A 72,089-nucleotide genomic window follows, 5' to 3' on the forward strand; every position below is an offset into this window, starting at 1 on the left:
ACTAGGGATGAGCTATAAGTCCTCTAGTTGCGATATGATCGTCGGGATTGATGTTCTCATCCTTTCCTATGGTGAGATGCAAGCCATAAGTAAGAATGTGACATTAGTAGCCACGTCCCGTGCAATGTTTTCTAAGTGGTTTTTCAAATAATGGCTACGGTTTCTATTCTTGTACTTTGCATTGGTTGATCCCTTACTTAACTGCTTCACATGATTCAGATTCTAATCTCCTATCTATGTTGTATTTCCTTGAAATGCGCGCTTTTTTTAAACGACCGTATTCTTGTCTTTCATATTATTTAATTGTCTCACGTGAATAGTTGAATCTTTATTATGCTAATGTTGGTCTATCTTATTCCATCTCATTTAATTGCCATGTTTACATATAAACTTGATATTCTTATCTTTTGTAAGTATCTTATATGACTTACCTGTTTTAGTTCCTTGTTATGTTCATTTTGACAATTTATGGCTGGGAAAACCTTGAGTTACTCTCCACTGACTGTGGCGTTCATATTTACATGAATGACAGGTATTAGTTGGTGGATCTATGGGGTGAAGACATGTGTGAGCTAGCGAGCACTTTGGCCTAGTAGTCGGTTTATTAGGATTGCTTATACACACCTTTTATTGTATTGTCATTCGAGGGATATATTTTCCCTCACCTTTGACTCTCACGTTTGTATAATTTTATCTTTATTTCCGCATTCTTTATTTGTATTTAGATTTTTACGAACCCGCGCTTTAAATTGTAAAAGTTTCAAAAAAATTTCTAAAATTCTGCATTTTATTAGTTATATTTTCCGCCTTATCGCAGAGGTTCACAAAAATGGTAGCTTGAAAGTTTAGAAGTTGTACGATATGAAAAGTAACTTAGATATCATAAATACAAAGTACGCTAGGAGAGTCCAAACTTAACCAACAAAAGAGCTATGATGAACTCCCTAGGGGTAGGAGTGGAAGTCAAATCAACAAGGATGTCAATGATAGAGTTTTATAGGTTACCAGCATCAAGTTTAAAGGAGGAGCATGATAAAGCGAGGAAGAGAGGTATGAACGGTAACACTTATTGTCAAAGAATAAGGGAAATTAGACAACAAGGAGACGCCAGGTACTCATATCTCAAACACTACATCATCCCAAACGGTTTCGAAAACTTCCTAATAAAAATCAATCTCACAACCATATTACTTTCAAGGATTTCCTCAAAACACTTATGTTACTTCATCCTAAGTTATTCCATAAAACAAGGTACTTCACTATAAGTGTGATTTCACCACTCCAAATCCTCAAACATCTACAAAAAAACCTCCACGAGATCAAGTTCAAAGCTTCTAACAAAGTTATACTCATATCCAACTAGTGTCAGCTATGAGTTTCTCAAAATGGTACAACCCTCAATCATAATCCAAATTCAAATGTTCTTGCACATTCTACCATCCCAAAGAAAACTTGTTATACTCTCGAAACCTAAATCATAGATGATGACATTCTCCAAATGATGAGACAACCACCCAAAACATCTAACTCATCTCAACTCAACATCTATCGATCCTAACTTATAATTACATCTCAAGAACTCTGGCTACTAATCCTCATTACCGCAAAGTGAATACCCAAATAAGATTCCAAAACTAGCAACAACTCTCGCCTAACATGGTTCTTAGGTAATCATCACAACACTTACAAAAGTATACCGACTATGCTAACCTCGAGCACAACTTAAACTTCCAAGTATAAACAACAAGGCCAAGTTCCATAACCTTAGTATCATAGGCAACTCACACTTAACACACAGAATCCACCAATCCAATATACTCACTTTATCAATTAACTAGGTATAAGGATCACTAAGTATGTCTCATCACACTACCTAAGTCTTTCTAACATCACAACCTCTCAAAACCAGGGTTATGGGTCAACCACAAACAATCTCCTCAAAAGTCAAATTATCCAACCAAGATTAACATCCCACAAAATTAAGAGAACTATCACAAAGGCGTTAAGGGAGGATAAGTAAGGAACAAAGGACAAGTTGGGAGGGTACAAGAGTAAATTCCAAGGAAAAAAAAAGAAAAGAGAGTTTAGAAGAAGAAATAAGCATCAAGATGTAAAAGAACAAGGCAAGGTACACGAGTACGAGGGATATCTTCGAGGAAGTAGAAGCATTTTTCAAAAGTTGAACAAATCTTCAATTCTCGGCAATACGCACCAAGTCTTGATCTCCACGTAGGTAAGTTAACGGTTATTGATCCAAGGATACAAAAATAAATGACAGTCAACAAACATGTTAGAACCTACCACGAACCATACACAAAGAGACTACCAACTTAGGACCTTATTTCTACCCCTCTCTCATTCATTATTCAGGGTCAAGTTCAAATTTAAAATTGGAGTACACGTGTGTGCGTCGGGAGCAACATAGGCTCTGATACCAACTGTGAAACCCCCTGCAAAAACGCGGAAAAAAATAACTTATAAATTCAAGCTGAAATTAGGAAATTTTTGAAACTTTTAAGATCTAAAGTGTGGGTTCATTAAAATCTAAAACACAAATAAAGAATGCGGAAATAAAGATTAAACTATACCAACGTAATAGTCAAGGTGAGGAAAAATATATCCCTCAAATGACAATACAATAAAAGGTGAGTCTAAGCAATCCTACTAAACCGACTACTAGTCCAAGGTGCTCGCTAGCCCACACATGTCTTCACCAGATAGATGCACCAACTAATACCTGTCATTCATGTAAACATGAACGCCACAGTCAGTGGGGAGTAACTCAAGGTTCTCCTAGCCACAAATTGTCAAAATGAACATAACAAAGAACTAAAACAGGTAAGTCATGTAAGTTACTTACAAAAGATATGAATATCAAGTTTATATTTAAACATGGCAATTCAATGAGATGGAACAAGATAGATCAACATTAGCATAATAAAGATTCAACTATTCATGTGAGACAATTAAATAATATGAAAGACAAGAATACAGTCATTTAAACAAAAGCACGCATTTCAAGGAAATATAAAATAGATATGAGATTAGAATCCGAATCAAGTGAAGCAGTTAAGTACGGGATCAACCAATGCAAATTACAAGAATAGAAACTGTAGCCATTACTTGGAAAACCATTTAGCAAACATTGCACGGGACATGGCTACTAATGTCACATTCATACTTATGGCTTGTATCTCACCATAAGAACGGATGGAAACATCAATCCCGACGATCGTATCCCAACTAGAGGACTTATAGCTCACCTCTAGTATCTGATAGGACCAAGACTCTCACAACCAAACAATACAAGGCACAACTCTTGTCTTGAATGACATATACCAATATCTATAACCAAGCAAGACCTTTACTACTTATATATAAATATATATATATATATATATATATATATATATATATATATATATATGATTCCCCTGGTAGGACGACAATGGTACTCCCAAGACTCAGTCCTAGTCTAAATCTGGCCAGACTCTCAGGACAATACAGTTCCCGATTCGACGTGCGGCAAAATGGTCCGCATCCAAGACTTGAAGACAGATCGGAAATCGAGAACCCACAATCGGCAGGACAGACCGAAAGAGGCGTAAAGACAAGTCAAGCAAAAAGGTATAGCGTAAAGGCATTATCATAAGAATACGACTCAACCAAATGATAAGAATCAACTTGGAATGAGACTTATATTATAAATGACACAAATGTATATATATATATATATATATATATATATATATATTAGGGATCCGGTGAGAACCACCTACATAGTGAGAACCGTGAAAACTCCACCTTAATGATTTTTTTTCTAAAAAATGACGACATATTTGGATTCAGCATAGAATTTTATGTCTAGATCACATATTTCTTGGTCCAAAAAGTATAAATTATTGACCGGAATTGAGACGAGAAACATTTTATTAATTTTGATGCACGTAGTACTCATTTTTCATGTATCTAACAATTTTCACGCACCTGGAACTCGTTTTCGTGCACGTAGAGCCTGATATTTTCATGCACCTAGTAATCATTTTCATGCATGTAACAATTTTCATGCACCTAGTATTGATTTTCGTGCATCTATAGCCATTTTAGTATACCTAATTTTATTTTTTTACATTAAGTTTATATTTTGTTAATAAAATAATTTTTTTTAGCTATACTAAAAATGTGTTACAATAAACTAAACTAAGGGTAAATGATCCATCGAAACTTTCAGAACAAGATTTGATGATGATTTAGTAAGGGTTCTCAAGGTTCTCATTATATTAGTGGTTCTCACCGGATCCCGACCCTATATATATATATATATATATATATATATATATATATATATATATATATATATATATTAATGAGCAAGTGATAATCCAAGTAGGACATTTCATGCCAACTTATATTTATGAACATAAATAAATAACCCATTTCTTCAATATTTGTCACTTGAATAAAAATGAAAACAGACCATTTATATTAATCAAAACAAGAACTTAATTATAAATGACACAAATGTAGGATAAAGCATTTATGCCTTACAAGGCATAAAAAAATAAATTGGACTCGTATTAAAATGGAAACATTTTATTTCACATACAAATGAGATAATAGTGTATGTATTCCACAAATATAAACCATGTGAGAAGAATATAAAAATGAATGATATTTAACGAATTACATTATATAAAATACGAGGCGGGGTTTTAATAATTCAAATGACCAACTTATGCCAAGACAATCCTTAAACACGACTCAAAGTCCCCTTTGGACAGCACCCAAACACGACTCAAGGGTGACATTTGGACAGCTCTAAACACGACTCACAACTACTCGTGACCAAGGCCGCATCCACCCCACCTTGGCCCCGCTGCCAGGCCACCACTGTGCCTAGCCAGGCCACTGCCCAGGCCAGATAGGCTGGTGCCCAGCCACGTCCCCATACACTCCCCACAACAGTCCTTACTCTTGTCCAAAACAGCCACCAAAACCATGTCTAACCACCCAAATCAACCACCAAAATCCCTACTTAACTGTCCCAAAACAGCCCATACAAGACTGTGTAAACCGTGCCCATAACCAACCTGCTCAACCCTTCCCCCACGGCTGCCAGACAGCTAGCAACCAACCCCACAAACATCCTGCTATGGCTGACCAAACAGCCTGCAATCAGCCCCCAAAACCCCGAGTAAAACATCCCAAAGCAGCCCCACACAGTCCATGAAACAACCTTGAAATGACCTGCACAAAGTGACTCAAAAACAGTCCAACACAGCTACTTGATGTGACTCATATTTGAGCACATTTACTCCCCGAATTAACCTTGTTCCTATGCTTTATAGTGCATAATTGGGTCATTTACTATCTTTAGCTTCCCATTTTGCATATTCTTTGAGGTTTTGTCCCCTTTGGTAGGAAAGGAGTGCTAACCTTGCATTTGCATGGCGAAATGGAGCTGAATTGATCGCATCTAATGACCAAGCATCAAAGAGAAGACATCACTGAAGGCCTATGTAGATAATAAAGTAAAATGGTAATGACAAAAGGATCCTTGCATCCCCAGAATGATCCTCGTGGATTATGAAGAAAGAAAAGAAAAGAAGCAGCCTGACGTGGGATCCGAGCGGATCACACCCAATCTGAGCGTCTTCCTTCACCACCATCCGAGCGTCTCCCAGCCAAGACACTCGTCTTGCAGCAAGAGGATCCGAGCGTCTCCCAGACAACCCGCTCGGATCACAGTCCAGAGAGCCCGTGCCACTTCCCAAGACGCGCGGATCATGGCGAGACTAGCAAAACGGATATGCTCATTTCCTCCGAGAGGAGCATTTCCTCAACTTTTCTTAAGGGTCTTAATAGTCATTTAAGACCTTAGTAACCCTAATTTATGTACCTAATCTTTAGTAAAAATACCCCATTGTACTACTTAGATTAGCATGCTCTCTTCATACTTTCTTAATCAATTTCTAATCATTCCTTAATCTTGTAATCAACTTTTAATTTAGTCTTAATACAAATCTCAATACTTAATCTTTCCTTAATTTCTCTATTGTTCTTCATTTATTTGGGGTAATTAGAAGATTATTTGGGTTTATTTGGAGGATTGACAACCTTCCATCAATCATCAAGTACTTCTATTAATCTTTGCATTATTATTTTGGAATCTCCATAGGTATACTTCTCTTAATCCCTGTTTTAATCCTTGTTAATCTTTCTTACTTGTTCATCATGTTTTGCCTTGCTAATATGATTGACAACCTTGTTAGCATGCTAAACTTCATAATGAGTGAGTTGTTTCCTTAACTAGGTTAATGGGGAATTAGGGGAAACCAACATGGGGAATGATTCATGCTTAATCTAATATGTTTTCATAATTTATTTGCTTGCTTGTTGTGATTTCAACTTATGCACATGTTATGTTTGATGAAATGCGAGCCTATGAATCCTTTCATTATTTTACCCATCACCTATCTTTTCAATGAGACTTGTAAGCTTATACACCAACTCGAGTCTCATTAGACCATGCATATAGTTGAATAGGAAGGACTAAGTCGACTTGTAGGTGTTGTACAATCTAATCGATTCGGCTCCGGGACCCAAACCTTCTTAGGGATTGTAAGCTTATACACTAACTCGATCTCATCACAACAATAATTGGTTGCTTATAATTTGAGAATATGTTTGTATGATCAACTCCCATGAATCCCCTATAAACCCATGACGCCCTAGTGCTTTTAATCAATTATTTACATCTCATTTTAATCACCTTGCTTGTTTTTATTACCTTGCTTTGTTGATTAGTTTAGTTGATCTCCTATCTCAACCCAAATTCTGACACCCTAAGACGCGACCAATTACAATTGAAAATCCTACATCAATACCCGTCCCTTGGGATCCGGCCTCTACTTACCTCTTTACTAATAGTAGTTTGTGAAGTTATAAATATTGTTTTGGCTAGGTAGCTTTTGACGATGAGTTTGAACCTACACCAAAAATGGCGTCGTTGCCGGGGACGGTGTTAACTTGATTTGATTTTCTTTAATTATTTTTAGTTGTGTCTTTCTTTACCTTGGGGAAGTCAATCTCCTCAAGGTTGTTCTAATTTTTTTCGAGTTGTTTGATATTTTGAATGTCTAGGAGATCACAAGGTAAGTTGTTACCCATTGATCTTGAAATTGAAAGAACTTTGACCAACAATAGATGACTTGCTAGAGGTACCTTGAGAGGTATTGGTGAGATTGTGAACATTCAACCAAATAACATTGAATTTACCAACCCTTTTGCAAGAGAAGGAGAGGATAACCCAATACAAAACCCACCACAAAATCAACCCATAATGCCTAAATTTTCATCACATTCCGTACCAACCGAGAAGAACCTACCAAATAGTACTCCTACACCATAACATTTAACCGGTAATTTCATTGCCAAATCCGCATTCATACAATTAGTTGAGAGAATTCAATTTGGGGGGGATGCCTAGTGAAGACCCTCACTCACATATGGAGACTTTTTGTGACTATTGTGATGCGATTTCTCAAACCGGAGTTACTCAAGACCAAATCTGATGGGTCTTATTTCCTTTTTCTTTGTTTGGTATCGTAAAACAATGGTTGAAAAGCCTAGACAAGGCTACTCTTGGTATTGATTCATGGAAGAAATTGGCACTTGCTTTCTACAAGAAATTCTATCCTCCGGAGAAGACTAACATGTTGAGAGCCCAAATCACCAGGTTCAAACAAAGGGATAAGGAATCTTTGTATGAAGCATGGGAGAGATTCAAGGACACTTGTCGATCTTGTCCACACCATGGACTTAGCGAGTGGTTCCTTGTACAACAATTTTGGAATGGTCTATATAAGGACTCCCGAAACATTCTCAATATGGGATCCAATGGTATGTTCACCGAAGTTGATGACAATCAAACATGGAACAAAATTGAGGAAATGACGGTCCATAACTCGCAATATAGTAGACCTCAGAAGGCTACTAGAGGAGGAAAACATGAGGTGGATTCCATTACTCAATTGGGTGCTCAACTAAGTGCTCACATTGACACCATTAATTTAAAGTTTGAGAAGGCCATGGCTAAACTTGAAGAGGCCTCCAAATCACCCAAGCAACATGTTAATGTTATGGTGGCATCATCATCAATTCCAAGTGGAGTATGTGAGAGTTGTGGAACTTTGGGACATGACCAAAGTGAATGTAGGGGAACAAGTGAACAAGTGAATGATTTCCAAGCATACAAGAGTGTCACCTCTTATTCCAACTATTATAATGAGAACCCCAAATTCCATCCAAACCTTTCATACAAAAGCCAAAATGTTCAAAACCCTCAACCAACATACACCCCACCTCCAATGATAAATCAAGCTCAAAGACCCTTTTACAACCAAAGCCAAGGTTATCAAAATCAACCTCCATACAATCAATCCAATGACCAAGGCTTTGATGTTCAAAAAGCGGTCCTCCAAATGAAAAAGAATCAACAAGAATTCTTCTCTCAAATGCAAAAAGATAGCCAAGCAAAAGACATCACCATCAACAACATACTAGCTCACACAAAGATGTTGGAAACTCAAATGTCTCAATTAGCATTTTCTAAATCTCAAAGACAAAAGGGGCAATTACCACCTCAAGGTAACCCCCCAAGACATGAATCGGTTAGTGCTATCCATTTGAGAAGTGGTACAAGGTATGAAGGGCCGAAGAGGCCCATTGATGAAGATGTTGTGAATTCTAGTGACAAGCAAAGAGTTGAAAACTCTAAGGAAGAAGAAGAACCCACCACCATTCAAGAAGTTTCAAAGAAGAAGAATGAAGAGAAGGCTAAAGAAAAAGAGCCTATTGTTATTAAACTTCCATTTCCATGTCGTTAAGCTAAGCCTAAGTTTGATGAACAACTTGGAAAGTTCATGGAGATTGTGAAGAACTTAGGAAGTCTCAATTCCATTCACGGAATTAATCAATCATGTTCCGGCATATGCGAAATACATGAAAGATATTCTGACATAGAAGAAATCCATCCGGAAGCTAGAAACTATTGCTTTCATTAAAGTTAGTAGTGCTATCTTTCAAGGAATTTCACCTCCAAAACTCAAAGATTCGGGAAGTTTCTCTATTCCATGCACCATTGGCGACACTACAATCAATAAAGCTTTATGTGACCTTGGAGCAAGTGTGAGTGTCATGCCATACTCGGTGTGCAAAAGGCTATGAATGGGAGAACTCAAATGCACCAATATCACGCTTCAAATGGTGGATCGATCAACGAAGACACCTTTAGGGGTATGGGAAGATGTGCCCGTAAGAATTGGCAAGTTCTTCATCCCGGTGGACTTTGTTATTGTTGACATGGAGGAAGATTCCAACATTCCTATCATTTTAGGAAGACCCTTCTTACATACCGCGGGAGCGGTGATTGATGTGAAACGTGGAGAGCAAACACTTGAAGTGGGAGATGTAACAATCACTTTTAACCTTGACAAGACAATGAGAGTTCCCCGCTTACATGAGCCATGTTTCATGATCGATCATTATAGCCGAGAAAGTGATAGGAACAAGTTGGCATCTCAATGCAAAGAACAAGCTATGGGTAAAGAATCACCACCCATATGGAAGAAGAAAGTGGATAATCATCAAGATACTCCATCCAAAGAGCAAGAAAATTTCAACAATGAGAGCTTGAATTGCTCACCACCAATCATGACAAGAGAAGAAGAAGGCCTCATTGGCCATGATAACAAGAAAGAGGAGTTGTTTCCATCAAATCATGATACTATAGGGAAGCAAGCTAGTGAAGTATGTGGTCTATGGGATGACGAATTCGATGGGTTAGTCAATCCCTACATTGGCAATGCTATAGACCAAGGCTTTGGTGACCATCTTGACTCAAGTAACCACCATGAAGAACACAATGTGCAAAGGTCTATTGAAGATCTTTATAATGACAATGAACAAGCCTTCGACTACTTCTTCAAGGTGTTGAGCAACATCAACAACAACTTGGCTATGCCCCCTTGACATCTCATCTCAAGAGTGAGAGTTTGGTGGAGTCTTCCCTAAACCACCATTTGTAAATATTCTAACCCCTTAACTTGCATTTTATTCTTGTATTGCATTCTTTGTCAATTTTTGGATTTACATTTGTACATTTTGATCAAGATTATCATTTTGAGAGAAAGTGAGGGAGGTACTCTAATGTTTCTTGATGTGTAGTGTTTGGACTAGTGTGGAGATAGCAATTGCCTAGGCTATCCGAGCCTTTGTAGTGCATCCCCAATGAAGATCAAATGAATGAAGAAGAAATGACTTGGGATATGAAGATACCCACGGGTGGAACTGAACCCGTGAGGTACAGGAGTGATCCGAGCGTCCCCATGGGAACCTGCTCATATTGGATGAAATCCGAGCGTCCAGGCAGTATGACGCTCATCCTGTCAGAGCTGAAAAGAAAAATTTGGTACTGAACTACGATCCGAGCGTCTCCACAAGAACCCGCTCGTCTCAGTCCAAAGATGCTTGTCCTGACTACTTCAAAATTTGGGATTTCACTCTGACTATGAATACGAGCGTTCCCAGAGCAATTCGCTCGTCTCAAGCCAGAATCCGTTCGTCTCCTCCAGAAGACGCTCGTCTCAACACGGGTTTAGGATTTCATTGCTGACTGACCTACAATCCGAGCGTCTCATGCCTAATCTGCTCGTCTCCCCCTGCTGCTACTATATTACGGGATTTTAAACCTCCTTCCCCATTTTATTTCATTATTTCAAAACAAAAACACACATTCAAAACCCTCAAAAACTCTCAATCCCTCCATCCATAAAACTCAATTTCCTCAACCAAATTCACCAAAATCAAACCCAAACTCCCTCAAAACCCAAACAAATTACTCCTTTATCAACAATAAGCCATTCAAACATCAAAGTCCTCAAAGATTGAATCGATTTTCTAGGGTTATAAGTAAATTTCGAAAATCCTAAATCAATTTGGGATTCATTGAAGCTTGAGGATACTAGAAGCATTCAAGAAAAGTTTTGTTGATACAACCTTGAAAAGGAGAAGAACAATGGCTAGGACTAAAGGTGGAAACAAGGCACCTCCAAAATCAAATATTTCAAAGAGGAAACAAGCCCTTCAAGACTCCAAGGCTATGGTGGTGCAACAAGCAAGAGTCAAAATTAAAGAGGTTCCTCTTCTTATGGTGGAAGCTACTACTCCTATTCCGGTTATTGAGCAACTACAAGAATATCCGGAGGTAACTTGCACATCCGATTCACATAGGAAAGCTTTTATGTCTCTTGCTAAGAAATCGATTTTGCCCACCAAGTTTGTTTTCCAAGATGCCTTGATAAAATTGGGTGTCCTTGAAACAACCAAGAACTTCTTTGAGTCTATGGGGTTGCTTACCTTGTTTGATATGCAAGAATTGACTTACCCCTCCCTCAACTTGGAATTTCTAAGTTGAAAGTCACAAAGGTGGAGACTCGAAAGAATATTGAATTCCACTTTGAGAATGTGGATAGAAAGATGTCCTTTAATGAGTTTGGCAAGGTGTTCGGTCTTGATAATGACTCAACTTATGTGAAGAAACCTTTAAAATATGATCCCGCCCCTTTGTGGAAAGCTATCACCGGAAGAAAATTCGAATCATTCCATGAATGTCGTGCCCTTTATGTTCACCATCCGGGCATAAGGGTGTGACACAAGGTTGTGGGAAATACTCTTATTGCTAGGAAGGGGACTAATCATTTCACCGAACTTGATTTCATCTATCTTGAGTCAACCTTGAATGTCGATAAGAAGTTCACCAAGAAATACAATATTCTTCAACTCTTAATCGAAAGGTGGCTTACAATCGACCATGGTAAGGAAGGTGCGGCCTTTATAGTAAATGGGGGATTGGTAACATGGTTGGCAAAGCACTTCAACCGGGATTTCAACAAAAATGGGACTTACAAGCCGGTTAAGAGAGGCCACCTTATTGATCTAGCCACTATGGTTCACAAATTCCATTGGGTCAAGAATGACAACCTTGACAACAAATTTGAGTGGCTTACCAAAAATGTCAAGTCCTTCATTCTACCAAAAAAAAAATTGCCGTTTCAATGTCCGAAGCACAAACTATCTTCTTCCACTCTCCGGTGAAGCCGAGATGATCATACAACAACAAAGGGAGTTCAATGCCGAATCCTCCTCTTCCGCTATTGTGACTCCACTCTACCCGTTTACCTACCAAGAATTCCAACCTGATGGTGTTGCGATAGGTAACGATTATTTGACTCAATTAATGCAACATATGGATAAACAAGCTTATGAAGACCGAGTCAATGCCTATAGAGCTCAATATCCGCCCCTCTTACACCTAGCTAGGCAAGGACTTCTTGACCCATTATGTCCTTTGCCTAGTTGGGCGGATAGGGAAGTATTATTTCCTAGGGATGCTAGCATGGGTGGTGAGGAGATTGTTGTTGAGAGTGAATAAGAAGATGAAGAAGTTGAAGAAGAAGAGGAAAATGAGGAAGAAGAAGATCAAAGCTCAAGTGATGATGGTGAAGCCTCCGGGTCTATGGAGGTAGATGACGATGATACTAGTGAGGAAGTTGATGATGACGATGACAATGGAAGTGATGTCGCTATGAGCGACAATTGAGGATTAGCAAGCTTTTTGGAGGATGCCACAATGTATTGTGAGTTTCTTACACCTCCTTTACCTTTGTTTATTTCTCTTGTTTCTAAATTTTTATCTTGATCATTTTTTTGAAGTCCTAGCACCACCTAGAGGACTCCTACCTCGGTCCCATTGAGGTGTCTTTGATTGTTCCCACCATGTAAAATCCTAAATGACAAAATTTAGTTTCATGCATAGAATTCTTGTGCATGAACTTTCCCAAATTTCTACACTAGCAATAGTGTCTTATTTGATTTGGGGAAGTTTAAGCACACGCATTGGGAGTTAATTCAAATAATGCTCTCCAACCAAACAAAAATTCATGCATCATATAGTATAGTGTAGTTTGCATTCACTTGTATATATGTCATATAGTTTGCATTTAGTGTAGAAATCATGCATTCTCATGTAGCTTGCATAATTTCCTATCGTATTGGTCATTGAGGACAATTCCCATACTAGTGTGGGGATGGGAAATTCTAACATGACTTTTAAAACAAAAATGATAAAAATTGAAATTTTTTGAAAAATACAAAAACCTGTCTTTTTGTTTCATAAACATAAAAAAAACATAAACATTTGAAAAATGGAAAAACCAAAAACATGTTCATTTCCTTTATAGTGTAGTCTTGTATATATATTGTGTTTGTCTATCCTTTGTCACATTGATCGACTACGCCACATCCGAGACATGAGGATATTGAAGGCCGCATGGTATGATCTTTCCAATCTCCTTTTTCCTCTTTATGTTGATGACTATGTGGCTTTATTTTGATTGATGCGGTATAAACAATGTGATTATAGGATTCCATTTAGATTATTTGGCATACTAGTTGGTAGAAGCATATGCATTAGGTTGTATAAATGATAGTTGCATCATGACATATAGTAGCATTTAGGAAAATTTTTGTGAAAACGTCTATTTGGGAAGCTTGACAATTGTATATAAGGCCCTTGTAGATACTTTTTCTTCTTAAGACTTTGCTTGTTAGAATACTTGTAAAACACCCTAGGATGTGTCATGCTAGTATGCTTTGATCCATGGATTAAGGCCTAGTCAAGAGTACCTTGTGGTGTGATAACTCCTTGGCTACCGTTTATTCCAAGGTGACCCTTGAAGCCATGCAACCATCTTCCATATTCTACCACATTTTTGTCATCAAAAAGAGAAAGGGCACAAAAATTGTTCAAAATTTGAGTTCAAGAATTGAAATGAAAAGTCAAAAAGTTTGCAATTGCATCAAAAGAAAAGAGGAGTAACAAAAATGAAAACTCCTATGCTTCAATTATAAGCACCCTCACTACAAATGGGATGACTTTGAAAATGTTCAAAAGAAAATGCAAGAAAAAGTTGAAATTGTCAAGTATTGAAATGCCAAACATCAAAAAAAATGGCAAAAATAAATTGTTCTCAAAAATGTCAAATGCCACAAGAAATTGGGGGGGAAAAAACAACAACAAAAGAAAACTCCCATATGAAACTCAAATACAAATGATCCCTTTATCCATCGAATCCACTTTTGTGCATGGTAGAGAGGGAACGACCCTTCTTCTTGCCTAGGCAAGAAGGGGAATTCCGCGATCCTCCAATGTTTCTAACACCATAGGGAGTCTACTCTTGACGAAAGCATTTAACGATTGAGGACAAAGGTACCCTAGCTTGACACAACTTGGAGGTGATTTATTGGTATCCTTCTAGGCGTAGTAGTTTTAAGAAACCGTATCTATAATGGAGTGCCACTTAGATGAGGAAAGTGGCTATTCATTTTTGTAGATGCATCCATTACTTGTTTTGTATGCTTTAATGCTTGGATGTGTCGCCATTTTGGCAAGCCCCACCTTGCCTTGCAATAAGGCATCCTACCTCATGGTTGTCTTGTTGTGAGTTGAAGGGGCGGAGTGAGACCCGCTAATTATATCACATTGGCTATATTAGTAGGTTAGTTTGAATAAGGCTCCTAGTTTTTGTCACCTCTTTACTCGGGACGAGCAAAGGTTCGGTTTGGGGATGTTTGATGTGACTCATGTTTGAGCACATTTAGTCCCTGAATTAACCTCGTTCCTATGCTTTATAGTGCATAATTGGGTCATTTACTATCTTTAGTTTCCCATTTTACATATTCTTTGAGGTTTTGTCCCCTTTGGTAGGAAAGGAGTGCTAACCTTGCATTTGCATGGCGAAATGGAGCTAAATTGATCGCATCTAATGACCAACCATCAAAGAGAAGACATCACTAGAAGGCCTATGTAGATAATAAAGTAAAATGGGCAATGACGAAAGGATCCTTGTATCCCTAGAATGATCCTCGCAGATTATAAAGGAAGAAAAGAAGAGAAGCAGTCTGTCGTGGGATCCGAGCGGATTACACCCAATCCGAGCGTCTTCCTTCACCACCATCTGAGCGTCTCCCAGGCAAGACGCTCGTCTTGCAGCAAGAGGATCCGAGCGTCTCCCACACAACCCGCTCGGATCAAAGTCCAGAGAGCCCGTGCCACTTCCCAAGACGGACGGATCATGGCTAGACTAGAACAAACGGATATGCTCATTTCCTCCGAGAGGAGCATTTTCTCAACTTTTCTTAAAGGTCTTAATAGTCATTTAAGCCCTTAGTAACCCTAATTTATGTACCTAATCTTTAGTATAAATACCCCATTGTACTACTTAGATTAGCATGCTCTCTTAATACTTTCTTAATCAAGTTCTAATCATTCCTTAATCTTGTAATCAACTTTTAATCTAGTCTTAATACAAATCTCAATACTTAATTTCTCTATTGTTCTTCATTTAGTTTGGGTAATTAGAAGATTATTTGGGTTTATTTGGAGGATTGACAACCTTCCATCAATCATCAAGTACTTCTATTATTCTTTGTATTATTATTTTGGAATCTCCATAGGTATAATTCTCTTATTCCTTGTTTTGATTATTGTTAATCTTTCTTACTTGTTCATCATGTTTTGCCTTGCTAATATGATTGACAACTTTGTTAGCATGCTAAACTTGATAATGAGTGAGTAGTTTACTTTACTAGGGTTAATGGGAAATTAGGGGAAACCAACATGGGGAAGGATTCACGCTTAATCTAATATGATTTCATAATTTATTTGCTTGCTTGCTGTGATTTCAACTTATGCACATGTTATGTTTGATGAAATGCGAGCCTATGAATCCTTGCATTTTTTACCCATCACCTGTCTTTTAAATGAGACTTGTAAGCTTGTAAACCAACTCGAGTCTCATTAGACCATGCATATAGTTGAATAGGAAGTACTAAGTCGACTTGTAGGTGTTGTACAATCTAATCGATTCGGCTCCGGGACCCAAACCTTCTTAGGGATTGTAAGCTTATACACCAACTCGATCCCATCACAACAATAATTGCTTGCTTATAATTTGAGAATATGTTTGTATGATCAACTCCCATGAATCCCTTATGAACCCATGACACCCTAGTGCTTTTAATCAATTGTTTACATCTTATTTTAATCACCTTGCTTGTTTTTATTACCTTGCTCTATTGATTAGTTTAGTTGATCTCCTATCTCAACCCAAATTGTGACACCCTAAGACGCGACCAATTACAATTGAAAATCCTACATCAATATCCGTCCCTTGGGATCCGACCTCTACTTACCTCTTTGCTAAGAGTAGTTTGTGAAGTTATAAATATTGTTTTGGCCAGGTAGCTTTTGACGACGAGTTTGAACCTACAACACTACTTAAGACCGCGCCAAAACAGCCACCAAAACCGTACTCGGTTGTCCTCAAAACAGTCCTAAAACCATCCCTCGGCAGTCTACAAACAATCTGCTTGACACATTATAGGAGTCCCAAAAAAAACACAGTAAACCCGTCCCACATCAGTCACTCTTACGCCCCAAACAAAGTCCCGTAAGACACCATTTTATCCGTCCTAAACTCAGCATTTTACTGTCCCAAAATCAGTATCAACTCAACCACAACCACTCGTGTATGTGAGCTATAAACCATACTGAAGCAACGGAACTCAAAACAGAGTTCGGGGCTCAAAACAGTCTAATACAAACACCAATATGAGATGAAATTTACCATACAAATGAGAAAAACGTAAGGAACTAAACTTTATCAAACAAGGACATATAAAATGACACAAAAGACGGAAATTTTGACATTTGTCGAGTAACCTATCACCGTTACCTTATACCTTCCTCAACGAACACGATTTCGGACTCAAACTGCTCTGGGTCTTCAAATCATTCATCAGAGAGCAAGAAAACGGGATAAAGGAGCTAAAAGATGACACTTTTATAAGACGGCGAAAAACGAAACCACCACAAAAACAAGACTTTCTTACCTTGATAGGAGGAGGAAGGAAAAGGGAAGAGAATGGTACAAAAATTATGGAATTTGGTAGAGAAATGGGGACGGGATTTGAGTCTCAAGCTCGCGAAAATGGCGATTATGGCTGAGTTATTTGTTGTTGATGTTGGAGGAGGTTTTATCGAAAAGAAGAAAGGGATGGGGGAAAAGTGTCGGGGGGAGGTGGGGTATAATAATAATAATAATAATAACAATAATAATAATAATAATAATAATAATAATAATAATAATAATAATAATAATAATAATAATAATAATAATAATAATAATAATAATAATAATAATAATAATAATAATAATAATAATAATAATAATAATAATAATAATAATAATAATAATAATAATAATAATAATAATAATAATAATAATAATAATAATAATAATAATAATAATAATAATAATAAGAATAGTAATAATAATAATAATAATAATAAGAATATATATATATATATATATATATAGGATCATGTGAGGATACACTATCTTTTTTAGGATTGAGGATTTCGTTACAATATCACAGGTTGTTCAATACAATATCACTGGTTATTCGAAACAATATCACACAAAAAAAAACACATGTGAAAAAAAAAAAATTTAAAAAAAAAATATTTTTTGGCAAAGGTATGATTTTTGCGTGATATTGTATTGAAGAACCTGTGATATTGTATTCCCAAATCCTCAATCCTCAAATATATATATATAAGATAGTCGTAACAATTAAATAAATAAAAAAAGATTGAAAACTTAGTCTGAAATTGATCGCGGAGATTCATTTGTAAAAAACAGAGACATAATAATGAAGTATGATAAAATGAAGAAGTTACTTCTTTACTTTACTTTTATTGCTAGTTCATTTGATATGACACAAAATCACTTCGATGCTTCATATTAAGCCTCAAATATTAAACTTGAGGACATGACCCTTTGCGTCTCTGGACACTAGCCAATGAATTTGAACCACATACAAATAAAATGCAAGATATCTTTCTTTGTGTAATTTGAAATGAGATACACGCCTCAATGAGACAATCATAAATTTTATTTAAAAAGAGAATCTGATATACAATAACAATGACTAACAATTCAGAATGTTACATTTATATACATACTAACACATACTAATTAAAAAAATGTTTCCTAGAGAGAGAGAGACCAGCCGCCATCTCTAGGGCACAGATTTCTAGACAAGATGACAAGGAAATCAGTGACTAAGATCAATAATCCATCTAATTCTAAATCATCAGCCTCAAATGTTATTATCTCTGAGAAATCAAAATTACTAGGAAAAACTGATGTTGATGAAGGCCTTAAACATAAGAGTATACATGAGGTAACAGGTATTCCTACCCTTGATTTCAATAAGGTTACAGTAGAGGACTGTGTTCAAGATTCTGAATCTGAAGAGGAGAGATCCCAGGATGAGACTTGGTATCAAATCCATGGCAGGAAAATCGTTCAGATGATTGATGATGAATCGACTTGTTGCAATTAACTGATGAAGACGTGCAGCCTGAGATTGACTATTGGCAGCAGGCAGTGGTTGGCTTTGTGGTTGGAGCAAATCCTCCATGGCAAGTATTGGAAGGCTTCCTGAAACGAATTTGGAACAAGTATGTCATTGACGAAATTTCTTTCTTACCTAATGGTGTCTTTTTTGCAAGATTCCAAACTGAAGAAATGAAACAAGCGGTTCTTGGGAGTGGTTATTTCTTATTTGATAACAAACCATTAATAATCAAGCCATGGCAGCCAGATATAGAACTCACCAAGGAGGATGTTAAATCAGTCCCAGCCTGGATTAGAATGCAAAACTTACCTTTAAAATTCTAGGGTAAGAGTCTTTCTAAATTAGCTAATCTAGTTGGTCATTATATTAAAAGTGATGAGGCTACTGAATTGAAAACAAGGTTAGGGTTTGCTCGAGTTATGGTTGAACTCAAACTAGGGCAAAACTTTCCAAAAGCCATCAAGTTTCTGGATGAGAAAAAGCAAGTTGTGACTATTGACATTGTGTATGAATGGAAACCTAGCCTTTGTACTTAGTGCAAGCAGCTTGGGCATGAAAAGGCGCAATGTAGAAAAGGAAAGCATGCTTCCAAAACAGCCATACCTGTTAAAACTGTGTCTCATGTCCAGAAAGTGTGGAGACCAGTCAAGAAGGATGTAGTTGTCCAGCAGAGGCCTGAACCTATTGTGTCTCCTGTTCAAAAAGATAAAAATTCAGAAATGATGAACACAAGTACTCCCAATACTAGGATCCAGTCTACTTCCAGTGGGACTATCTCCCCTATAAGACAACCTAGGCAAGGGAATGACAAGAAGTTTTCTCCTTCTCCTCATCAAATGGAGGAGTTGCAGGAATCTGGCCAGCACAAGAAAGGGATTGGTCTGAATGGTAATGATCCGCTTTGACTCTCAATGAATTTTGGTTTTTGGAACGTGAGAGGGATGAATAAGGAAGTGAAGCAGAGATTTGTAAATAATTTTCTTCATGCTAATAACATTGGATTTTTTGGTTTATTATAAACTAAAATCAAGACAAGGAATCTCAATAATACAGTTAATAAGATCTTCTTAGACTGGAGTGTGTCCACTAATAATGCCCACCATCAAGGAGGTCGAGTCTGGGTTCTATGGAAACCTCATGTGTTTGATATTAACTTCATTCAATATGATGCCCAATTTATTCATGTGTATGTGACTAATAAAATAAATTATATGCAATTTTTTATGACAATCATATATGCTTTCAATGGAGTTGGGGATAGAGAATCTCTTTGGTTGAATCTCAGGAATATTGCTAAGCAGGTTAATGCTCCTTGGGCCATAGGAGGGGATTTCAATTGTGTGCTTCAAGCTAATGAAAGATTGGGAGGCAGGGTAATAGAGGCTGAGACTGATCCGTTTTATGATTGTATACAAGAGTGTGGAGTCATGGACATTGCTGCCACTGGAGCCTTTTACACATGGAATAACAAGCAGCCTCCAGAAACAAGTGTGTATAGTAGGTTGGATAGATGGTTGGTGAATTAAGACTGGATGGACAGGTTCTCTGATTATATTGCTAATATTTTACCTGAAGGTCAGTTTGACCATAACCCATGCTTAGTGAGTGAAGGTCCTCTTGGGGGAAATCAGCATAGGCCGTTCAAATATTTTAATATGTGGAGTGTAGCTGATGGTTTTCAGGATTGTGTGTCTCAGGTCTGGCAAAATGAATTCTCTGGCACTAAAATGTACAAGGTAGTTAAGAAGCTGAAACTTTTAAAACCTGATCTGAAAAAATTGAACAATGCTCATTTCTCTGACATTGAGAATAAGGCTGACATAGCTCAACTCAGATTGAAGAAGTTGTAAGAACAGATTATGGCTAATCCAGGGGACAAAGATCTCATTCAGCAGGAATATGAAGCCAATCAAACTTTCAATGTTCTGTATTCTGCTAAAATGGATTACCTTAAACAGAAGGCCAAGGCTCATTGGTTAAAGGATGGTGATTCTAACTCTGCATATTTTAATGGAGTATTGAGGGCAAGAAGGAACAAAAATTTTATCTGCCAAATCAATGATCAATGTAACAGAACTTACAATGACCAAGAGGGCATCCAGAATGCATTCTTGAGCTACTACACCAAGTTGCTAAGTTCCAAAGCTCCTACTTCCAAGGTCAAGAAGTCTATTGTGAGGCAAGGAAAGGTGTGCACTGATTTTCATAGGAACATTCTTATGGCTACAGTCACTAAAGAAGAGGTCAAAGAGGTGATTTTTCAGATTCCTGGTGACAAGGCCCCTGGTCCAGATGGGTTTTCAAGCAAGTTTTTTACGGATAGTTGGAATATAGTGGGTGATGTTGTTACTGCAGCTATCTTGGATTTTTTTGAGTCAGGCCTAATCCTTAAGCAGATCAATGCTACTCTGGTCACTCTTATTCCTAAAATAGATAGACCCACTAGTGTCCTTCAATATAGACATATAGCCTGCTGCAATGTCATTTATAAATGCATCTCCAAAATCTTATGTAGCAGGTTGGCAAGAATCTTACCAGACCTGATTTCTCAGAATCAGGGGGGTTTCATTCAAGGGAGGAGCATTATGGAAAACTACCTCATTTGCCAAGACATTACTAGGCTATATGAAAGGAAGGCTGTCTCACCAAGGTGTCTCTTTAAAATGGATATACAAAAGGCCTATGACACAGTGGAATGGGACTTCTTATATCAAATGCTCAGTGCCTTAAAATTTCCAAAGCAATTCAAAGAATGAATCATGCAATGTGTAACAACAGCAAGTTATTCACTCAACCTTAATGGCAATGTCTTTGGCTTTTTTAAGGGTGAAAGGGGGTTAAGGAAGGGAGATCCTCTATCTCCCCTTCTATTCGCTGTGTGCATGGAGTACCTATCAAGGATTCTAACTTATTCTACTGGTGCTAATGAGTTTAAATATCACCCTTTGTGCAAGCAGATGAAGCTCACTCATCTTATGTTTGCAGATGATCTGTTGATGTTTTGTAAGGGAGATGATATCTCTATGACGACAATCCTAAGATCCTTTGCAACATTCTGTAAAACCTCAAGACTTCATATGAGCAAGAGAAAATCCAATGCCTACTTCAATGGGGTTAATGATAATTTGAAACAGGACATTTTGAGAATTTTAGGGATGGTAGAAGGGGCATTACCTTTCAAATATATGGGTGTTCCTATTAAAACCACTAGACTTAATGCAAAGAACTGTAAGCCTCTCATTGATAAAATAGTTCAGAGAATCAGAAATTTTGGGGCTAGAAAACTCTCCTATGCAGGTAGATTGGTCCTAGTTCAGTCAGTTCTCAAGACATTGCATAATTATTGGGCTAGTATCTTCATTCTGCCTGCAGGAGTGTTCAAAAGAATTGAGGACATTTGTAGGAACTTCCTATGGGATGGAGGGGTTGACTATATGAGATCTCCTCTTGTCTCTTGGGGAAAAAATTGTAGGCCTAAGAATGAAGGTGTCCTTGGTCTGAATTGTGCTATTCAGTGGAATAAGGTTGCTGTTGGGAAATTGGTCTGGTGGTTGGCATCTAAACCTGACCTATTATGGGTCAAATGTGTTAATGGCGTGTACATAAAAGGGGAAAACTGGCTTGAATATGCTCCTACAAATAACTCGAGTTGGTCATGGAGGAAGATATGCTATGTCAAGTCTATTTATCAAGAATCCTACCAAAATCACATCTGGGCCATAGATTAGGGCAGAGAATATACTATTGCTAAAGGGTATGATACCATCAGGGATAAAGGGGATAGAGTTCAGTGGCATCATTTCGTCTGGAATAAATATACAATCCCTAAACATAGATTCCTTACCTGGATTTACATGCATAAATCTCTAAACACTAAGGATAAGCTATGTAAATTTGGGATAAGTGTCAATGATACCTGTGAGGTATGTGGTTCTGAGACTGATACGGCTCCGCACCTGTTCTTTGTTTGTGTGTATAGCTCCAGAGTCCTTCATCTTGTAAGCAGATTGATTGGAGAAAGTATCCCAGCTGATGCTACCACATATTGGAGGAGAGGTTTGAGGGGTTCTGGAATAAGGAACGACTTCATCAACGCCATCATTAACGCATGCATCTATGGCATCTGGAAGCAACGGAATTTATGTAAACATGAACTGACGCTAATTAATCCAACGAAATTGAGCAGGCAAATCGTGAAAGAGGTTACAGATCGTACCTTGAGCTCGAAGGAGATTATGGGAGTGCGAGACAGAGATTGGCTGGAGGGATTGAGGAATTGCGCCTGATTAAACCCAGATGACGACAAAGGAATCGGGATTATTTTAAGAAGGAGATGATTTTTGAGCTTAAAGGGGAAAGTGACGATTCTCCTGGTGAATGTTGTCCAATAGGTGTGTGACTGAAAAGTAGTGAGTAGTAGTGTTGGTTTGTATGGGCTTGTTTTGGGCCGTTAATAGATTGAGTCTTTTAGCTCCGGGATGGGTCTTTAGACCACTGGACTATTTGATGTATGGTCACATTTTTTCGGTAATATACTTACATTTTACCGAAAAAAAATAACACATACACAATACTCAAAATTTGAAAAAATAAGAATAAGATATGTCAAAACCATTTATACACCCCAATTCATCGGTTATTGTTCCATTTTGGGTTTTTGTCAAACACAACCTTTAAAAAACTTTTTTTTCCAAGCACCACCTTTAAAAAAAAAGTTTGTCAAACACAACCTTTAATAAAATTTTTTTTGTCAAACACGATATTTTGGCCAAAGTTTGAGCACTTGTAATGGGGGTGACTTTCAGTTGATATTTGAGATAGCAAACGATGTCAGTTTGAGGTGTTCTTGAACTCGTTGAAAAGGTGGGAGTACAAGTTTTCTAGCGGTTGTTAACACGGTGGTCAAAGTTGGCCTAATGTGGTGTATATTGGTGTATAAAGTAAGGCTGCTCACATGGGGTTGAAGTATGTCAAAGTAGGATTTTTTCGTGGGTCAATTCACTCCCCTTGAACCATCACTTGCAACCAACGGCCACTACAAATAACACAACTACGATATACCATGCAGTCCTTTCAACCTACATACCAAATTTCAGACCAATTAAAATATCATAACCCCTTAAAATACCCTCGAAAACCCCTCTAACAACCCGCTATAAACCCAAACTTCTAAACCTTTGGCCACCGTGTTGACAACTCCTACAAAGCCTGTACTTTTACCTTTCCAACGAGTCCAAGAACACCTCAAACCAACCTCGTTTGCTATCTCAAATATAGACTGAAAGTCCATCCCATTGCAAGCGGTCAAAAAGTCTTGTTTGACAAAAAAAGTTTATTAAATGTTGTGTTTGACAAACTTTTTTTTTAAATGTCGTGTTTGGGAAAAAAAAATTTAAAGGTTGTGTTTGACCAAAAACCCTTCCATTTTCATCTCCTTACCTGATTTTAACTCCATCCAGGCATCATAATCCCTCCAATCCAATCCATTGGTACCATGAGTTAACAGCATTAAAATTTAAGACCGATTAAAAAACAACTCCTATAGCAGTGCTCTCATGTGTAATTGTATTCATATTTCTCCAGGCTCAGTACCATTATTAGAATTGTCTTCGAGGGCAGGTAACATAGACTTGAGTTTGCCAAAAGATTCAGGTTTCTGCAAAGTTTGAAGATAGCCAAAATCCCATGAAATAAAATGTTAGTTGTCTAACTAATGGCTCCACCTTAAAGCAACTGTATTATTAGAAATGGAATGCATACTCTGTCTAAATTTTCTGCCTTTGACGAAGTAACAAGTACAATATAATATGTAAAGTTTTATTCGGTAGCAAAAATTGTATTGAAACTTTATTGAATAAGGTATACTTGGCTTTATCGGTAAAAACGAAATAATGAAAGGATGTGCTACAACTTAAGAGAGGGGGTATTAATATCATTTCATCAAGGGATTTGAGTTTGTAAAGGGATATTAATACCATCCATTACTACACTATGTGTAAGTCTTTAAAAGACATACCTGGTCATCTATTCGGGCGAAGAACGACACCAAATTGGTTTATTATCCACACCTGGTTTACAATCAATCAATCTCACAATATCCACAATCCACAAAACCATGTCTGTTAAAATTCACCAACTACTCTTGATGTCATTGCTTACCTCATTTCAACAAGCTTTAGTCTTCACCGTCCAACACTCCTATTATAGCATGTTGGTAATAGAGTATTTGACAAAGTTGATTGTAGGTGGGAAAGGAGTAATTTATACAGTAGTTTATTTTAGTATAAATGAGCTAGCATTTTGCCAGTGAAATATATTCACAAACAAAGCAAACAATAAGAAGTGTTTGTAAGCTTTAGTGAGTCCGTAGAAATATTTGTGAGATTAAGAGTGAGTGTGTGTTTAATTATAATTGGCGTGTTTCTAATTATATTAAGAGAATAAAATTATTGTAAGAGTGCAAATTGTTATTATCGTCTTACTCTTATCACATAATACTTTTCATTACGCTTCGGAATAAAATACACTCTGATTCGTTACATTTGGCATCAGAGCCAGTAAGGCGGAGTGTTATTTATCTTGTCCAAATATTTATCCGGGATCAATATTATCTTAGTGTGCACAGTCCGGGACTGTAAGCAAATTGGTCGGGGATCAAGCTTACTTTATTGAGACGGGCGTCATCAAGTCAACATGGGAGATATCAACTTTTCAACTAGTGGCATTGAGAAGTTAAACAGTGGAAAATACAGTACGTGGAGCACACGTATGCAATTCTATCTGTTAGGACAAGATCTTTGGAGCATCGTAGGCGGTGGTGAAACCGCCAAACCAGCTAGAGGAGAAGAGCTGAAGAAGTGGAAGGTCAAAGCCGGAAGGCTATGTACGTGTTAACAGCAACCGTCGGGGACGATATGCTGTACCGCATCAAAGATGCAAAAACACCAAATGAGGCATGGGACACTTTAAAAGAATTTTTCTCAAAGAAGAATGATTCTCAACTCCAGTTGCTCGAGAATGAGCTAATGTCGGTTCGACATAATACCATGTCGGTAAACGAGTGGTTTACCAAAGTCAAAACTTTATGTGAGCAAATCACAAAGTTGGATCCTGAAAATCCAATCACGGATACCAAGATGCGAAGAAATATTATCTTCGGTTTAAGGCCGGGTTTTAGTACTCTTGTTGCAGCAATTAGAGGTTGGGCTACACAACCAACTCTTATTGAGTTTGAAAATATGTTAGCCAACAAGAAGATCTAGATAAGCAAATGTCTGGAGCATCCATCAAGGAAGAAGAAAAGGCTCTCTTTGGTAATAAAAAGTCATACCAAGGAGGTGACAAGAGAAATTCTGGGTCGAGTTCTCAAGGCGGTTCAAATAGAAAGCCAGGAGGATTCAGAAAAGGCCAAGGAAGAGGAGGCTTCCAACTAGGGGGAGCTCTTCAAGATCGAGAACCAGACCGACAAAGAGGTCAGGTGCGCCCAGATGTTGTTTGCTACAATTGTAGTAAAAAGGGACATTATGCTCGAGATTGTTGGTCAAAACCAGCAGATGTAAATGTCGCAACATCAAACGAGCAAAAAAATAATGAAGTTGAATGGGATGTTCAAGCTTCATATTTAGTTGAACAAGAAGGTTCAAGCAAAAAGTCGACAGTGCACGAATCAATGGCATTAGTCGCGGAAAGTGACAACTTAATCAATTATAAAGATGATTGGATAATTAATTCAGGTTGTTCGAATCACATGACGGGAGACAAAGAGAAGTTTCTTAGCATGTCAGAGTACAAGCATGGACGAGTTGTTGTGACTGCAAATAACTCGGAGTTGCCAATCACTTATATTGGCAAGGCCATGGTTATCCCAAGATATAGTAACAAGCAAGTTCATCTTGATAATGTCTATCATGTATCAGGTATGACGAAGAATTTAATATCGGTGTCACAACTAGAAGCTTCGGGAAATCATGTGGTTTTTGGGCCTAATGATGTGAAAGTGTATCCAAGTTTGGAGGGAAATTCATCTCCTATCATGGAAGGGCGACGTTTGGAATCTGTCTACGTAATGTCTGCTCAAACGGCATATGAAGACAAAGCTAGAAAAAATGAGACGGCTGATTTGTGGCATGCACGCCTGGAGCATGTAAGCTACACCAAGCTGAAAGTCATGATGAGTAAATCAATACTCAATGGTCTTCCTCAACTTGATGTGAAGGAAGACGTAGTTTGTGTTGGGTGTCAATTTGGCAAAGCACATCAGCTACCATATGAGGAGTCAATGTTCAAGGCGGAGGCACTTCTAGAGTTAGTTCACTCTGACCTATTTGGTCCCGTGAAGCAACCATCAGTTAGTGGTTATCGTTACATGATCACTTTCATTAATGATTTCTCAAGATATGTATGGGTTGATTTTTTAAAGGAGAAATCATAAGCTTTTGACAAGTTCAAAACTTTCAAAGAAAAAGTGGAAAAAGAAGTTGGCAGCAAGATTTAGTTTCTACGTACAGACAATGAGGGAGAGTTCACATCCACAGAATTCACACGATATCTATAAGATTGCAAGATCAAACGTCAGTTGACGTGTCCGAACACTCCACAACATAATGGAGTGGCGGAGAGGAAGAATCGGCATTTGGCCGAGACATGCAGAAGTATGGTACATGCCAAAAAAGTACCCCCACGTTACTGGGCTGAATGCATGAAGACAGCTGCACATGTGACAAATAGGCTACCACAAGCGAGATTAGAATATGTCTCTCCATTTTAGAAGATGTGGAAACTAAACTTGCTGTGAGTCATTTCCGAGTTTTCGGATGTCTATGTTTTTTTTTTCGTTCCTGATCATCTTCGTACCAAGTTTGATAAGAAGGCAATTCGCTGCATCTTTCTTGGGTACGATGATCAAAGGAAAGGTTGGAAATGTTGTGAACCAACTACTGACAAATATCATGTGTCAAGAAATGTGGTGTTTGATGAAGCATCATCTTGGTGGTCACCACAAGCCGTGTTACTGCCAGACTCAAAGGAGATTGAGTAAAAACTCAAGGATAAGATAGATGAGGAAAATGATTAGTTAAACGAGAGTGATGGTGAATCAGAAAGTGAAGAATATCAACCTTCACCGGCAAAAGAGTAAAGTCCTTGGAGAACAGAAGTACACCATAGAACTCCTGAGGAAGTAAGACCGAGTCAGGGTGAAGATGTCATTATCCAAGATAAGGATAGTTAGCCACAAGTGAGGAGAACTAGCCGGCCACACAAGCCCAATCCTAAATATGCAAATGCAGCAATGGTGGAGAACACCGTGAAAGAGCCAAGTAGTTACGATGAGGCCGCTCGTAGAAAAGACTGGATGAAGGCTATGGAAGAGGAAATCCAAGCACTTCATCAAAATAAAACTTGGGAGTTAGTGCCAAAACCAAGTGATGTTAAACCCATTTCATGCAAGTGGGTGTATAAAGTGAAGACCAAGCCAGATGGTTCGATTGAAAGGTACAAGGCACGACTAGTAGCTCAAGGATTCTCTCAGCAATATGGGCTTGATTATGATGAAACATTTAGTCCAGTTGCAAAGATTATGACTCTACGTGTTTTACTAGCACTTGTAGCTATTAACTCATGGAAATTGTGGCGGATGGACGTGAAGAACGCATTTCTTCATGGCGAGCTTGATAGAGACATATACATGGATCAACCAAAAGGGTTTGAGAGTTCTGATCAACATTCTGTATGTAAGTTGAATAAAGCTCTTTATGGATTGAAGCAGGTGCCAGGAGCATGGTATGGTAAGATAGCTGAATTCTTACTACAAAGTGATTATTCAGTTGCTTCTGCAGATTCGAGCTTGTTTCTGAAAGCTTGAGATGGAAAGTTATCAGTGGTCCTTGTTTATGTGGATGATCTTATCATCACTGGAGATGATGATAGAGAGATTCATCAAATAAGATCAAATCTCTCAATAAGGTTTCATATGAAAGAGCTTGGAGAGCTAAAGCATTTTCTTGGTCTAGAGGTAGACTAAACCAAAGGTGGGATATTTCTTTGTCAACAGAGATACGCCCAGGATATTTTGGAGAAGTACAGGATGCTCGATTGCAAACCAGTGTCGAATACAACCGAGATTAATGTTAGACTGTGCTCAAAAGAGGGAAAAGATTTAGAGGATGTGACGATGTATAGACAACTCGTGGTAAGTCTTATATATCTCACATTGACTCGACCTGATGTCGCTTATGCGGTAAGTGTGGTTAGTCGTTTCATGCAAAATCCAAAGAAGTCTTATTTGGAAGCAATACGACGTATACTGAGGTATATTAAAGGAACAGTTGACTATGGAATATTGTACCCAAGTGGTGAGTTGTCTGAAATTTACGGGTACTGTGATGCTGATTATACCGGTGATCATGACACACGTCGATCCACTACGGGGTATATGTTTAGTCTTGGTTCCGGTGTTGTTTCATGGTGTAGTAAGAGGCAACCTACTGTATCATTGTCGAGTACAGAGGCAGAGTATAGAGCAGCAACGAGGGCAGCACAAGAGTGTGTATGGCTAACACAACTCTTGAAGGATCTATATCAACCAGTTGATTTTGGAGTGAAAGTTTATTGTGACAACATGTCAGCAATGAGATTAGCCGAAAATCTAATTTTTCATGCTAGGACGAAACATGTTGAAGTACATTACCATTTTGTACGAGAGAAGGTTCTAAGAGGTGATATTCATCTTGACTATGTTAAGACCGATGATCAAGTTGCAGACATTTTTACCAAGGGACTTGGTGGACCTAAGTTCGAAAATTTTCGTAAGCAGCTTGGTGTAATCTCTAGGCTAACTCTGAGAGAGAGTAGTCATTGAGGGGGAGTGTTAAAATTCACCAACTACTCTTGATGTCATTGCTTACCTCATTTCAACAAGCTTTAGTCTTCACCGTCCTACACTCCTATTATAGCATGTTGGTAATAGAGTATTTTACAAAGTTGATTGTAGGTGGGAAAGGAGTAATTTTGCCAGTGAAATGTATTCACAAACAAAGCAAACAATAAGTGTTTGTAAGCTTTAGTGAGTCCGTAGAAATATTTGTGAGATTAAGAGTGAGTGTGTGTTTAATTATGATTGGTGTGTTTCTAATTATATTAAGAGATAATAAAATTATTGTAAGAGTGAAAATTATTATTATCGTCTTAATCTTATCACACAATATTTTTCATTACGCTTCCGTATAAAATGCACTCTGATTCGCTACAATGTCCTCCTTACCGATCCAATTACCAAGCGGGTCATGAGTCACTGAATTCCTCCATGGAGTCGGACCTCGATTAGCCCTTAGGAAACTACCACTACTGCTCTTGAGTTTGACGTAACCGCCTTCTTTAATGGGCTCCCACTCGACGGTAGCATCAAGCCTAAGTCTCTAGCCAACTTTTTTTCCTGTCATGCCTAACAAAAAGGGCGTGTTTGTGGAAACCAAGTACTTCCAGCTATTACTGTAACACCCGCGAATTTCCCATTTTGACATTTAAAATTTATTAAACCGTTTAATTACTTTATTATATATTTTTGAATTATTCAATTTAATTAATTTTATGTCAAACACGATTTTTATGAAAGTAATATATAAAAGCTTATTTATATAAAAGTACGTATTATTAAACTATATTCTTATGGCATAATTTATATAAGAGTATATGTATGTATATTTTTGGTCGGACAATAATAATGACCGTAATAATAATAATTTCTGTCTTAATTTCCGTCTAACATTAGACCGTCACATTTCAATTGAGAATCTTATCTAAACACGGACCAATCGAAAATCAACAACACGCTCGCCTACCCTCTTACACTCTACTTTTAAATATCTCTTATATATTATTATTATATATTATTACTATTATATTATTATTATTAGATATTATTACTATTATATTATTATTATTAGATATTATTATTGTCGTTGTTTTTACCCGCAAACCCCACCCCCTGCATTTCCTCTTTCTTTCTTCTTCTTCTTTTTTCGAAACAAGCAGCAACGACAACAAACACAACTCTCCGTACAAACTCCATTTTCGCAAGCTTCAATCCCAGATTTCTCCCTCGTCTCTCCACCTTTTCCTCTAATTTTTACACCATTCTCTTCCTCTTTTCTTCCTCCTCCTTTCTAGGTAACAAAGTTTCGGTTTTGGTTAAGGTTTCGAAAATGTCGTCTTAAAGACAACTCGATTTTTGACTCAAATAACCCGTTTTTATTCCAAGTAGTTGTCAAGCTTGAAGCCCGGAGAGTAGCTCGTGCCATTTTTGACGTTTTTACTCGGAAATTCGAGGAGTTAAGGTAACGGTGATAGGTTACTCAACAAAATGTCGATATTTCACCCTTCCTACTCGGCTTTGCCTTTTTTATCGTAAAGTTTAAGTATTTACTGTGTTGCTCATGTATGAAGTCGATTTTGTAATGCTTGTGGTTAATTTTCATGGTTGTTGTGAGTCCTCATGGCTTAGCTTTCGTAACACAACCGGTTATGTACTTCGAGTATAGGGTGCTGCTTGATTTTCTTCCTTTTCGAGTGGATGTACATCCTGTTGGTTATCTTTCTGGTGTTGCCTATGCTGAAAATGGTGGTGTTTATTCATATTCTATGTTCGCTCATCCCCGTTCCCAACCCAGATTTATTTCTGTCTTATATTGGTGCCAAAGAGAGCTACTAAGTGCAGCCCCAGACCGTGACTTTGCTGTCTTTGAGCTCTGTTTTGGGACGGATTGAATGGTCCCTCGGATCTGTTATTTTTTGCTTGTGTCTTTACGCTAATATTGTCACATGTATACTCGATATTTTTCCGCTTGAAAAACTCAGTTTTTAGACGGTTGGTGCCCTGTTATGTGTGGTGAAATTAATTAGGTTGGAAAGTGACGATTGCGTAGAGTATCCGTGTCATTGTATATCATATGCTTTGAGTCGTGGTCATGGTACTTTGACGCCAAGTTTGGTTTATATGAATTACTTAAATTTCCGTCTTGTGTTTCATTAAATGCAATTCATTATTTATCATTCATTTATATACCTTTTTCTCACCTGGTTTATATTTGTGGAATTCATTATTTAATTGTCTCATTTATTTATGAAATGACATGTTTTCCTTATAAAAATGAGCTCAATTTAATTATTGTATGCTCATGAATATTGGTGATTGAATTATTTACATTTCCGCCTCATATCTATCATGACGTAAATAATTCATGCTCGTTCATTATATTTATTTTCAAGTACTTTATGAGAATGAAAAGAAATGTTATCTAAATGTTAATAGAAGGTCCAATTGAATTTATTACATTTTGGTCACTTGTGTTGTTCTGGCAAGTGCGGTTTTTGATCACTTGTGCTGTTCTGGCAAGTGCGGTTTTTGATCACTTGTGCTGTTCTGGCAAGTGAGGTTTTTGGTCACTTGTGCTGTTCTGGCAAGTGAGTTTTATCAGTGTTGTCCTACCAGGGAAATTATATTTAATGAGTAGTAAAGGTCTTACTTAGTTATAGATATTGTCAATTGTTTGGATGTATGAGTCTTGGGCCTATCGAATACTAGAGGTGAGATGCAAGCCTCCTAGTTGCAATATGATCGCCGGGATTGATGTTCCCATCCGTTCACTTGATTGGGATTCTTTTTTTTTTTTTGGTGAAATGTGAGTATGTATATTTATATATCAAAAATGAACTTCCCCAATTACAGCTGACTTAAAAAGCGAAGAAGACAACATCAAAACAAGGCTACATCAAACTGACAATCAAAATAAACCCAAACAATTCCTGATCTCCAACTCCGTCATATCCTTCCTAATCACACACTTGCTTCGAATTTGCGTCTGAATCATCGTCTTCAACCCACCAGCAATTTTTTCCGGCCTCATCACGCTAAGCTCAATTCGAGCTCGATTTCTTTGTGCCCATACCAGGTATCTGTAAGCTGTGATAATCATTGCTAATATTTTCCATTTCATATTGTTTCGATTAGCACTTAGTAGTTCATTTATGGTAGGAATCGGATGACCAATCCAATCTTCCACACATTTTTGAACTTTACAACTGAATTCATATTCATTGAACAAATGGTCAATAGTTTCAGAGTGTGACTCACAAAGGATGCATCTGTCATCTTGACAGAAACCATAGGAATGCAGTTTCACTTTAGTATTGATACCTTCCTGCATGATTAGCCATGTAATGAATGAGTGTTTAATTGCCATGTTTAAATATAAACTTGATATTCATATCTTTTGCAAGTATCTTACATGACTTACCTGTTTTTAGTTCTTGGTTATGTTCATTTTGACATTTTGTGGCTGGGATAACCTTGAGTTACTCCCCACTGACTGTGGCATTCATGTTTACATGAATGTGTAGATACCTCATTTCTCCACTTCCCGCAAACCACCCGGTGATGATTGGGCCGCATGTTTGGTACGCGGAACGATTTGTGACAGTTCGTAAGTTTATCGTCAAGTGATCGCTCAAACACTTGTGTCTATCTCTTAACTGACATCTACGTGCCGATACGGTCGTTTTGGCAGTAATTAGAGTACATTTGGAGTCCGGGTCAAAAACCGTCTTCATTTTCTAAAACCGAGTCAGAATGTTCTTGAATGTTCCGGATATTTCTATTCCATATTTTGCAATCTTTTAATCTTTGGTAAAGAATTTCCCGTAATATTCACACAAAATATTAAGAAAAACAAGATTAATCCGTTATTCCATAATCAAAACACGAAAATCTTTCTTCCGCAGGAGGAAACCACTTGGGAAAGGACGCAGCAAGTGTTGCGCCTCTTCCAAGAGACGCAGTGCCTCCTGCGCCTCTTCCCAAGTCCTTTTCTTCGTATTTTTTTGTATCTTTTCATATCTTTTCGAGATTCACTTCCAAAGTTTCACCAAAAAACCCTACTTCTGTCGTGTGATTAGTATAAATAGAGACCTTCTGTCTCAAATATTTCTCACGCGAGTGTCCGCCCTTCTCTTCTCCCTTTGCATTCTAGACCACGTTCTTACTTTTTGGCGTCTACGTGCTTGAACCTTCGACCACGTAAGCTCGGATCTTTCTGAGTACCAGCCTCGTTTTGCATGACCGACTAATTTGACCAACTCCACATCAATCAACGTTAATCAATCTTATTCTTTTTCCTCCTAGAGGGCACTTTCGTCTACATTCGAGTTGAGCATCACTAAACGTTAACTTAGTTCATCTCGCTTCGTCAAACATGTAAGTCTGAGGGTGTATAATCTTCCTTTTATTATTGTTCTTTATTTTTGTAATCATATTGTAAGGTTTATGTCGAAAATATTCTTAAAACCGATTTGTAAACCCATGTCTTAAAACCTTTTTACGGATTATCAGAAGACAACCGTCGAGAAAGGACGCAACACCTGCTGCGCCTGTTCGAAGGGACACAGCACCTGCTGCGCCTCTTCGTGAGGCTGCCGCAGTTCCTGCTTCCTTTCTTCTTCCTTCGTCTTTTGTCAATTCATTTCTTTTATTTTCTTTCGTTTGTTCTTCGAGTCTTTGATATAACGATTTAAACATAGTAATTTAGCATATTTATTGGTCATCATTAATTAATTCATCTTTTAAATCCCGACTTATATCCCTTATAATTCATATTTGCGGGTTTTCGTCACTAAAGTCAATCCGGGTTTTAGAGATTCGATTCATTAATATTGAGTCTCTGGAATTGGATCTTTGATATATTCCCATCTGTTATTTATCATATCCATCATTAATTCATCATTAACAACTTATTTAACCTAATTAATTCATTAATTAACCTTTTAATCTTGTAATTAATTCGTATTATTTAGTTTTTATCCATGTTTTATCCTTTTTGTCACCCCAATCACATGTAAATAATCTGTTAATCACTTCCATCCGAGTCAAATAATATAATCAAGCATTAAAATCACCAATGAATATTAATAATTTGCAATTCCGGCTTCGCAGCCAGAACTGAGCTCAGGAACAGACGCAGCGTCTGCTGCGCCTCTTCCAAGGGACGCAGCTCTGCTGCGCCTGTTCCGGATTGAGTTCTGTCTCTGAACACCCGTTTTTCCTTGACCTAGTTTATTAGTTTACGTATTAATTAACTATTACTCGTATTTTCACCTAATTCATGTTCGTTAATTTGTTTATTCTTTCTTTTCTCAAACTATCCGTTTTAAATGTATTTTCGACATAAATCAATAAATCCGATGTAATTATTGTAATTTTATTTATTGTATTTTTATTATATTTCTTTTATTGTATTGCTTGTATATTTTCACATGTAATCGATTTAAATCTTTACTTCGACCCACTTGTATGATAAATTATGTGTCTACCGACTTAGTTTAATATTCTCACATGTTAGGATTAATTTATTGGATGTTGCATTGCATGCATATAAATCGACAATATATCTAGTATAGACAATCTTCCCTAATCATTAGTAGAGGCCGCTATCGAGGCGGGCGGGATTAGGTGTTCGATCAAAAGAGCTTCCTACTACGTACCCTCACCCCTTACTCCAGATCTCTGTGAACATCCGTGTTCATTGGCATCCACGAGAGTCATTCTAGACATAGACTGCTAAGGGTAATGAGTTCTTGGTGTTCATGTCACTACTTTGTGTCTTGACATGACACGAGGTATTCGAACGGTTTCCAATTTTCCACAATAAATTGGTGGCGACTCCACAAATGCAAACGTTTGTTGCCAAGCGCCCCCGTGGGCCCGCGTCCACAGTTTGGCGACTCCGCTGGGGATAATACACTTACGTGTAGCCAAAAGGGTGAAACTTTAACAAAGTTAGGGAATAGTTTGTACAAGACAATTGTCGGTTTTCATAACTCGGTCTTCCTAGATCGTTTGTCGGCCTTCTTAGGCCCAACCCAACCAATTCGACCAATCGTCCCATCTAAACGGTCCTAATTCTTTTTTGGGCCTAAGGATGGATAGCGATTGACGTCATCCATACCATGGTACTTACTCTTGTTTGTATCAAAGACTTTCACTACTTGAGGAAATGGACTAGGAATCGCCCTTACTCTTGTTTGGTACGAGCCTCTCCACAGACTTCGGGTTTGATTGTTCGGTATGGCAACCCACCCTTTAAACCAAAACCCTTTTAAATGCACTCAGCATCCCGTTATAATGCTTGTATAATGTTTGTATCATATGTGATTGTTAGGAATATAAATCTCATTAATATAACATATTCATATATGTGACATTTTAATTTAGTCATAAAATTAAAACTAGATCTTATGCATACAAACTTAAATAAGAATAGAGAAGAAATTGTCTTTCTTACTATGGGAGTTTCGGATTATTGGGCACAAATGAGTTCTTCTTCTCACTTGTTCTTGAGCTTTCCTTATATGGATGAACAAAGGATCCAAAGAAGAATCCCTCCCAAAAGTGAATACCCAAGATAACCTCTTAAAAGACTAATATTATTAGAACTAGAACAATATTAATCTTACTAAAATTGACCCAAAATTATTGTTTTTGTCTCTTGTAATTTCGGCCAAGAGGAAGGATTTTTGGAGATTTTATCTCTCTAATTTTTCATAAGATGTAGAGAGTATTTTTATATTTCTTACACTAGAAATTATGTTGTGAAGAAGTGAATAATTAGAGGAAAAACAATTGGCATTTTAGACCTCCAAAAACCGGTTGGCATAGGGAGAGTAGAGCCAATGCATGAGCTTGTTATTCTACCCAAGAAAGAATAGGTATGCATGGTTATATTAGGTTGCAATCATCATGCTTTCCACTTAAACATAATTAACATAATTTAAACCTAATACTCCCTCCTTTTTTTTCGGCACTTACATAAAATGGGAGGTCCATTTTATATTTTGTCATTTGTCAATTATCACATGTCACTAGTCATGTGTAATTGTAATGTATTTTTAACATATTAAAAATCAACGTATTAATAAAAATACGTCATGTACAAAATCGACTTAGTAATTCATAATTACTTGTACCAAAACGGTTTACCAATTATAAATCACAACGTCTTGTATTTATAATAAATTATTCATTCAGTTTCAATTTATTCGTAAACAATAATTTTATCTAAGTAATAAAACAATTTAATTACTTAGACCGTATCTTATTTAATCAAATTACAATAAGATACGTCAATAATACTCACAAAATCGCCCGTCAATTTTAAGCAATTTAAATAACCCATATCGACATACGATCAATTAAATAATCAATTAAGAGTGTTACCCTTTAGGTATGACCTAAGGGGATCAACTGATCACCACCGTCGTACGACAGTAATGTCAAACTCTAGTCAGCCAATCATTACCGATATGTGTGGACCAGTTGACTGTAAAATATTACATCCCACATGTATTCTTAAAATGAGATTTAAACATGTAATCATCATGATCGACAGTTGTGATCGCATTATTGTCGGAGGACACATATTCCAACAATCTCCCACTTGTCCTCGACAAGTGTGTGTCACCAATTCTCTTGTCCTATTACTATCTCCCACTCAATGCAAGGTGTCTTTCAGGTCGTACTTGCAAGTGATCATATCGAGAGTGGTTTCCTCGACCTGGAGAATAACTGATTGACCAGAATTATTTACCATAGATACCTTCCGAGCGTGGCCACGCATTTCCACTTCATTACTCCTCGAGTGGCCTTGAGATACTGTTATAACCCTGACAAGGGGTGGACAATTCCTATCGCACTTATTCCCTTCGACTAGCCACAACCATCATAACCCAAAATATGCCCATTTGACCCCATTTACGAAGGTCGTAGTAACATAAATCAAAGTTAATCTGAAACTGTGCCACCTTAGGCGAACAGTCTTTAGTCAAAAGAATCGACTCATTAGAATACTATAGTAGCTCTCGCCACGGCCAGGCTATATAAATTTGCCAAAACTCTATAAGCGGTCATAAGGCCCGACAAAGTGTTCCTAACAGTTTGCCTATGTGATCGACTAGTCATCTCACATGACTCCATGGCACTTGAACTTGCCATCAATCGCATCACACTCTAGTCACTTCGAAACATCACCTCATGTAAGTGACTATGGGTGAATACAATGCTAATCCGTGTTCAATTTAACGGGGTTCAATTGTCTCTACAACCCGTTTGGATGTAACAAAGTATAAAGTGAGTTAATAATAACTCAAACGACGAATGTCGACATCACATTCGGGTAGTCAATACCATATTACAACCTTGTGATGTATATCGTAAGTGTGTGAACACTAGTCGTTTACAACATGAGTTTAACATACTATGTGTCCATGTGTTCAAACTCTTGAATTGCATTTTCCTTAATTTTCATGTTTGTCTCACATAGCATGAACCTTACCAAGTACACATCTAGGTTCCTAGCCTAGGGTATGGTTCTTTATCTTGAAAGAACTTTCTTGTTGTTTATCACATAAGCAACGAATTATGGTGGTCGACATAACTCACACTAGTCAAGTGTTCTTCCAACTCATAATGTACCAGGTATATGTTGTAAACATAAATTTAGAGGATCTTGATTGTAGTGATAATGACAGATGAGTACTTACGTGGAGTAGGCATTAGATCTGATAAGGAGATTCCTTGAAATCAACAAGAAGATAAACTCCAATCTTTTGCCTTCTCCTGCCTTCCTTATACTCTAATTCTCTTCTTGTGTGTTTCTCTTAATGAATATTAATTATGTTAAAACCACAAACAGGTGAAGCTTTTATTATATAGGTGGCAGGAGGGGCATAATTAGATAAGTGGGACTAATATGTTAATGGCCTGTAAACATTAACCGTAATCCACTTAGTCTATTACTCCGACTAAAAACCCGAAACATCATATTTAGCTATTATATATTAGAATGACTGACGTCCGTAATTAGGTCCACATAATAGAGAATTAATATGATAATTCTTATATTCTCCCACTTGTACCATATTACTGACCTAAACATAATGTCACGTGCAAACAGAGTCATAAGTCGCGCAGAAAACTAAATGAATACATAATGGGTTTATCTTAATTACCCTGATCATTCCAAACAACTGGTTGAGTCATGGCGAAAACACTACTATACAAGAGAAGTGGTCCTTCCATGTACTACGGACCAATCAAGTAGAATAATCAGTCTGTACAAGGAGCAAACATAATCCCCGATAATGTCCTTGAGGAAAAGAACTGATTCTGTTAATCGTGCAATAATAATGTATACAATAACAATAATACGATACAGAAAATCGTCCGGAAATCATCATCATAGGAAAACATAAGTTGATTAATCAAAACATAAGTGTCATCATTACAAAACACCAGCATGATCCAAACACAAACGAAAAGCCTTGATGATTATCCTCCAGACCCATATCAGTAGCATGCTTTAAAAATGTCTTTGGAGGTAACCCTATAGTTAAAGGATCTGCTATATTGGAACTAGTCGTGATGTGCTCAATTGACACAGTGTTTTTCCGAACTTCCTCCTTAACTGATAGGTATTTCATTTCCACGTGTTTTATACCTTTAGAATACCTATCATTCTTCGAAAAGAAGACAGCTGCGGCATTATCACGGTAAATTTTCAGCGGCCTTGCAACATAATTCATAATGCTAATCCCTGAAAGAAAGTTCCGCAACCATAAAGTTTGAATAGTAGCCTCAAAGCACGCTACAAATTCAGCTTCCATAGTGGATGAGGCAATAATTGTCTGTTTAGCACTCTTCCAGGAGATTTCCCCCCCAGCTAAAGCAAACACATAACCAAAGGTGCTTTTCCTTGAGTCCACACATCCTCCAAAATCGAGTCAAAGATAACCAATAACCTCAAGCCGATCAGTATGTCTATAAGTGAGCATTTTGTCCCTTGTTCCCTTTAAGTACCTTAAAACTTTCTTAGCCGCACTCCAATGACCCATTCCAGGATTGGACTGATATCGACCAAACATACCCACTGCAAAACTTATGTCAGGTCTTGTACAGACCTGCGCATACATTAAGCTTCCAACTAGAGATGCATAAGGAAAGTTTTTCATGGCATTTCGTTCTAGTTCAGTCTTAGGACACATACTTAATTTGAACTTATCCCCTTTCGAATAGGAACATCATTGGGATTACATTTTACCATGTTAAATCTTTCTAAGACCTTCATGATATAGGGTTTCTGAGACAACCCTAATGTCCTTTGTGATCTGTCTCGAGATATTTCCACCCCGATCACATTGGACGCCTCTCCCATATCTTTCATCTCAAAGTTGCTTGATAGGAAATCTTTAGTTTAATGTAATAGTCCCAAATCACTGCTTGCGATGAGTATATCATCGACATATAAGACCAAAAATGCAAACTTACTCCCACCGATCTTGGTATATACACCGATCAACAGTGTTTTCTTGAAACCCAAAGGAGGTGATGGTATTATGGAACTTAATATACCATTGCCGAGAAGCTTGCTTAAGCCCATAAATGGACTTCTTTAATATACAGACTTTTTCCTCTTTGTCATCAATAATGAAGCCTTCAGGCTGAGCCATATAGACTTCTTCTTCCAAACTCCCATTCAAGAAAGCCGTTTTCACATCCATTTGATGTAGCTCTAAGTCAAAATGAGCTACTAAAGCTAAAATGATCCGTAAAGAATCCTTCTTAGAAACTGGAGAGAAGGTTTTATTATAATCAATGCCTTCTTTCTGATTAAAGCCTTTTGCTACCAGTCTGGCTTTATGTCGTTCAATATTACCTAAGGAGTCGCGCTTGGTCTTAAAGACCCACTTGCAGCCGACAGCCTTATGACCTACTGGTAAATTGACCAACTCCCAGACCTCATTCTTAGTTGTAGACTCCATCTCTTCTTTCATGGCATTAATCCATTTGTCGGAATCATCACTATTCATAGCTTGTGAAAACGTAAACGGATCATTATCCACACTAATGTCAAATTCACATTGATATACTTCATAGTCATCTGAAATAGCTGGCCTTCTAGGTCTTGTGGACCTTCTTAATGTTATTTCAGGTGCTGTATCAACAACCTCAGTGGCGATGTTATCATTCGGGAGTGGAGGATCATCAACATTAGGTTCCACAATATTGACCGAGTTAACATTATCATTATGTGGAACTTCATCAATAGAAATTGGGGGCAAAGGAACTGGAATTGCCACCCTAACCTCATTGACGACGACATCCCTTACCTGATCACTCCCACTAACTTCGCCATTCTCAAGGAATTTGGCATTTCCAGTTTCAACAATTCTTGTCTTGTGTGTAGGACAGTAAAACCTATACCCTTTGGACTTTTCTGGATAGCCGATAAAGAAACCACTAATGGTTCTAGGATCAAGCTTCCTTTCAAGTGGATTATAAATACGTGCCTCTGTTGGACATCCCCATACATGTAAGTGTTGAAGACTCGGTTTCCATCCTTTCCACAATTCAAATGGTGTCTTTGAAACTGCTTTACTGGGAACCCGATTTCCAACATACACAGCAGTCATAAGGGCATGCATCCACAACTTCATGGGTAGATTGGTATTACTCATCATTGTCCTCACAGCCTCTAATAGGGTTCGATTATGCCTCTCAGCAACACCATTCATCCATGGAGAACCAGGAGTTGTATACTGAGGGACAATACCCAAACTTTCAAGGAGTTTTGCAAAAGGACCAGGATGTTGTCCTGATTCATCATATTTGCCATAATATTCTCCACCCCTATCTGACCTTACAATTCTCACTTCCTTTCCCAATTGCCTTTCCACCTCCTTAATGTAAACCTCTAAAGCGTTTACTGATTGAGATTTTTCATGCAAAAGGTAAAGATAACAATAACGTGAATAATCATCAATAAAGCTGATGAAATATTTCTCTCCGCTCATGGAGGGAACATCAAATGGACCACATATGTCTGTATGTATAATTTCTAAAAGAGCAGTGCTTCTTGTGGACCCTTTCTTGGTGTGTTTGGTTTGCTTACCCTTAATGCATTCCACACACGTCCCAAAATCCGTAAAATCAAGAGAAGGTAGTATATTGTCTTTAACCAATATGCTCATTCTTTCTCTTGAAATATGGGCCAAACGTTTATGCCACAAGAAGGAGGAACTTTCATTAGACCTTCCACGTTTCGAACTAACATTATTATGCAGGGAAACATTATGAGAAACACAAAGAGATTCTGAAAACAATTTATCTAAATAAATTCGATACAATCTGTTTTCCAAAATTCCAGAACCAACAAAAATATTGTCTCGAAACATACTGAAACAACCTTGTCCAAAACTTAATTTAAAACCATCATTATCTAACTTAGAAACTGAAATTAAATTGCGTCCGAAGGAGGGAACATAAAGGGTATCCTCCAACTTCAACTTAAATCCAGTGCTTAATTCCAAGCTAAACCTTCCAACGGCTTCTACGGAGGCTTTATCTTTATTCCCCATGTATAAGGAGGCCTCATTTGGATTTATGGTTCTTGTCGTAAGGAATCCCGCAAGGAATTGAAACATGTACATTAGAGCCTGAATCTAGCCACCATGTATTAGAAGGAACTTCAACATAATTTGATTCGAAACATACTAAAGCCAAAGGCTTACCCTTCTTTTCGAACCAATTCTTACGCTTTATGCAGTCATTCTGAAAGTGCCCAGGTTTCTTACAGAAAAAACAACTTTCCCGCTTCTTAATATCCTTCTTTATGCCGGATCCAGAATGCTTATCGAAGGGCCGGACTTCATGCCCTTTTCTGTTTCCAAACTTACCCTTAGATTTCCGCTTACATGATGCACATGATGTGCCTGGGATAAGCCAATACTCTTACTTGAGGCATCGGCCTCATCTTTTGTTTGATTCTCATTTGCTTCCGAACTAGTTTATTGGTCAATTCATTAACACTCCAAATTTCCTTAACAGTGTTGTAATGAAGATGGAAAGCATCAAACTTATCGGCAAAGAGTTGATGATAAATCGGGCGAGTAACGGATCCTCAACTTTCATGCCCGATTTTCCCAACTTAGTCGCGATTCGTCATGTGTAACACATGCGAGGTGGTTACACTCCCATTATACTTAGCAGTGGTAAGTTCAGACATGAGCCTTCCAGCTACCGCTTTATCGGTAGCCTGAAAGAGTTCCTTAATGATTTCCATGTACTTGCTAGGCGTATTTACACTGTCTCGAAATGGAGGACTTAATGTTTGGTGCGGTGGTAAGACGCAAAAACTTTAGGCAAAGACTATCAGATTTCTTCTACCAGTTATACTCTTCAAGTACTTCTTTACTCGCATCAGAAGCTGGTTCAGCTGGAGCTGACCCAGTAAGCACTTGATCGAGTTCAAGGATCCCTAAATAGAACTCGAGATGCTCTTTCCATTCTGAGTAATTAGTACCATCAAGTTGTGGAACAACTTGGACACGATTATTGAGAGAGCTTTGCAACGGATCGCATTATGAACAATGCTCAAAACATTAGGCTTTGAGTTTAACACACAATAGCAATTATGACTAAGACTTGAAACTTAAATGAGTAACTCATAAACATTTATCGTGCAAGTATAGTATCTCGTGGACAACCTACACATGCTTAATTACATAATAGAGTATACCCTCCTTAATGAGTGTTTCACTTTAATGTCAGGTTACCTGTGGGTAAAACCTTAATACAAGTTACTTTACTCTCCTTAATGGGTGTTTTACTTTAATGTCAGGTTACCTGTGGGTAAAACCTTAATACAAGTTACTTTACCCCATTAGATGCTTAGTCGGAAATTCACTACATAATTTGAGTCCACTGTGGCGAACCTCAACCTAATGTGAATGTTCAATATGATTCCATTATTAGATTTGATCGCGTATGAGATGAAATCACTGTGGTGAATTTCAACTTGTCATAATGCGAAAGTCTCTTACATTCGATATCAAATGATATATTTACACAATAATATGTAGGCTTACAACAACAATATGATAATTATATTAACTTATGTACTTAATAACATTAATATCACACGAGCATACATAATCAAACATAAGGTATCGTAAACTATAATGCGAGAAGGAACTTATTCATGCTTAAGAGCTTCGATCGAGTGAAACATTAGCTCGATCGAGAACTATTATGAATAAACAAAAAATCATAATTTTTAACCAAAAACGTCAAGAAATTCAATGAAGACGTCAGAATTAGGCTTAAAAACGCTAACTCTGCTGCGCGGTCTGGTTTAGAACGCCGTTTACACTCGAAAAACATTATTATAACATCAAAATCCGACACTCAAAATCGATGAACAAGAATTTCTGCGTGAGCGTGAATGCTCGCGAATAGTCTTTGTCGGTGAACAGTGTAGATGTGCGATAAAGAACCATAAACAATAAAATACAAACATCATACGAATTGAAATAATTCGATTAGGACATCATAAGAATTGAAATAATTCAATTAGGGCATCATAAGAATTCAAATAATTCAATTAGGGCATCATAAGAATTGAAATAATTTAATTAGGGCAGCGGAAACAATCATAATTAAACATTAATTTCATTCAAAAGACATAATTGAAACATTAATCAGAACTATAACTGCAATCACAATCCTGCTCTGATACCACATGTAAACATAAATTTAGAGGATCTTGATTGCAGTGATAATTACAGATGAGTACTTACGTGGAGTAGTCATTAGATCTGATAAGGAGATTCCTTGAAATCAACAAGAAGATAAACTCCAATCTTTTGCCTTCTTCTGCCTTCCTTATACTCTAATATTCTTCTTGTGTGTTTCTCTTAATGAATATGAATTAGGTTAAAACCACAAACAGGTGTAGCTTTTATTATATAGGTGGCAGGAGGGGCATAATTAGATAAGTGGGCCTAATATGTTAATGGCATGTAAACATTAACCGTAATCCACTTAGTCTATTACTCCGACCAAAAACCCGAAACATCATATTTAGCTATTATCTATTAGAGTGACTGACGTCAGTAATTAGGTCCACATAATAGAGAATTAATATGATAATTCTTACATATGTTTTGTAGGATCTTGCAACAATTGTCAAGATGATAAGCCTACTTCTCATAAGTCCTAGCAAATTTTGAAAATACTAGTTTTGGGTAACTTCTTACTATAACAAGTATCTTTTCAAATTTCTTATTTCTCTTTTTAGCTTAAATAGCTTAGGATTTTCATAAATCCTTACGCGTTTTCGAACTTCAATATGTGCAACTTCTTGTCACATAACAGAGTGTTCGGTCAAACACTAGAATAGGTTATTAGTTCTTCTTGAGAATTCATGACAATTCTTCTATGGCTTACCAATGACTCATCATGCTCTTAAGCATATGATTCATTATATTACATGTGCATGATTATTCTAATGGCGGAAACATTAGTAATTTTTTTAATCATGTTATCAACCATTCTTAGGTTCATTGAATGACCATGACTGCTTATGGTAATTCCATTTTCATCGATATGAATAACCTACGTTTCTCGTTGATTTGATGTGTATATCTCAATACTTATCCAACATCCCATGATGTGATTGGACTCATCATAGTCCATTTTCATCCAGAATTGAAAACTCAAACATTTCTTTGTGAAAGATAGTACTAGCTCGTCATTCTCAATGAGTAATGAGTTATAAATTTTACAAGATGATTGTTCCCACTAAATTTCATGTCTTCACATGATAATTTCAAACTCCCACTCAATTCCACATGTTTCGTAATTGACTACTCAATCGAAACATTTCAAGAATTGAAATACATTTTGCTTTGCCAAGTTATTAAGATAAAACCATATATGTTCCCAACATATCTTTTCAAAATACCTATTTTGAAAAGGTTTCAATCTTAAACTTATGGAAAGAGATTTTAATCTCTAACTCATTCATTTTTTATAATGATGCGTAGCAATGTCATTATTTAAATGTGAAATTCCATTTAATACACGTCCTTCTCAAAATACCCTTTTCCGGAAGGAGGTTTAACCATTTTATTTTCATAATGAGGTTAAGTAATGAACTCGCGTGGTTAACAATTAACTTAGCTTTTGTAGATATCGGCATATCTTCCTTTGCAACTTTTAGTCATAAATCTCATTTATATTCGAAGATGCAACTCTGTTTCATTTAGGCTCTTAAGTAAATATCAATATTTTTTTTGGTGAAAAGTGAGTCATAGAATTATATATCAAAACATAAAACGTATCATTTACAAGGATATTAAAGAGTAAGGCTCCCAACAAGCTACCAAACTATATATCCTACTGCAAGCCAATATTCCTAAGCATAGCTAGGCTAACTTGATCCATGTTTGGACCAGCTTTGAACTTGATACGTCTCCTGGCTTCCTCTTCAATCCGTTTAGCAACAATTTCAAGTCTGGTGATGAAGTTATTGATCCTTGCATTATTTCTCTGCAGCCAGACATTATAGCAGTAAGCATTCATCACCACTGCCATTATCTTCCACTGAACTGACTCTGTATTACCAGCTACCATGTCATTGACAGCAGGCATAGGTCTGCCAAGCCAAAGTTCTAGCTTACCTCTGATCCTGATGCTGTAAGGACAGTAGATAAAGAGGTGTTCATTAGTTTCAGGCATACTGTCACAACAACAACAGTGATTATCATTGCTGCAACCAATTTTAAACAGTTTATCTTTGATGTTCAGTCCTCCTTGAAAACTCTATTGTCATAAACTAGTAAAATCTCTTGTTGAGACTTTCCTTTACTCATTTTCTATCTTCTTTAGTCATTTTCTATCAAAACTTTCTTTTGGTCTCCTCGTGTAGTTATCTTAAAAACATATTCTTTTGATTACTTCACTTGGTCTCTTTTTGTCATGTAGATCTCATCTATTCGAGATCATAGATCTCATCTATTCATGTATACTATTTATTTACGTATACAAATCATTCTTTCTTTCGTAGATCTCATTTACTCAAGCATGCAAATTATTCTTTATATTCTTTGTGTCTCTTCATATTTCTCCCACTCTATCTTTAGAATAAATACACTAGATATTCAAAGATAGCTTTTGAGACACAAATAATGATTTTGAAGTAGAATGAGGACTATCTCATAGATTGACTAATAGATTTTAAATTTGATGAGTGTACTTGGTAATTGACATTTCTTTAGGAGATTTCATCAACTCAACATCACTTTATAATTGATCATACACAAGCCTTAAGCTTGTGGACATATAATGAATCCCGTCATTATAATTGTCTATTGGATCACTTTAAGTAGATGATCATATGTTTCTATGTGCAAGCATATAAAGACGAATTTTTAGAACAAAGAAATACGATAAAAGGGGTGAATTGGGTTGCAAACCAAGCCACCATAATCCAAAATACAACCATTGTTTAGAAAGGATCAACCATTTCCATGTCGAACAAGGAAATCAAAATAGTTCTAAAAATCCGAAACACAACTTAAAATAAGACAATAATAAAAGCCAAGCTTCATTGGTAGCTACTCCTAGCTCCTTGATGATTTCTCAAGCTTGCTTCTCCTTTCCTTTGTCTTTGCTTGGAGGAAGCTCTATTTATAATAAAAAAGGGGATACATTATCACAACTTTGTATCAAAATACCATAGTTGAATTAGAAACATAAAAGAAAGGATAGTCATATACCTACTGGAGTGATTGTAACATTCCGTTTGATGTTATGAGTATTTTGGTAGTGTATGGAGTTAGTGTTGAGAGAGATATAATGGAGTGGATACGATATCGTGAGCCATGTTGTGGAGGTAGGAATAGTTAGTGGAGTTGGTGTTACGAGTTCATGTTTAGGTTGGAGTTTTGTTTTGAGTTCTTAGTCACGTTGTTGTGTCTTGATCGAGTTAGTATGTTTGTTTTCATGTATGGGTTGAACTTTGGGGACGAAGTTCTTTTTAAGGAGGGAAGACTGTAATACTCCGTATTTATGAGTCTTGGGGTACTCTATCGAGTAGGCCTTACTCTGTCGAGTAAGGGAGTTTTGTGAAATAAAATAGTTTCTGACCTGCTGGGTACTCGATCGAGTAACTAGGGTACTCGATCGAGTAAGGGGGCACTCGATCGAGTACCTTAGCTACTCGATCGAGTAGCCGGTTTCTGGGGTTTGTTTTGTCGGGTTTTGTTAATAATGCGATTAAAGTATAAAACACTTCCGTCATTGTTTCCAAATCACTTTTCCAAAACCTAAATTTCTGTTTAAGAGAGAAAGCAAACAAGTTCATCTTCTTAATCGCATTCTTAGCAATTCCCGGAGTTCAGACGGTCAGTTCTTGTCGTTGTTTATACCGTTGAGTTCCTTGCGTCGAGGGTAAGATCTATGTACCCTTTTTATTGTCTTTCCTTTGATTTGGTTAAACCCTAATTTTGGGATTGGGGGTTTTTATGATTTGTTATGGTTAGATTGTGATTATGTGATTATGTGATAGGAGAAGGATTTGTAAAGGAGAGGTTTTAAGACAGCTACTAGATCGTCTGATGATTGTGTTGCTTTCCAGGTAGGATTTCCTACTCATTATTAGTCCCATAACGGGATGATTGTTGATGTGTTAAGATTGATTGTTTGATATAGTAATTGTATTGTGACGGCTGTGATTGTGATTGTACACTGTTGATAGATTCAGACGATTGTTGATATTGTGATTGTGATTGGTTGCCTATGGTTCTCGAGATGCGTTCTCGGCTGAGTGGAGTCACTTGCGGGAGTGGCTTCACGCCCTAGTTTCGCCCTTCGTGGAACCCGCCACGGAAGGGGATGTGCACATTAATGGACAGGGTTATCGCTCACTATGTGGAGCGGGGATTTGGTGGGCACGGTGCGGTCCCCCATTTTGGCGGGGTGGGTCCAAAGTGGACGATCGGTGATTGAGATGATTGGAGTTGGTTGGTTGTGTATGTGTGATTAAGGTGTACGCTTATCTTATTGTGACATGTATATTAATTGTGTGATTAATCGACCCCGTTTAAATGTTTTAAAAATGTGGTGATCCATTCGGGGTGGTGAGCGAGTTGCTTAAGCGGTATATCTTGATACGCGTGGGATCTAGGGGGATGGAGTCATCACATATCGAGTCTTTAGTCTTCATTTGTGTTTGTTAGGACAGTTCCTTTCGGTTGGTTTATAGTTTGAGAACGATTGTATTTTGCTTACAGATTGGTTTTGTAATGTAATCACTTAAACTTATTTAATAAAGTATGTTTCTTCATTGTCTTATGATTATCATGCCTCGGGTAACCGAGATGGTGGCATCCTTATACCTGAGTGGTCCTGGTAAGGCACTTGGAGTATGGGGGTGTTACAAATGGTATCAGAGCGACGATCCTGAAACCTGTAACCAATGAATCTAATGAATCTAGAGAGTCAATTAAAATGAACCCGGGGTAAAGGTTGTAGGAGCTAATGCAAAGGCTTGGGAGACGTCCTAAAGTCGCGAACTCGCCCTACGATCTTGAACCGGTCACCATGGGATATGAGTCGGGATCGCTATGTGTTTATTTTGTGAATTGTGTAACAATATGGTGATGTGTGGCATGTATAAGGGTGATTTTGTATGCTGTTGGTTGAAACCATGTTGGATGATACTTGGTTTACCATGTTGATTGGAATAGTTGGAAAAGTATGTGAGAATGACGAATGATGTGGTGGAAAAAGGAAATAGTTTATATGTGATGAATAATGATGTGTAGGATGAATGATTTATAATGAGGCAATCCTAATAACATGTGGATAGGGGGTGTGATAAGATTTGTTTTCATAGTTTTGTTTGCGTAAAGCTATATATTAAGTTCGTATAATTGTCTACCATCGTATCATATGCGCTTGTTAGCTTAAGTATGTGATTGAACTAGATGAATTGATTGGAAAAGATGAAGTGGCAATTTCGTAAGGATATGAATTTCTTGATTATGGAAGTGTTTATGTGATGAAGTGGATTTGTAATGTTGTTGTATTAGCAACATGGAAATAGGATTTGTAGTGTAAGGGTGTGGTTCGTGTCATGAAAAGTTATGAAAATTAAAAAACATGCGGGTAATACATGATTGAAAGTTGAATGTTATATGAGCATGATAGATGGTAATGTTTGGCTTTTGGTAAGTAGTAACATGAAGAATAGAGGTTCAATGATATGTGTTTTGTATAACAAATTGGATGAAAAGCATGATGGTTGTTTATAACGTGGCACTTGATAACACGAAGTAGATTATTATGTTGATTGTATGAGGAGTCGCGTGATTTGAATGCATAGTTGTAATCATAATGTTGAAATAATAATGAATGCATAGTACGTTGGGGGTATGTGAGATAACATGCGGGTAGTATTCACGAGTCTACATGATTCGATCGAGTGGGTATTTGTCGTTATTTTGACCAGAATCGTGTTTTTGGGCACTCGATCGAGTACCTCGGGCACTCGATCGAGTATGGGGTCACTCGATCGAGTAGCCTGGCTACTCGGTCGAGTAAGTCGAAGATCGAAGGTCTGTTTGGGTTGGAGTCGGGGCACTCGATCGAGCATGTTGGGCACTCGATCGAGTAGCCTCAACTCGATCGAGTAGGTTCAGGTACTCGATCGAGTGGGGTCATGCAGGTCATATCGTGTTTGGTCATATGTTTATTTTTTTTTTTTACATTCGTTGCATATTACGTTTAATCCAAAGGTGTTGTATTACTTCTTTATGCATTGTTTTACGTATGTGTTGGTCCGAAGCGTAAGTTACCCAATCTTATGATGTAAAGAGTGGCACTTATGATGAATATGAGTTCGGTGGGGAGGACATGAGTTATATGTGATTATGATAGATGGTGGAAAAAGAAAAGGAAGATTGGTATAGTTTATTGAGGCATAGAGCACGTTTTGCGAGACGGGATGAGTGATATGATTGTGTGTTGAGTAATGTAAAAGTAAGAGAATATGGGCAAGGGATGATGTGAGTATAATGAACGTGAGAATAAAAAGATTGAAAAGTAAGGATGCGGATAGTGGCAGCTTGAGATGTGTAAAGAATTATGGAGGGAGATGGTTAGAAATAGAGTTGAGTAAGGATATATGTAGTGAAAGTGCGTTTTAAAGGAGTTGAGAAGAGTAGTATATAGTGAACTTTGTGGAGACATGTCGCGAGGTGGATTTGGGAAATTTGGTTTATTAAGAGATGAAACTACTGTGTGATTTTCTTGGGCAATTAATGGTACAAAAGGAATTCTGATTTCTAGAGAGGTACAAAGGAGATGCAATTGTTAGAACAGTGAACGTTGATTTTATGGATAAACTAGAGGCAAGGGTGATTAATGGCATAATAAGATAATATTTATGGTAAGAAAGAGTGAGATGATATCGATATGAAATAATGGGATTTGAGTTTTGGAGCAATGAAAAGATAATCGGAGCACTAAAGAGTTAGATAGAAGTAATAAGGAGCTGAGCTATTAATGGTATTTTTGAGTATAACGAGAAAAGAAGGATAAAAGTAAGTTGAGAAAAAGTTCACCGGAGTTATGTGACATAAAGTAAGGAATCGTCGAGATGTATGATACTATCAAGGGTAAGTAAGTTAATAGTTATACGAAGTTTCAGACAACATGATTAATCATGAGTTTCGAGGAATTAAGGGAGTATGAAGTTGGTGGAGTATTTGCACGATACGAGATTTTTGGTGGAGAGTTAGATGATGATACAATTAAGGATAGTATTGGGAAGAATGTTGAGGTAATTTTGTTAATGGATTGGATGTTCGTTATTTGGGATGTCAACCAAAGATAGGAAAAAAATCGTGATGTTTAGAGATGAGTGTAAGAGGTTTGATGCCCGGACAGCGGTATTGTTATGGTTTGTGACTAGTGGTTAAGGGTAATGGTATATTAGAAAGGTAACAATTCTAAAGAGGTTGATTTTGCAGAGACCAGATTGATAAGTACAGTTATGAAAGAGTGTAAGATGTGGTTATATGAGGCGGTTGTTAGTAGTTGAGTATTAATGGTGTGGCTACATTTGGCAGAGGGTGATGGATATGCGAAAGGGAGAATATGTTATGAGGTGTATACGAGTTAAGCTCGGGCGACAGGTAACCTATGTTGAGTGGTAACTTACGTGATCAGGATTGACTAGTTGGTTGTGATTACGGGTCTATGATATGTGTAAATGTTTGTGTGAGGTTCTGACCTCACAAGAAGTGGTATGGTGTGATAATTATAAAGTTGTTTTATGAATGTTCTGTAATATATAGGTTGGACACGGTAATTTAATTGAATAATATCCAAAAAGTTAATAACTTAGTTAATTTGATATGGCTAGTTATAATTTTATGTGTATTAATAACACATGTGTATTCCGTGAAATGGTAGAGATGATGTTCATGAGATGCTTATCTGTTTATCCATATAATATGTTGCGTGGTGATTTAATAAAGTGGATTTGAGTAAGTTTTCTTGTCTGAGAAGTTATACTCAGTCAGTGTTTATGGGAATCGTATGCAGTTGTGATGTCTATCGGCGTGGTTGTGGTGCCTCGGGTGGTGATCCGGGCACGGTACATAATGTTGTGATGCGGGTATTTTCGCACTACGGTGTGGCTATTGGTGGCGGTGTTGTGATGCCGTCACCGGTTGTGGTGGAGTAGGCGGGATGATTATGATTCGAGTTTTGAAAGTGCATACCAGTTATTCATAGTTTGTTGTTTTGTTTGATGTTGCTCCCTGCGAGTTTCAGTTTCTGCAGATAGACAGTTGTCTTGTTTATTGATGTTTTCTTTACCAGGTTAAGTTGGGAATGAGGGTATAGTATGATATGAAATAGAGTCGTATATGTTTTCGTTGTTGTCATAGTATAGTGATGTTCTATTGATGGGACACGGTTGTGAGAGGTTGTTACAGTAATTTTGATCTTGTTCTAGATAAGGCTTTAGTAGACATGGTAATGACAAGTGGTCCGTAGAACATGTGTGGTAATGATACGAAAAAGTGCAGGTGGTTCATAATCTTTTGTTGGGACAGTGAGTGTAGGGTGTTGGCGGAATTAGTGTCATATTAGGTTATGTATGAGTCTTGCGGTAATGAAGGAAAGAACTGGAGGATCTAGTGTGAGTGTACGTAACGAGTATGGATCGTGAGTTATGCGTTTGGGAGATAGGTGCTTTATATAGAGAGGTATGTCATGTTGCGGTAATGTGGAAAAGTTGAAGTTTTGGGTTAAGATAAAGATTTTGAGGTATAGGTTAGGTGGTGTGACGAATGAGTTGAGGTATGAGGAATGTTTAAGTAAGAGAGCCTTGGATATATGCATGGCGAGTGTTTAGATTATAAGTGGTTATCTTTGACATGCGGTGGTGATGAGGATAATGACGCGATATAGCTAGGATTTAGTATTAGTGAGTTACGAGGACGTAACATTTGTCTTAAGAGGAGTAGGATGCGATAAAAGAGAGTTTCATGGTGGTGCATGATGTAATATAATTGGAAGTAGAGTGTTAGCGTAGCGTAAAGGAGGGATTTGTTTTGTGGATGATACTTATAAAAGGCCATGGCCGTGCTTGTAGTAGTGTGATGCTTCGAAGTGTGAGAATATTTTATATAGTGTTGACAGTTGGAGGATGGTGTTATGAGTCTGAGTAAACTTCGAGGACGAAGTTCCTTTTAAGGGTGGTAGAATGTAACATTCCGTTTGATGTTATGAGTATTTTGGTAGTGTATGGAGTTAGTGTTGAGAGAGATATAATGGAGTGGATACGATATCGTGAGCCATGTTGTGGAGGTAGGAATAGTTAGTGGAGTTGGTGTTACGAGTTCATGTTTGGGTTGGAGTTTTGTTTTGAGTTCTTAGTCACGTTGTTGTGTCTTGATCGAGTTAGTATGTTTGTTTTCATGTATGGGTTGAACTTCGGGGAAGAAGTTCTTTTTAAGGAGGGAAGACTGTAATACTCCGTATTTATAAGTCTTGGGGTACTCTATCGAGTAGGCCTTACTCTGTCGAGTAAGGGAGTTTTGCGAAATAAAATAGTTTTCGACTGTTGGGTACTCGATCGAGTAACTAGGGTACTCGATCGAGTAAGGGGGCACTCGATCGAGTACCTTAGCTACTCGATCGAGTAGCCATTCTGGGGGGGCTGTTTTGTCGGGTTTTGTTAATAATGCGATTAAAGTATAAAACACTTCCGTCATTGTTTCCAAATCACTTTTCCAAAACCTAAATTTCTGTTTAAGAGAGAAAGCAAACAAGTTCATCTTCTTAATCGCATTCTTAGCAATTCCGGAGTTCGACGGTCGAGTTCTTGTCGTTGTTTATACCGTTAAGTTCCTTGCGTCGAGGGTAAGATCTATGTACCCTTTTATTGTCTTTCCTTTGATTTGGTTAAACCCTAATTTTGGGATTGGGGGTTTTTATGATTTGTTATGGTTAGATTGTGATTATGTGATTATGTGATAGGAGAAGGATTTGTAAAGGAGAGGTTTTGAGACAATTTGCTAGATCGTCTCGATGATTGTGTTGCTTTCGGGTAGGATTTCCTACTCGTATTAGTCCCATAACGGGATGATTGTTGATGTGTTAAGATTGATTGTTTGATATAGTAATTGTATTGTGACGGTTGTGATTGTGATTGTGATTGTACATCGTTGATAGATTCAGGCGATTGTTGATATTGTGATTGTGATTGGTTGCCTATGGTTCTCGAGATGCGTTCTCGGCTGAGTGGAGTCACTTGCGGGAGTGGCTTCACGCCCTAGTTTCGCCCTTCGTGGAACCCGCCACGGAAGGGGATGTGCACATTAATGGACGGGGTTATCGCTCACTATGTGGAGCGGGGATTTGGTGGGTACGGCTGCGGTCCCCCATCGGGCGTGGCTGGTCCGGTGGACGATCGATGATTGAGATGATTGGAGTTGGTTGGTTGTGTATGTGTGATGGAGTTAAGGTGTCTCGCTTATCTTATTGTGACATGTATATTAATTGTGTGATTAGTCCGACCCGTTTAAATGTTTTAAAACTGTGGTGATCCATTCGGGGTGGTGAGCGATTTTGCAGGTATATCTTGGATACGCGTGGGATCTAGTGGGGATGGAGTCATCACATATCGTAGTCTTTAGTCTTCCATTTGTGTTTGTTAGGACAGTTCCTTTCAGTTGGTTTATAGTTTGAGAACAGTTGTGTTTTGCTTACAGTTGGTTTTGTAATGTAATCACTTAAACTTATTTAATAAAGTATGTTTCTTCATTGTCTTATGATTATCATGCCTCGGGTAACCGAGATGGTGGCATCCTTATACCTGAGTGGTCCTGGTAAGGCACTTGGAGTATGGGGGTGTTACAGTGATCTTTCCAGCTTTGATGTCACCAAGGTACTTGGAACAATTCCTTTTCCAATGTCCAACACCATTACAATAATGGCATTTATGAAGAGGACCCTTCTTGGTCTTGGAAGTGCTAGCTTCAAAAGTCTTAGCCTTGGTGGACATGGGAGCTTGCCTCTTACCCTTTTTCCCATTCTTCTTGAACTTTCCCTTGCTCTTGGTGCTTATATTAAGCACATCCTTAGGTGGGTTAACATTTAACCCCATGTCTCTTTCGGCTTGCACAAGTAACTTGTGCAACTCTTCAAGAGACACGTCCTTGTCTTGCATGTTAAAATTCACCCGGAATTGAACATATGCTTTGACTTTGGATAAGGAGTGTAGAATCCAATCTACAATAAGCTCTTTAGGAATTTCAACCTTTTGAAGTTTCAATATCTCGACTAGCTCCAACAATTTGAGCACGTGAGGGCTAACCTTTTGGCCCTCCTTAAAATCGAGATCAAAGAATGCCGAGGCCGCCTCATATTGGACGATCATCGGAGCTTGCGAAAACATTATCACATGTTTGGAATAGATTTCATAAGCGGTGCCCATTTTAAAGGCTCTCCTTTGGAAATCCGCCTCCATCGCAAAAATCAACACATTTTTCATAGCGGCGGACTCTTTGTGGTAAGCCTCATATGCTTCCCTAGTGGCGGCACTCGACCTAGCATTAGGTTCGGGTGGAGAGGCCTCGGTGAGGTAACGAAGCTTGTCGTCAACTTGGGCGGATAATTTGAGTTGGGCATCCCAATCGTTGAAATTTGACCCATTCTTTTCAAGTTTACAACGATCCATGAAGGATCAGAGCCATGAAACATTAGTGAGAGGTGCGGCGTTGGTGTTTGGTGCGGCCATTTGTTATGAGAAATAAAAGTGGTCTACAAAAACAAAATATAGAAGGAATAAAACATTTGTCGTTTTCAAAATAATAATAATACTCGTAAATTAAACAAGTTTTATAGCATTTATCTAGTGACCTCTACCCAACTTGATAAATGATTCCAAGATCCAAATTCATATTAACTTGGGCACGGTAGGGCCGATTCATCCTTTATCAATATAACTCGGTGGATTAACGCTTTAATCGATTCTTCTTTTAGAACTCTTGGTCGATAAAATTACATTAATATTTATCTTTAGCCCGGAACACATGCGACTACGGTCACGAATACTTCCGTTGAGCTCAATCCAAATTTCGAATAAATGTGTCCATGATCCAAATCCACATCAACTTGGGCACGGTAGGGCCGATTCATCCCTTATCAACATGAATTCGGTGGATAGACATTTATCACCCACTTCCCCTACGTAACAAGGTTTGTACCCCGGTATGGCCGAGCGCACTCCCTCATGAAATAAGTTTTCATGGTTTCTACTTTTTAGTAAGGCTAAGTCTCAATTGTTTATTTTAGCGAGAGGTCATGTCAATTTATTATCTATCACGTTATTTTAAGTGAACTAAAGTGGTGAACTACGATAATTGTAATTGACACGGTCGACATACTCGATAAAATGATAATGCATGTTTTAGTTATGGCGATTTAGTGATGCATGCAACTTATAAATAAAATGCAAAGCATAAATAAATAAAATCCTAGTATGGCCTTCCTAAAATAGTAAATCTAATAAACTATTACAAATTCGGAAACCAACTCCTTTGGTCCCTTGAACTTCGGTCTTGGCACGCACTTCAAGGCAACACTTTCTTTGATGGATTGCCTTCTCGAATGGCACCGTCTTCAAGGAACTCCGGAATAAATAAATTACATAATTTCCTATTATACATTTGTAATTAAAATAAAATAAATCTATTAATTTACAAAATGGTGATACGAGATCACAATAATTACAACCGAATCGATATTCCCATACATTTCGGGTAATATTAATTAAAACTAAGGCCATACTAAGTAAAATTACATAATTCAAAAATTACATAAAATTAAAATATGACAATCATAAATAAAATACAGCATTATAATATGTATGAACATGCCCAATTTTATGCTAAATCGCCTTTAAGGAGCCAATATCGTACATTAATCGGTTTTTACGGATTTGCGTTATTAACCTTTTAAAATCACAATAATTACATAAAATCATATTTATGTATAAGTTAATTACCCAAACCATCTTAGGACTCAAAATTAGTCTCCACTAACATTTGACAATAATTAACCTAGATTTCTTAATATTGTTCATGAATGGACCTAAAATACAAAATTATGTCATAAACTTCAAATTAAATCATAAAAATTTCAAAAAATTTCAAAATTCAAAATTTAAACGCATGAACATTCTGGAAAAATACCATGACACTCATAATGTTCAAAACTAAGGTTAAAAATTTCGAAAATTTATCGAGAAAAACAATGTTGCGGTTTATCGAATTTAACAATTATGATCCTAAAAATATGAGAAAAATTATATTCATCAACTTTTCACTTTTAGATCTGAAATATATGATAAAATACAACATGTGACGTTTTTCCTTTAGTCATGAAGTATGTTATAGCATTATTTCTAATTTTAGTCACTATTTATGTGATTTTTCATCAAAAATTCATAAATCATGCATAAAGACTTCATTATAGCCAAATATTTTACAAACATCTTGTAAAATTGCATGTGACAACATACTAAATTTCCATGTCCATATTCGAAATATAACTCATATTATCCTATTTACCCATTTAAATTCGATTTTAACTTGAAAAATCCATATTTCGAGCATAACAACTCATTTTATCATGAAACTTTACAGGCCATCAGCAGATAATATATGTGAATACATATCCACAAACCACTGAAAAATTCTAAGTTTATCTATTTTTAGTCCAAAAATGACATTTTTATCATAAAAATCACATTTTAATGCCATTATTATATAAAATGAACAATAAAATCCAAATAAACCAAAATATCCTAAAAATCACTTAGGACCAGAAACGTTTAACATAAAAATTTATTTTAAGGTTTATCTTCATAAAACCAAATTAATTAGTTTTGTATGTTAATCATATAACTCGGAAAAAACTATAAACCGATTTGCATGCAAACAACCTAAGGCTCATGATACCACTTGTTAGGATTATAAATTTCATTAATATAACATCTTCATATATGTGACATTTTAATTTAGTCATAAAATTAAAACTAGATCTTATGCATGCAAACTTAAATAAGAATAGAGAAGAAATCGTCTTTCTTACTATGGGAGTTTCGGATTATTGGGCGCAAATGAGTTCTCCTTCTCACTTGTTCTTGAGCTTTCCTTATATGGATGAACAAAGGATCCAAAGAAGAATCCTTCCCAAAAGTGAATACCCAAGATAACCTCTTAAAAGATTAATATTATAAGAACTAGAACAATATTAATCTTACTAAAATTGACCCAAAATATTTGTTTTTGTCTCTTGTAATTTCGGCCAAGAGGAAGGATTTTTGGAGATTTTATCTCTCTAATTTTTCATAAGATGTAGAGAGTATTTTTTTATATTTCTTACACTAGAAATTATGTTGTGAAGAAGTGAATAATTAGAGGAAAAACAATTGGCATTTTAGACCTCCAAAAACCGGTTGGCATAGGGAGAGTAGAGCCAATGCATGAGCTTGTTATTCTACCCAAGAAAGAATAGGTATGCATGGCTATATTAGGTTGCAATCATCATGCTTTCCACTTAAACATAATTAACATAATTTAAACCTAATACTCCCTCCTTTTTTTTCGGCACTTACATAAAATGGGAGGTCCATTTTATATTTTGTCATTTGTCAATTGTCACATGTCACTAGTCATGTGTAATTGTAATGTATTTTTAACATATTAAAATTCAACGTATTAATAAAAATACGTCATGTACAAAATCGACTTAGTAATTCATAATTACTTGTACCAAAACGGTTTACCAATTATAAATCACAACGTCTTGTATTTATAATAAATTATTCATTCTGTTTCAATTGTTTCGTAAACAATAATTTTATCTAAGTAATAAAACAATTTGATTACTTAGACCGTATCTTATTTAATCGAATTACAATAAGATACGTCAATAATACTCACAAAATCGTCTGTCAATTTTAAGCAATTTAATTAACCCGTATCGACATACGATCAATTAAATAATCAATTAAGAGTGTTACCCTTTAGGTATGACCTAAGGGGATCAACTGATCACCACCGTCGCACGACAGTAATGTTAAACTCTAGTCAGCCAACCATTACCGATATGTGTGGACCAGTTGGCTGTAAAATATTACATCCCACATGTATTCTTAAAATGAGATTTAAACATGTGATCATCATAATCGACAGTTGTGATCGCATTATTGTCGGAGGACACATATTCCAACAGTGATCACCATTTCTAAACAAAACCATGACGATTTTTTTGTAAAATCAAAATCCTTCTTTAAAATGTAAAATTTTCGAAACTTAGGCCTAACTTAGCACAAAACCAGTCGAAACTCTGTCCAATTGTCGAGTCAAAGTTCGGGCCTTAAAACCCATTTCAAAACCTCACTTCGAGTCCACTCCTACAACTACAGTAAAGTTGACTAGAACCAACATTTTCAAACTTTGTCATTTCCTCAAAACTCACTTGACACAAGTGGCACCCTCCCACTTCACAAGTCAAAACATTTCTTTTCGAGTAAGTGTGCTAGAATGGTCGATCGTGTTTTGATTCGTCGTCGATCTCTTATCCAGTTTCCAAGATGCCTGAAACAAGCGACGTGAACTTCAACCAACTCCAGAATGATAATGATCAAATCCTAACCGCGCTAGATCGTCTCCAAGTCACTCAAGACCAAGTGTACGATCGCCTTGACACAATCGAAGGCCGAATATATGCCGTGGAAACAAGGATGCCTTCTCGGGAAAGTGAAGTGTCTGATGAATTTGTGAATAACTTCGGGGACGAAAACCCTCCCATAGGTATGACTACAGCTGAGAAACGACTCCAATACTTGGAAGAACAATTGATGTATCTCAAAGGGGATGACATTTATAGGGAAAATAATCGCAAGTATGAAGCCGTAAGTTCCAAGTTGCCAACCAACTTCAACATGATAGATATCCCTAAATTCAAGGGGCATGAAAACCCTTTGAACCATATCCGCGCTTTCAAGGATTACATGTCTATCAAAGGCATTAAACTCGAGATGTTCTTAAGGATCTTTCCTTCGTCTCTTGACACCATCCCAAAACAGTGGTTCTATTTTCTAGAACATAAGAAAATCGCTACCTGGGATGATGCCGCAATTGAGTTTGCCAAACAATACGCGGATAATGCTGAAATCCAAGTCAACATGCGCACTTTAGAGGTTCTTACCCAAAACGACAAAGAAGGCTTCACCGACTTTCTAAGTAGGTGCAGGAAGACTAGTACTCAACTTGTTGAACGTCCAGATGAAGCTACCCTCGTGGAGAAATTCGTGAACAACCTAAAGCCCATTTATGCATATTATTTGAGGTACGAAAACAATAAGACCTTCAAAGACTTGACCGTACTAGGAACAAGGATCGAAGATGACATCCGTAAAGGGCTCTTGTCCAAAACGATAGGTCGTGGATATCAAGGCTCAACAAATCGTTCTTACGGCTCTACTAGCAAAACTGATGAAGTTAACCTTCTCGAGCCATCTAAGAAGAGTACCCCACCAAGAAAATTAACAAATCTTGAGGTAAGGGACATGATACAGAGAAATGCTACAAACTAAAAAATGTACTTCAAGACATGATTGAAGACGGTCGCCTACCAATACCGCCTAGAGGTAAGCCTAACAACAATCAAAATCCTCTTGGAATTCTAGTGATTACAAGTGAAGAATCTACCATAGATTGTTCACGCCTCATTTCTCCAGTCGAAGATGAAATTCATGCAATAAAGAATGAAGGGAACTACTCTACCATTTCTCCAACCATCACCGATTTCATTGCATAGGCAAAGAGTGTGAATAGGCAAGTCATGGAATTAGAAAGCGCAGTGGCAACCCTACGCGATCCCAACGCCACACCTAAAGAACGTGTATCACTAGTCTTCTCTCAAAACACTACAATGCAAGAAGTAGTAGCCATGGTTGATGAACTAGTCGATCAAATTATCCAATTGGAAGCCGAAATCATAAGAATGAGGGAACTTGCTGCCATCAATGGAATATGGGCCGATGATGATGAAGATGAGTACCTCACCGAGCACTACTTAGTCGAAGTCAGTGAGGAAATAGTCCAAAATTGTGAAGATCAAGATGTAGACCACCTTGCTCGTTCGGGACGCCCATACCAAAACATTTTTCAAAATAATCCCATAGCGAACGGTCCAACCAATGTGGTCACGCCAAATGATAATGAAGATGGCTCTACTGACCATTTGCTAAAGCAACTACAGAAGACAAAGGCTGATCTTTCAGTCTGGCAACTAGTGGCAAGCTCGTTCCCACATCGCCAAGCTTTACTGCAAGCCTTGGCTAAACTAAATGTGGCACATAACTCCACACCTGACGACGTGGTCAACTTGGTCTTCCAAGAATCACCAAAGCTAAGTAATCCTATTACTTTCTCGGATGAAGATTTGCCACCCTTTGGTGTTAGTCATAACTTGGCTCTTTATATCACTGTCATTTGCCTAAAGAAGAATGTGCCAATGACGTTGGTAGATGATGGCTCTGCAGTCAATGTCATACCCCTGAAAACGGCATACAAATTGGGCATGAAAGAGTTAGATTTGACCCCTACCAACCAAGGTGTTTGCGCATATGATGGTACACGACGAAAGGTAGTAAGACTTGTTAACCTAACCATAGCCACATGTCCAATTGAGCGAAAGGTTAGCTTCCAAATAGTGGACATCGAGGCATCCTTCAACATACTTCTGGGAAGACCCTGGATTCACGCTTCCAAAGCGGTAACATCCACCCTCCACCAGAAAATCAAAATCCTACTAAATGGTAAAGTGGTGACGATCACTTCGTCGCCCATCAAGGCAATAATCGAAAAGAAGTCAAGCAATCAAGTCCTTACGGATCCAGTACATGAACTTGGGGGCTTCCATATCATAAATGTCATAGAAAGCGATTTGGCACCCTTATACTTCAATTCCTACTCTAACTTAGTGGTCAACCACATACTCAAAACCCAGGGATACTTCCCGGGAATGCCTTTGAATCATATCCGAAGGAACACTTTTGCACCCTACAAGGAGGACAACTCACAAAGAATACCCCTTGGACTAGGATACAAACCCACTAAAAAGGAAGTTCTCGAGATGCTCGCTCAAGTTCAAAACCGTAAGAATGTGGGAATTCAAATGCGACCCTACCTCCCTACCCTAAATGGATACTTCGTTAGGGAAGGAAGTCAATATATCTTTCACGGATTTCCCGAACCTTGGCACTATCTCGAAAGGAAGCTAGCCGGAATCGAGATCTTTCACGATTGCTACTTCATTCCTCCAGAAACGGTTCCTACCGTCAAGACTCGTCAAGCACCTTGCCTAGACGAACAAGCTGTTAGTTTACTATTTGGAGAAGATTGATTTGTTAAAGCCGCGCAGGATGAGATCATTACCATGATACTTCAAGACGATCACTTCAACCCTACCGCGTTAATCACAGAAACCAACACCAATCAGCAGAAAGGATGGAGAAAGTCGATCATGTGGACAAAAAATAAAGGAAGACTCTTCAAGCTCACCACTGGAGAAGGAGACATGTTCAAAGGAGAGCCAGAAGACGATGAATTCAAGTCAGAGTCAGAGTCGGAGTCAGAGTCAGAATCTAGAGAAATTCCTAGAGAGTCTCCTCCTGTCGTCATTCCCACTCCCCTTGTTTCTCCTAGCTTAGTGTCAAGTAGTAACAGTAGTTCGGGAAATGTCCCAACTTGTTTTTTGTCCCTTTGCCGCCACCGACTACGATCGATGGCTTCTTTGTTCCAACTTTTCTCAAATTTTAATATGAATAAATCGGGTTCTGCTTACTCTTCGTGTTATCTTGAATGCAATTCTGTTTACGATAATAATGAGGATGACCCAGACCCAGACTCAATCGAAATACCTCCCTACATAGCCAAAGAAATACTACAAGAGGGGGAAGGGGGACCAGTGATAGAAAATACTGAACCCATCAACGTAGGAACTAAACTAGAACCCCAAGAACTTAGGATAGGGACGACCTTGAGCCCTACTGAAAGAGCCAGTTCCATAGACCTCCTGCACGAGTTCAAAGACGTTATTGCTTTGTCCTACAAAGACATGCCAGGGATCGACAGGGATATCGCAGAGCATAGAATCCCAATCAAACCAGGTTTCAAACCCGTGAAACAGAAGCTTCGTCGAATGACGACAGAATGGGCTCTCAAGATCAAAGAAGAAGTCGATAAACAAATCAAAGCCGGGTTCATCAAAGTTTCCGAGTACTCAGACTGGGTAGCTAACATAGTACCCGTACCCAAAAAAGATGGGAGAATCCGTGTTTGTGTTGATTTTAGCGACTTAAACAAAGCAAGTCCTAAGGATGACTTTCCTCTACCACATATTGACATATTGGTGGATAATACAGCAGATCACGCGTTACTATCCTTCATGGATGGATACGCAGGATATAACCAGATCAAGATGGCCATAGAAGATATGCAAAAGACTGCCTTCGTCACTCAGTGGGGAACCTATTGCTACACAGTTATGTCGTTTGGGTTAATCAACGCCGGAGCTACATACCAACGCACCGCAACTACGCTCTTACATGACATGATGCATAAAGTAGTTGAGGTATACGTAGATGACATGATTGTCAAGTCCAGGGATAGAGATGGGCACATTGCGAACCTTCGCAAATTCTTCTCAAGGCTACGGAAGTACAACATGAGGCTAAATCCTCAGAAATGCGCATTCGGAGTAACATCTGGTAAACTCCTGGGATACGTTGTTAGCCAACGAGGAATAGAAATAGACCCTTCCAAAATCAAAGCTCTAATCGAAATGCCGCAACCTCAAACGGAGAAAGAAGTTAGAGGATTCCTAGGCAAGGTGTAATACATAAGTCGATTCATATCGAAACTCACCATGATCTGCGAACCTATCTTCAAGAAGTTAAAGAAAACAGATCACACCATGTGGGATGATGACTGTCAGAAGGCTTTCGACCGAATCAAGGAAATGCTAGCCAAACCGCCAGTGCTCATGCCACCTCAACGAGATCAACCTCTTGGTTTATATCTCACGGTAACTGAAACGGCCATGGGCGCCATGCTAGCTCAAACCGTAGGAAAAGAAGAAAGAGCTATCTACTACCTTATTAAGAAGTTCTTGGAGTACGAGTGCAAATACACGGCACTCGAGAAGACATGCCTCGCTCTTGTGTGGGCAACGAAGAAGCTACGCCATTACATGCTTAGCTACTCCGTCAAAATATACTCCAAAATGGATCCTGTGAAATACCTCTTCAAGAAACCCGTTCTCAACGGACGTTTAGCGAGATGGACTTTGATGCTCTCAGAGTTCGATCTCAAGTATGTACCTTTGAAATTCATAAAGGGGCACGCCGTTCCCGAATTCTTCGCAGAAAATCCCATTAATGATACACAAACGATAGACACCTGGTCGTTTCCAGATGAGGATATACTACAAATGGGCGTAGACTCCTGGGACCTCTATTTTGATGGAGCATCGAACTTAAGAGGATTTGGAATATGAGTGTTGCTCATTTCTCCTGAAGGCGAGCATACACCAATCTCTGTCAAACTCGACTTCGAGGTGACAAATAATGCTGCAGAATATGAAGCTTGTCTCATTGGATTGCTAGCAGCAGTAGGTTTAGGCATCAAGAATCTTCGAGTACATGGGGATTCATCTTTGATCATCAACCAAATTACGGGATCTTGGAATATCCGAAGTGAAAGCTTAGCACCTTATCAAGCCAGAATAGCCCAATTCTTCGATCAAGTAACCTACCTACACCTACCTCGAGAGGAAAATCAATTTGCAGATGCTCTTGCAAAACTTGCATCTTTGATTAATATGCCGGATAGCATGGCAGAAATGCCTTTATGCATTGAACTACGGTCAGAGCCAGCTTATGTGAACCAAATCACCGATGAAGAGGAAATCACAGAGAAACCTTGGTTCCAAGCGATCCTAAAATTCAAGCTCAATGGCACCTATCCACCAGAAATGGACAAAAGGGGACAACACGCTATCCCCTTACTAGCTTCCCAATACATTCTCATGCAAGGAGAATTGTACAAAAGAATGCCTCTTGGTGTAATCCTACGCTGTCTTGATCATTCACAGGCACGGAAAGTGATGGAAGAAGTCCACGATAGAGAATGTGGCCCTCACATGAGTGGACCCATGATGGCAAAGAAAATCACACGTTTAGGGTATTATTGGACCACGATGGAATCTGATTGCATCAAGTATGTAAGACATTGCCACAATTGCCAAATCTTCGGGAATGTGCAACACGTCCCTACTTCATTGCTTTACACCATGACATCTCCCTTGCCATTTTCTGCTTGGGGAATTGACATCATCGGCAAGATCACTCCAGCCGGAACAGGAGGACATTGTTTCATCCTAGTAGCAATCGATTACTTCACCAAGTGGGTAGAAGCGGCCTCCTACACCAGTCTTACAGCTAAGAATGTGGGAAAGTTCATACAAACCAACATTATCTGTGGATATGGTTGCCCACATGAGATCATCAGTGACAATGGATCACATTTCCAAGCTGAGACTGAACAATTGCTAGCCAAGTACAAAATCAAGCACCACCACTCCTCGCCATATAGACCGCAAACCAATGGCGCGGTAGAGGCGGCAAACAAAAACGTTGTCACGATTCTCAATAAAATGATTGACAACTATAGAGATTGGCCAAGTAAGATACCCTTTGCTTTATGGGGATACCGTACATCTGTTAGGACGCCCACTGGGGCCACCCCTTTCTATTTGACCTACGGCATGGAAGCTGTACAACCAGTCGAGCTAGAAGTACCCTCCTTGCATATTTTACTCGAAAGCCAAATCCCAAAAGCCGAGTGGAAGAGGGATAGATATGAAGAACTCATCCTCCTGGATGAACGAAGGTTACGTGCATTACATAATGTGCAAACATACCAAGCACGTATCAAACGAGCCTTTAACAAAAGGGTTAAGCCAAGGAATATTAAAGAAGGAGACTTGGTCCTCAAATCAATTAGAGCTCTTTTACCTGTCGATCCACAAGGAAAATTCAAACCCAATTGGGCCGGGCCATTTCTGGTCAAGTCCATACTTTCAGGGGTGCGGTTAGAATTACAGACCTAGATGGGAACGAATTTGCCAACCCAACAAACCTCGATCAATTAAATCGTTACTATGCCTAGAATAGGAGCAAAAAACGCGCCTCGCGTAACCTCACGTGTCGCTCTTGTGGTACGAAATAAACGGCCCCTGGCCAAGCTGAATTAAGCTAATGTCATCTTGCTCTTGCATTTTGACAATTTGTCATCCTCATATCATCAAACAAACTAAATTGCATTTTAGGAGTAAGTAAAAGCTCATGCTTATTTTCTAAGTTCATTACAAGCTCTTGCTTAGAACAATTATTCTTTTACATTTACTTGAACTACGCGCAAGGGTTTGATTTCATTTTTTTAATGAATACGTTGGCAATCCTTCACGGGATACAACCCATTTAATTATTTTAAATGTAAATAGAAGGACATTTGCAATTGCATTTGAAATTCGACAAGAATAATAAAAAGAAAATCACGACGGTTTCATAACCAATTAACCTTTTTTATTTCATTTATAATGCTAAAAAATAATAATAGGCTAGGATTATAAAAACCCCAACTTCTTCTTGCAATAATAATAATAATAAATAATAATAAAGACTCGTGCTATTCTTCCATTTTCCCTTTGCGTTTGTCATTTTTGTCAAATTCCTTGTCCAGACCTCGAGTCGGACGTTCTTGCGCCACTTCAGACCTAATCACCAACGGTCTCTCTCGTGGTCTAGCCTTGCCATTCTTGTCAACCACCATCTCGACGGCAGGAGAAGTCTTTGGTTTCTTCAAAGGATGAACAACTCGGAATCCGGCTTCCTCCTCTCCCTCAGTCAGATGCTTCTCTTTCTCCTTTTCCACCTCGCAAACCTTGTAGTCAACAGGCTCGCGCTTCCTCAATCTCTCGCGCTCCTCTGGAGTAGTAGCTTTCCTCCACCGTAGATAGGAATCTGACACCCATAGAGCACTAACAGAAGAGTTCAAGAACCATATGTTCCTTTGAGCCCATTTGATGGCCCATTCTCTTTGACTCTCAGTAGTAAGCGCCACGGCAGTCTGCGGGACAGTGTGAAGCTTCGGAATCATCTGCTTCAATCCAACCTGCCTCATCAACCTCTCTGGAAAGATGCATATCATAAACTCCAAGCCAGGGATGCGCACGGACCGGGTAGGATCCAAGGATGATACTCCAGTGACAGATTTAAGATGCCACCATGGTACGATCCATCTGATCAAGGGACCATCTTCACTCTTCAACTTGTTTTCCCAATAGTTGCAGACTCGAGTGAAGTCCACCATGTAGAGCCTGGTCTTCATTGCAATTGGCGAGCATGATAAGCAGAAACATTAACTGAGAGCTTGATCAATCGAAGACGCTCCATAAGCCAAACCTAACAAAAGCGGGTATTAGAAACAGAAAAAAAAGAAGAAAAAAAAACGAAAAAAAAAAGAAAACGAAAAAAAACAAAACAAAAAAGAAAAAGAAAAAATTCTTTTACATGCAACATAATGGGACTTCCCAGATAAGGAAGTTCACGATTGGCTTTCCTGTTATCTATACCCAATAGGATCTCTCCTAAACACAAGCAAGCTGGGCTCCTGCGCAGCTCCATTTGCTCAATCAAGCTCAAATAACGAGGGTCGCCTCTCAAATCCTCATCAACATGCCCTTGAAGGACATATACATGTAGTAGGCAAAACCCGAATGCCCTTCGCCTCGCAACATAGGAGATAGTGGGATCTGCCCTATTGATGAATCGATCGACGAAATCCAACATTCGCACTCGTTTAGAAGTCACAAGACAGTCCACATCAGCTCTTGCCAACCCAATCAAATACCTAAACTTGTTCTTATATCCTTGAGAAGTAGAGGGAATGGCAGGCAAATGTTCCGGGTCCCAACCACCAATCGCAGCAATTTCTTCGGGAAATGGGCAAATGTCACCTCCAGGGAAGGCAAATACGTGATAATTCGGGTCCCATTAATCAAGACAAGCATCTAGGAATGGTTTGACTACCTTGATCAACTTCAAACTCAAGATCGATCAAAAGTTATAAGCACTCATGTCGTGTTTCTCCACATTAGAGAACTCATTTGTCCACTCTTTTAGACGAATTTCGAGAGTATTCATGATGTATGCTAATTTTGAGAGCTTTATGTAATAAGACGAAGAAAAGAAGGAAGAATTATGTGAATAAAACCTCCCTCGACATCTCTATTTATACTAAAAGCTGTTTCCTAAAATCCGCCAGGACGGATGCATGGAGAACAGCAAAGCGCAAAGACCTGCGCCTCTTCGAAGGGTCGCAGCTCTTGCTGCGCCTCTTCCTCAGCCTTCTTTCTGTGATTTCCCGCGTTGGATCTTTCCTAAATTCCTCAACGAATAATTTCCTATTCATACGGGTTATTATTTTGGTAATACGTCAAGTTGCCATATTTCGTGTTTCCTAATTTCACAGGCACGCATTTCGAGGCGATATCGACATTTTCGTCATTTTAGCACACTTATACATTTCTTTTTATTTTCTTTTGGGGGAATCATTTCACCAATTTAATTTATTCATTTTTTTTTTCAAACTCATCCATTTCTTTTTTTTAATTTTCTTTTGGGGAATCATTTCACCAATTTAATTTATTTATTTTCAAACTTATACATTTCTTTTTACTTTTCTTTTTTGGGGAATCATTTCACTCCCCCTCCACATTACATTTCAGACTTATATGTTTCTTTTTTTCCTTTTTTTAGGGGATAACCCTCCCTATTGTCCGGTCATTTCCGGCAAAATTTTTGCATTTTTTTGCATTTCCGAGTCGTTTGTTTTACTCTAATTTAGGCCATGTGTACAAATGTATGTTCTATGTGATTTCTGTGTAAATTTCGGCAGCATGACGGCGCAAACCGTCATCTACCAAACTTGTTCAAAGCTAACCTGCAGGTACAAATAAAGCAACCCAGCAGCAAAGGCACTCAGGCCATCATATATACAATTAAAAGGGGATATGTACACCAAACTAAGGGCTCGAGCCCCAAAACAAAGTTCGAATGTCCAAATGTGGGTCCTAAAAATGTACAAAATATACAAAATACAGCCAAAAAAACAAGAAGCAACAATCAAGCTACTGTTGGTCGCCGTCTAGCTCAGCAACTCTCGCCTCGAGAGCAGCAACCTCGGCGTCACGAACCTCGAGCTCCCTCAGCAGGCGAGCTGTCTCCTCCTGATACTGGGCTAGCTCTCACTCCAGCTCACGCTCCCTCTGCAAACAACAAGAATTGGCTCACGTCAATCATTTCAAACATAAGGAAAGTTAATAAATTCGAAAATGAAGTAAACGGAAGGTTCATACCTGACGTCCTCGGCCGCCAGCAAGTGCCTCGACGGCAGTAGCCCGCAGCCGGTTGGCTACCCTCCATATAGCCACGAACCGGGATGGCGCAACATGCATTTCAAAAGAAGAGATTCTTAACGATTGGACAAACTCAAGCAAATGTGTTCTTACACAAAGTTATACAAGTTAGGAGACTCACCCTCCGAATCAGATGCTGCCACTCGTCCAAACCAGCATCTCTCACCGCCACGTCAAAGTCACGCAGCTCGGAGATCGTCGTCATCCTCGTCGCGTCAGTGTACTCAAGGGTCTCGGGGTACTCTGGGGGCTCGATCCCCGCCGCCTCGACCTCCTGCAAAGTCAAATGATTTTTTTTAACCGATGATCATTCGTCGTGTTCTCAAGGTGATCGAAAATAAGAGTAAAACACTTACCACGACCGGCCAGTATGCCAGCCTCCCGTAGAGGAACGCCGAGTAGTCCTCGCCCGGAAGAAGGAGGGCGTCACCACCAACGCCAGCCAAGTCAGCCTTCCTCTCAGCCTCGGAAGGCTCCCTAAACATCGTCCGAGGATGATCGATGGGAACCGTCAAGACATCCCGAGAGCACTGACGAGCCAAGCGCTCACCCAAGTACTACACAGGACCCATCGTCGTCCTCAGCAGCAACCGACTCGAGCTCCTAGGTCGAAGGACCTCAGCCACAAAGGGAGGAGCGCCAGCGTAGTCCTCCCAAGGCCTGGGCACCCACTAGAAAAGCAAACGAAGGGCCATTCTTATGATCAGTTCTAAAAGTAAAAGAAGAGAAACAAACAACGCAAGGTGAAGTACTCACGCCGTCCAACTGAAGAGTGTTCACCTCCCGTCGAGAGACGTCATAGAAGGAACGCCGGCTCCTCGTACGGCACATCACCTAATCCCTCACAACAGGATAGGCCTTCTCCACCAGCTCCGTCCTCTTGGCCGCGAGGCCCGGAAAGTTGGAGTACACCCACGCCTGTAAAGCAAGATAATGAATAACGATCTTTCGTGATTTGATAAGAAAAGGAAATGATCTTTCAGGAAATGAAATGAAGGTTCATACCTCCAACAGCAGTCCAGGACCGACAGCAGCAGGAGAAGTCCCCTTCTCCATCAACTCCGGACGAACCATGGCCCTCATAAAGCGAATGAGGACCGCAAAACCCGCAGTGACCCAGTCCTAACGGCCTAGGTCGCTCAGGTCAGAAAGAAAGGGAAGAAGCATCGTTGATAGCCTCTCTCCCTTGTCTCTGAGGTAGATCGAAGACAGGAACCACCAGAGCCACAAACGGACTATCTGCTCTGCAGTACAGGGAGGAGGAGTCGTCTCCCTCCCCTCGATCACCACCGACGTCGGGGTCTTCCCCGCAAAGTAGTCCCGAACGTAAGAACTAGGCACCAAACCGGTACTGCAGCAGCCTTCGGCGCCAAGTTCCAGCCGATCAACCTCTTAGCCTCAGCCGAGTCTACCCTCATGGCTGTCTCCGGCCACTCTACCACCTCAGTCCCACACGGCAAACCAGAAATCATGCTGTAATCCTCCAAAGTGACCCCCACCTCACCAAAAGGCATGTGAAATGTGGCGGTCGTGTCCCAAAACCGGTCCAAGAAAGCTCGGACCAGGCTAAGGTTGGCCTGAAGCTTCCTCTTCACGATATCTCTCAAAGCCTGCACCAGGGCGCCGAATGCTCCCCGCTCGATCATGGCTCGCTCCTCCGCCGACAGCCTCTCATAGCACCCCATCGTCGTCGTGTAGCCCGAGAACGATCTGATGTTCCCGGCCTCTTATGTTGGTTTGAAATAAAAGCTATCTTTAGTTTAAATGAAAAGGAATGACAAATGGAAATGAAAGAAGATGAATGAAGAGTGATGAATTTGATTTACCAAGCTCTTCACCGTCCTGTAGGACAGGTGACCCTCCGCAGCCCAAAGCAGGTGCCTATTGTCCCAGATCTCAGCCCACGCAGGTCCTCCCCTCAGCTAGCGACCACCCCGTCAACCATTGGCCCGTCTCGGGGCCTCCTCCTCCTTAGGAACGTCCTCCTCGAGGACCTCATCCTCAGCAACCTCAGCAGCCGTCGCCGCAGCGATGAAAGCCTCCTCCAACACCTCCTCAAGCATCTGAGAAGGGTTAAGAGCGTTGTCCACATCCATGGGATCCCTCCCAGATGTAGAAGCCTCATCACCTGTAAAATTAAAGTGAATTTAGGCCGCGTCAAGTGACGACAAGCCTTAATTAGGGGATTTTCGACGTTTTGGAGCTCCGAAATCGCTCTTTTCTCGCCATCCTTGGAAATTTTTTCCACAAAACTGACCGCTCATGTGGTGATTTGGGTCAAGTCAAGCCTAAGTTGATGCCAAGTCATGGGTTCGAGTCGGAATTTCGACAGCATTTCGTTATAACGGCGATTATACCCTAGAAAAGTGTCCTAAAAAAGCCGTCACAAATCAAAATTCCGAGATGGTAGGAAGTTTACCCATCATACAAGGATTCTAAATATCAAGTTTTGTCACAAATGGGCAATCCTAAGGCTATATTCGAAGCGATTTACGGTTTAGCTGTGAGACCGTCACAATTTCAC

General features: G+C 38.5%; 3 protein-coding genes and 1 non-coding gene across 4 annotated transcripts; 2 read left to right on the forward strand and 2 right to left on the reverse strand.

Moving 5' to 3' along the window:
• Window positions 1-7,715: 7,715 nt before the first annotated feature.
• LOC141637336 (small nucleolar RNA R71) lies at window positions 7,716-7,822 on the reverse strand. The gene has a single exon (XR_012541722.1). It is a non-coding gene; the product is annotated as a small nucleolar RNA R71 (small nucleolar RNA).
• An 11,947-nt stretch (window positions 7,823-19,769) lies between these two features.
• LOC141637249 (uncharacterized) lies at window positions 19,770-20,396 on the forward strand. Its single transcript, XM_074446813.1, has 2 exons — window positions 19,770-20,034; window positions 20,122-20,396. Exons 1-2 carry the CDS (start codon window positions 19,770-19,772, stop codon window positions 20,394-20,396), a joined length of 540 nt encoding a protein of 179 aa, XP_074302914.1.
• A 2,004-nt stretch (window positions 20,397-22,400) lies between these two features.
• On the forward strand, window positions 22,401-22,832 carry LOC141637250 (uncharacterized). Its single transcript, XM_074446814.1, has one exon. The coding sequence runs from the start codon at window positions 22,401-22,403 to the stop codon at window positions 22,830-22,832; it is 432 nt and encodes a 143-aa protein (XP_074302915.1).
• Window positions 22,833-39,369: 16,537 nt separating this feature from the next.
• On the reverse strand, window positions 39,370-39,800 carry LOC141637251 (secreted RxLR effector protein 161-like). Its single transcript, XM_074446815.1, has 2 exons — window positions 39,687-39,800; window positions 39,370-39,546 (listed from the first exon to the last, which is right to left on the reverse strand). The coding sequence occupies exons 1-2, from the start codon at window positions 39,798-39,800 to the stop codon at window positions 39,370-39,372; spliced, it is 291 nt and encodes a 96-aa protein (XP_074302916.1).
• Window positions 39,801-72,089: the final 32,289 nt, after the last annotated feature.

This window comes from Silene latifolia, unplaced genomic scaffold (assembly GCF_048544455.1).
Source record: "Silene latifolia isolate original U9 population unplaced genomic scaffold, ASM4854445v1 chrun_scaffold_16, whole genome shotgun sequence".
Lineage (NCBI taxonomy): Eukaryota > Viridiplantae > Streptophyta > Magnoliopsida > Caryophyllales > Caryophyllaceae > Silene > Silene latifolia.

Coding starts and splice junctions, on each gene's coding strand:
- LOC141637249 (XM_074446813.1), top strand. CDS start 19,770: ATGACAATCATATATGCTTTCAATGGAGTTGGGGATAGAGAATCTCTT. Junction 20,035..20,121: donor CAAGCAGCCTCCAGAAACAA/GTGTGTATAGTA, acceptor TTTTACCTGAAG/GTCAGTTTGACCATAACCCA.
- LOC141637250 (XM_074446814.1), top strand. CDS start 22,401: ATGCATAAATCTCTAAACACTAAGGATAAGCTATGTAAATTTGGGATA.
- LOC141637251 (XM_074446815.1), bottom strand. CDS start 39,800: ATGGGAGAGGCGTCCAATGTGATCGGGGTGGAAATATCTCGAGACAGA. Junction 39,547..39,686: donor TCTTAGAAAGATTTAACATG/GTAAAATGTAAT, acceptor ATGTATGCGCAG/GTCTGTACAAGACCTGACAT.